At 44.6% G+C, this 64,683-nt stretch overlaps 1 protein-coding gene across 1 annotated transcript; it reads left to right on the top strand.

Moving 5' to 3' along the window:
• The first annotated feature begins 15,487 nt into the window (after nt 1-15,487).
• Nucleotides 15,488-53,452, top strand: LOC141983245 (organic solute transporter subunit alpha-like). Its single transcript, XM_074946156.1, has 8 exons — nt 15,488-15,926; nt 34,855-35,006; nt 35,123-35,196; nt 39,120-39,278; nt 41,628-41,739; nt 44,494-44,640; nt 48,765-48,870; nt 52,596-53,452. Exons 1-8 carry the CDS (start codon nt 15,860-15,862, stop codon nt 52,781-52,783), a joined length of 1,005 nt encoding a protein of 334 aa, XP_074802257.1. The 5' UTR covers nt 15,488-15,859; the 3' UTR covers nt 52,784-53,452.
• Nucleotides 53,453-64,683: the final 11,231 nt, after the last annotated feature.

A 64,683-nucleotide genomic window follows, 5' to 3' on the forward strand; every position in this document is an offset into this window, starting at 1 on the left:
GTGGCCTGTGGTGTGCAGCTCATTAATACATTATTCTGTGCAAATTCTGCATTGCACAGTTACACAGAATTTCCCCAGGAGTAACAAGGTGTACTTTACCATAGTGACTGAAGAAAAACATCACTTCCTCTGACCTATCTAAGTTGCTGATCACTGATTACGCACCTTACTACCAATTTTGGATCTTAATTTTACAAATTTCCCCATCAGCTTCTCTAGTCCAGTGTGAAATGCTGTGGATTTCCTTAGTGTCCCTGTATCATTTCCAATTGCTCAAGAATTACTTTTAAAGAATCAGTCAAGACAATCATTTACCAAACAGTGGTTAATATGTGACTCAGTCTTGTGCATGTTGCTTGGTTTGATTGGGCTTGTTTATACTTCAGCCTTATATTGAGATTTGTGTGTGTGTGTGTGCCCGTCCAAATAAAAGAATACCCCAGTGTTTAACAAAATTGATTTACCATTTTGTGAGTGAGAAAGTCAAAACAATGTTCAGCTCTGGATTTAATGGCAGCTTTTGCTCTCTCTGCCATAACTACGATAGAACCAAGATCACCTGATATGTTTTTGGCATCAACAATCATGGGCACTGGAACAGGGGGGACCAGGGGGCCATGGCCCTATCACTTTTTATTGGCTGTAAGTGTGAGCAATGGGGGGGAGAGGAGTGAGCGGGGGGGGCTTTTGAGGGGAAGAGGCAGCATGGGAGTGGGGGCCTCAGAGGGTAGGGGTGGCAAGGGGGCCCCCCCACACTTTTAGGGAGTTTCTGCCACTCCAGCATGGGATTCAATAACTCCTGGAGCAGCATAGAACCATGGTTGATGTACTGAGGTTGATGCAGTCAGGGCCACCCCTACCCATATGCAAAGTACACAGCTGCGTAGGGGCACCAAATTTCCTGGTGCCCTGCGCAGTTCTGTGCTGCTCCAGCCCCTGCCCCGCTCTTCCTCCTGGCTCCTGCCCCTGCTCTGCCCCAGCCCCACCTCTTCCCACCCCTGTTCCACCCCAGCCCTGCCCCCACTCCACCCCTTCCCCAAAACCCCCACCCTGTTCCGCCCTGCCCCTTCTTGTCCCTGCTCTGCCCCGCCCCACCTCTTCCCGCCCCTGCTCCGCCCCAGCCCTGCCCCCCTCCCCTGAGGACTGCAGCAGGGCTGGGCCTGCACTCACTGGCAGCGGGAAGTGCAGCAACCCAGCCCCAGCTGTGCCCCCATTGAGTGCTGGGGGGCGGTTCCCCCCTGCCCCCCAAGCCAGCCTCACCTCCCCCCGCCGAGGCCTGGGGCCCCACACACACCCCTCCACAGGGGGGCTGCATAGGGCCCCAGAATAGCTTGGGACGGCCCTGGATGCAGTGCGAGTGTAGACACTGTGTTATTTATGTCAACCCTAACTGTCCTCCAGCAGCTGTCCCACAGTGCCCCACACTGACCTCTCTGGTCACCATTGTGACCTCCACTGCCCAGGGGTCACAGAGGTGGGAAGCCCCCCCCCCCCCTTTCAAAGCCCTGTGACTTTTTGAAATTCCTTTTCCTGGTTGCCTGGCTTGGTGAGCACACCTAGCAGCTCTCCATTGTTGAGCCAGCTACGCTCTCAAGATGTGTTCCTGCCGGGAGCAGACAGGAGATATTGGATCTGCTGGGCTTCTGGGGAGAAGAGGATGTGCAGGCACAGCTATGCACCAGGTGTAGGAACATCAACCTCTATGAACAGATTGCTCTGGGGATGCAGGAGCAGGGGTATGACAGGGATCAGCAGCAGTGCCATGTGAAAGCCAAGGAGCTGTGACAAGCATGCAAGGCGGCCGGGGAGGTCAACAGGCGATCTGGTGCTGAGCTCCAGACCTGCCGCTTTTACAAAAAGCTGCATGTCATCCTCGGCAGAGACCCCACTACCACCCCCACAAAGCACTGTGGATACCTCCAAGCATAGGTGCTGACTCCATGGGTGCTCTGGGGCTGGAGCACCCATGGAAAAAAAACAGTGGGTGCTCAGCACCTACTGGTAGCCCTGCAGATCAGCTCCTCCCCCTCCTTGCCAGCACCTCCTGCCCACTGTGATCAGCTGTTCAGCGGTATGCAGGAGGCACAGGGAAGGGGAGGAGCAGGGGCAGACCATGCTCAGGGAGGGGCTGGAATGGGGCAAGAAGAGGTGGAGCGGGGGCGGAGTGGGGAGGGAAGAGGCGGGTGGGGCCTTGGGGGGGAAGGGGTGGAGTGGGGGTAGGGCCTGGGGCGGGGTTGGGGTCGAGCACCCCCCAGGAACTCACAAAGTCAGCACCTCGGCCTCTAAGGAGCCTGAGTCATAGGCCCCCCGCTGGAAACAGAGAGGAGGACAAGATGATGGATAAGAAAGAGGAGGAGGTAGAATATGGGGGACAAGCAATCAGGGGATCCAGCTGGACAGCGAGCCAGGACCTGTTTTTGACTCTAACACAGTCCAGCCAGGGCTGCCCATCGAGCAAGGGCAAGCCCAGTGCAGGGGAAGGAACCTCGGGTAAGCGTGCGGCTAAATCTTTCAGTTACAGGGACGGCCCCCCCAGGGAATTAGGACACATCTTTTGACTTTTCATTCATTTACTTGTGCTAGAAGAGGCAGTGGCACAACCAAGAGAAGCAGAGTTGTTCTTTGCTTTTCATTCCCCTCTCAAGTTAGGCAGGGGAGCCTATGCGGAGCAGTTTGTTTATGGACACACAGGGATGTCCCTTGAATCCTCCTGAGAGATCTTGATGAAACTTTCATGGAGGCACTCTGCAGTCCTCTGCCCACGGTTTCTAGGGAGGGCAGCTTTATTTCTTCTCCACAGTAGGACACATTCCCACACCACGCAGCCATAACTTCAGCAGGCTCTGTTGCAGTACACAGGCTAGCAGCATACAGGCACGAGATGCCAGTAGCAGCTGTGCTCGTTCTGCATTCAGGAGTGAGACATCAGCTAAAATCACCACCGCCTGTGGAGAACAGTGCCACTATTCAGTGTCATTACCCTATACTACTAGAATCATACAACTGAGCAATTCCCTTCTCATGTCCCCAGTCCTCAGGGGCTCATACTCAGTACTCACCATAGCTGGTGCTGTGACTGGTGCCGTGCACAAACAATCCCAAGCAGAAGTGAGAAGGTTGTGTTTAAAACTTGTGGGGAGCAAGGGTTGTGAGTTCAGCATTTTCAGTTTCTCATTCTGCAGTGAATATGCCGACAATGGTACCTGTGTGTGTGTTATCTTCAGCTGCTGCCACTGCAGCCTTCAGGGTCTCCCCCTCTACACCTGCTGAACACCTGAGCCAGATAAGGAGGAGAAAAAAAGAGGACTTAGGATGACATGTTCCAGGACATCCTGCAAGCCACTGCTATTATTATGCCTGGATGATTCCATTGCAGTGTTGTGATTCAATCTACCTTATTAGCACTTGTGCAGTATAAGACACAAATGTGTAATGAGATAACCATACTTTGGGCAAAATCCTGTTCTGCGTGACACAGATGTGCAGATAAGTTCATGGTGGATAGGTCCATCAATGGCTATTAGTCGGGATGGGCAGGGATGGTGTCCCCAGCCTCTGTTTGCCAGAAGCTGGGAATGAGCGACAGGGAATGGATCACTTGATGATGACCTGTTCTGTTCATTCCCTCTGGGGCACCTGGCATTGGCCACTGTCAGAACACAGGATACTGGGCTAGATGGTCTGACCCAGTATGGCTGTTCTTATGACATTGAATCAGGCCAAGGTGGCAGCTTGTTTACTGCTTCCACACCCCTGTTGCCAGGATGGATCTGCAAAGCTTCCATCGCTACCCCATACCCTAATGCTATCATAAGGGCAAGAGTTCCCTTTTATTTAAGGTTACTTCATAGAGCTGGGGGAAAGGAGAGGAATGGGCACTAATGCAGAAATCCTCTTGGTAGCTGTTGTTTTTTAGAGTCTACCTTTTACAAACTTCAGTTAGGCAGAGTCAGGATTTCCTTATTACTTACTTTGTGCCAGGACTTGCCAGGGCTGAGCCCCAGCACCTCGAGACTTGGCAGCTCCTAGCCCCGGCACCTCTGGGCTTGCCGCATCAGTTATGAATGTAAAAAAATTGCTTGAGCCCCAGCACCTCTTTCATTATAAATTAAGCACTGGACAAGTGACAGTATTCCAGGGTAGCTAATTGGCTAACTCTTATGCATAGGCCAATCACATTTGTACATCTTAATAAGGCAGGAAAGGCTCTAACGCAATACGTTTGCCATAGCTGTAATATTTTTCTGTCTGTTCCACATTGGTATTGGAATCAGCTTCATATGCTAACACTGACACAACCAACCATAAAACTTCCACCCATGTGGGTTGTCCGAGCAACTGTTAAAAATTTCTTTTTAAATATGATAAAAATAATATAAAGTATACATGTGTACTCCAACTCCTCCACTGGGCACCATTATTTGAATCTGAATGAAATCAAACAAGAAACAATGTTCTTGTCTAATTCAAGCAAGGAATTCATATAAGTGGGATTTTTCATCCATATGTTCAATGAATGCAGGATGTTGCCACACATCCAGGGAACAGATGGACCCCCATTGACTCTTCTGAGAAAGAGCATTCAAAAGCCCAAGGCCAGCTTTCCATGTCAGCAAACACAGAATTGCACTTTCAGTCATGTTTTAACACATGTGATTGTCTTAAAATTTCCTGATGACACAACTTCAGTAAAAAGGTCTGCTGAGTCTGCTGGTGTAGCCTGGGAGGGAAAGCACGATATTTGAGTGGTTATTTTTCCCTCAGTGGGGCAATTACTACTTCAGGGTGTCCTGGCATCTTTTCTCTAGAAAAGAGATACTGAGATGGCTAGGATTTCTTTGATGTCTGAAACTTTGGGAAGTCTATAAATACAGCTAAGATACCACCTGCCTACTGCTGCTTGATGTCACAAAATTCCCCCCAAATACAAAAGGGGCCACGTCTTTCCATTACATTTAAATGGTGATGATCTACTGAAAAATAGTGGGAACAATAATAGTGAGGATTCAGTGAAAGTGGATAGTTTTGGTTCATCAGCACCATACGTACCTTTCTATTGATGACAGTAGTGATTATCAATAACAGTAGCCATTGACTTGTGGTCTCTACTATCTTGCTCCCAAATGCAGCTGTTAGGCTTTTCAGAAGGCATCCACATCTTCTCATCCAAGTGTCTTGCCTGACATATCAGTCTCTTCAGTAGTTCAGCATTTAGGCCACATTGATTGTGGTTCTTCTCTGTGTGTGCGCCTTAATTGGTGGCACTTTGGCTCCTGGGCCAAGTTGTCCAATTCATTCTGTCCTCCATGGAACAGGAAATCCCATGAAGGGGCTGGAGCTATCTCTGGAGAGGCCCTGGGTCTCTGCACAGATTCCAGGGACCCTACCTCTTCCTTCTACTAAGCCACTGCTCCTGAAATACTTCCTCAAGGAGAGGCTGCAGGTTCTACAATTTTCAGAATGGAGAAAGGTAAATAGTGGTGTCCCCCAGGGGTCTGTTCTGAGGCCAGTCCTATTCAACATATTCATAAATGATCTGGAAAAAGGGGTAAACAGCGAGGTTGCAAAATTTGCAGATGATCCAATATTACTAAAGATAGTTAAGTCCCAAGCAGACTGCAAAGAGCTACAAAAGGATCTCTCAAAACTGGGTGACTGGGCAACAAAATGGCAAATGAAATTTAATGTTGATAAATGCAAAGTAATGCACATTGGAAAGCATAACCCCAACTATACATATAAAACAATGGGGTCTAAATTAGCTGTTACCACTCAAGAAAGAGATCTTGGAGTCATTGTGGATAGTTCTTGGAAAACATCCACTCAATGTGCAGCAGCAGCCAAAAAAGTGAATATAATGCTGGGAATAATTAAGAAAAGGTTAGATAATAGGACAGAAAATATCATGTTGCCTCTATGTAAATCTATGGTATGCCCACATCTGGAATACTGTGTGCGGATGTCGTCACCCCATCTCAAAAAAGGTATGTTGGAATTGGAAAAGGTTCAGAAAAGGGCAACAAAAATGATTAGGGGTATGGAACCGCTTCCGTATGAGGCGAGATTAATAAGACTGGGACTTTTCAGCTTGGAAAAGAGACGGCTAAGGGGAAATATGATTGAGGTCTATAAAATCATGACTGGTGTAGAGAAAGTAGATAAGGAAGTTTTGTTTACTACTTCTCATAACTCAAGAACTCGGAGTCACCAAATGATATTAACAGGCAGCAGGTTTAAAACAAACAAAAGGAAGTATTTCTTCACACAACTCACAGTCAACCAGTGGAAGTCTTTTCCAGAGGATGTTGTGAAGGCCAAGTTTATAACAGGGTTCAAAAAAGAACTAGATAAATTCATGGAGGATAGGTCAATGAATGGCTATGAGCCAGGATGGGCAGGAATGGTGCCCCTAGCCTCTGTTTGCCAGAAGCTGGGAATGAGTGACAGGGGATGGATCACTTGATGATTATCTGTTCTGTTCATTCCCTCTGGGACCCCTGGCATTGGCCACTGTTGGAAGATAGGATACTGGGCTAGATGGACCTTTGCTCTGACCCAGTATGGCCATTCTTATGTACAGTGCAGAGAGGGCTCCACAAAGGAAATGACTCTGCCTCAGGCTATGTTAATGTTTTTGTGGATTTCCTGCATGATGTTGGCTGTTCGGTAGGAAGGATATGCTTCATCTCTGAATTCTCCTCCAGCACCTCACCTCATCCAAGATAACTGTTCCAATGCATGGGACTTGACTATGTGTAGCCCTCTTTGGGTCCAGAGAAAGTGTCTTTGAGGCAGCTAGGTAGGGAGACATTTGCCCTGTGAAAGTGGATCAGTCCTCTATACAAACATAAAGGAATAATTCTTACTTTGAAATTTCAGCTTTCTTTCTTGTCCCCTGTGCTATCTCTGGTCATCACTCTTCCCCTTTCATCCAATTCTCCACAACATTTCTCGGGCCTCCCTCTCTGTACAGCATCTTGTGACAATTTGTTTGAAGGACATTATGCATTAGTACATTGAATTGTATGGTAGGGTGAAAAACTAATTACAAACAAAGAATTTTCCACAGTGCACAAGAATATTGATCCTTCCAGGGTGGTTTCCTGCCTCTGATGGTAGCTGATACGATGTGTGAAAGGAGGGCAACAAAACAAACAAACCGATAATGCCCTTGGCCAATTGCATGACACTGAATACTAGAGAAAAATGTTCTCCTTGACCTTTGCAGCAATCTGCGTATTATTTGAAGCATAAGATTTTATTACCCCACTTATGCATGTGGAACAATAAATTTTATTATCAGTTATAAAACTACCCAGCCAGTTTTTAAATTCAAGCTAAATATTTAACTCTAAGACCTCCTGCAACAATGAATAAATTACCGGACAGGCTCTGCACTGTGTGAAGAATTATTTTCTTTTCTTTCTTTTAAACGTCCTTATCATTTAATTTCATTGAATGACCATCAGCTCTCATATATTTTTTAAAACAACCAAATCCATCAACATAATTGAGATTGTCCTTTTTAACTGACTATGAAATATTCTTTTCTGCTACACAGATGGCACAAAGGGAGTGGAAACTGCTCGGATCCCCTCTTCTAGGGATTTCCCTAGTATGAGGGAGTCTCTAGTGGGTTTAAAACCACAACTCCAGCATAGAGGCTATGTCTGGGTCAGGGAGGGGCTATGGCTGGAGTGTACTGCACTCCAGCTATCTTCAGGTGAGAGAGGGTTGCTTGGGGAATGTTGCCAGCTGGTGTAGGTTAGAGCAGTCCTCAGGCTGCTCTAAAATGGACTGGGGGTGGAGACTCAGGAAATTCTAACCAATTCCTTGGCAACTCCCTTCCCCCACTGCATTGATCAGATCTGGCTCAAGAAGAGAAGTTGGGCCTATATCTTCAGAAAGGCCATTGGTTTGTTTTGTCCCTGTGGCTACATGTTTGTCATTAGGAGGCTTATCTGAACTAGGTGGCTTCTGCAAATTTCTATCCAATGGTAATTGTGAAAAGAATAAAGTGAAAATGCTGGGTTTTTTCTGCAAAAGTGAAATAGTTTTAAAGGTAATAATAAATGGTGCTAGTGTAACACCAACAGACCCTGGTCATCGTTGGGCAGGATCGAACCTGAGCAAATTCATGAATCTCTCTCTAAGTGGTCTTGGTGCCACTCGATGGGACAGACCACCACACCCAGGAGTTGTGTGGGTTACACTAGCAGGTGCCTGATGGGAGTTTTGCCTGTACAAGGGCTTCAGCATTAGTCACAATAATGAATCCAAATTTAAGGAAAAAATATAAAGGCACATCACTACTGTCACAGTAACACAGCCAGCTGCATCTCTGTCCCTTTTCTGGTGTCTGAGGGCACCCTCTAGATCTCAGTTTCCTTTCTTGGGGTGGAATCACATAGTTCTCCCACTCTTAGGCTGGTCTGTCTCGACTCAGTATCTGCTGATCTTCTGTTTAGGACCTTGTGACCAGACAGTTTTCTTAAAGTATTGTTTAATCTTAACAGTAGGAGCAAACAATAACCAGAGAGAAAGGATTTTGAAACTACAAAAGGCTTACATGCACATCTATCTTACCTAGAATCTTAGGCAGGCTTATCTTTCCCCAGACCCTAACCTCTGGAGTCTGGGTTTTCCTTATATCTCTCCTCTTCTGTCCTGGAGGGATTGTCCTAAATCCAGCCACAGTTCCTTGCTTTCTCACCTCACACACTTGGACCTGCTGCCCAAAACCTGTCTGGGGAGTTCTGCAGTAGGCTGAACCAGATTTCCAAAGCAAATGGCTCTTGCATTTTCTCTCAAGTGTTCGCCAAGAAGGATATGTCTGGATTCACTGCCACCTTCCTGTGTGCATTGCCTGACAATCCTATTACACAACTAGCATAACTACTGCTGGAAAGAGAAAGATAAAATTCCTCCTAACCTAAAGGTGTAAGACACTGGTTAAATGTGTGCTACATCCCCTTCTAGTGGCTAGTTCTCTAGAGGATAAAAACCTACTACTGCTACTAGTGGAAATTACCCCTTTAGCTCAAGTGTTAGAGGTCTGTGTTGAAGATCCCAAGGTTAAGACCTCATGAAGGCCCAGAAAAGGGGGGGGTAGTAGAGCTGAGTGAAAAATCAGAATTTCCATCCTGTAGAAAGTTCTGATGTTCAACATTTGCTTTTGTCCTGAATGAGAACGAAAAATTGAAGTATCAAAATTTTTCTATTAATGAAAAGTTCCAAAAATGTTCCATTTGGGAAAGGCTGAAATATTTCACTTCAGCATATCTGATAAAAAATAAAATGTTGATATTTCTGAATCAAAATGATTAATTTTGGTTTGTTGAACTGACCATACATGCTTCGTTTTTGAGTCAATTTCAGCCTTAAACTATGTTTCCCTGTTGTCATGCATTGCTCAGGGGTGTTGTATCTCAAATTATCCCCTATGGGCCAGGTTCCCTGGCCAGACTACATCTCCCACAGTAATGTAGTTGATGGTAAACCTGGGTAAGAGGTACACACACTTCTCATTTAGGGAATATGGGACTTTTATGATGTATCATGCTCAGTCAAAGGGTAGCCTGTATTGCATCAGGGGGGATGTAGTCTGGCCAGCGAGCTCAGCCCATAGGAGAAAACATGAGCCACAACTACAGCTTCCATAAGGCAATGTGTCACAATTAGGAAAATAAAGGAATACTTGTGGCACCTTGGAGACTAACAAATTTATTTGAGCATAAGCTTTCGTGAGCTACAGCTCACTTCATCGGATGCATGCAGTGGAAAATACAGTGGGGAGATTTATATACACAGAGAACATGAAACAATGGGTGTTACCATACACACTGTAACGAGAGTGATCAGGTAAGATGAGCTATTACCAGCAGCCGGGGGTAGGGGGGTGGTGGAGGGGAGGGGGTCAGGGGAACCTTTTGTAGTGATAATCAAGGTGGGCCATTTCCAGCCGTTGACAAGAAAGTCTGAGGAACAGTGGGCAGTGGCTGAGGGGGGGAAATAAACAAGGGGAAATAGTTTTACTTTCTGTAATGACCCATCCACTCCCAGTCTCTATTCAAGCCTAAGTTAATTGTATCCAGTTTGCAGAGTAATTCCAATTCAGCAGTCTCTCGTTGGAGTCTGTTTTTGAAGTTTTTTTTGTTGAAGAATTGCAACTTTTAGGTCTGTAATCGAGTGACCAAAGAGATTGAAGTGTTCTCCGACTGGTTTTTGAATGTTATAATTCTTAATGTCTGATTTGTGTCCATTTATTCTTTTACATAGAGACTGTCCAGTTTAACCAATGTACATGGCAGAGGGGCAGACACACCCCTGGAATCCCAACCTGGGGTATTCTATCTGCTACCCAAGATCCATAAACCTGGAAATCATGGACGCCCCGTCATCTCAGGCATTGGCACCCTGACAGCAGGATTGTCTGGCTATGTAGACTCCCTCCTGAGGCCCTACGCTACCAGCACTCCCACCTATCTTCGAGACACCACTGACTTCCTGAGGAAACTACAATCCATCGGTGATCTTCCTGAAAACACCATCCTAGCCCCTATGGATGTAGAAGCCCTCTACACCAACATTCCACACAAAGATGGACTACAAGCCGTCAGGAACAGTATCCCCGATAATGTCACAGCAAACCTGGTGACTGAACTTTGTGACTTTGTCCTCACCCATAACTATTTCACATTTGGGGACAATGTATACCTTCAAATCACTGCTATGGGTACCTGTATGGCCCCACAGTATGGCAACATTTTTATGGCTGACTTAGAGCAACGCTTCCTCAGCTCTCGTTCCCTAATGCCCCTACTCTACTTGTGCTACATGGATGACATCTTCATCATCTGGACCCATGGAAAAGAAGCCCTTGAGGAATTCCACCATGATTTCAACAATTTCCATCCCACCATCAACCTCAGCCTGGACCAGTCCACACAAGAGATCCACTTCCTGGACACTACAGTGCTAATAAGCGACAGTCACATAAACACCACCCTATACCGGAAACCTACTGACCGCTATGCCTACCTACATGCCTCCAGCTTTCATCCAGACCACACCACATGATCCATTGTCTACAGCCAAGCTCTACGATACAACCGCATTTGCTCCAACCCCTCAGACAGAGACAAACACCTACAAGATCTCTATCAAGCATTCTTACAACTACAATACCCACCTGCTGAAGTGAAGAAAGAGATTGACAGAGCCAGAAGAGTACCCAGAAGTCACCTACTACAGGACAGGCCTAACAAAGAAAATAACAGAACGCCACTAGCCATCACTTTCAGCCCCCAACTAAAACCTCTCCAACGCATCATCAAGGATCTACAACCTATCCTGAAGGACGACCCATCACTCTCACAGACCTTGGGAGACAGGCCAGTCCTTGCTTACAGACAGTCCCCCAACCTGAAGCAAATACTCACCAACAGCCACACACCACACAACAGAGCCACTAACCCAGGAACCTATCCTTGCAACAAAGCCCATTGCCAACTGTGTCCACATATCTATTCAGGGGACACCATCATGGGGCCTAATCACATCAGCCACACTATCAGAGGCTTGTTCACCTGCACATCTACCAATGTGATATATGCCATCATGTGCCAGCAATGCCCCTCTGCCATGTACATTGGTCAAACTGGACAGTCTCTATGTAAAAGAATAAATGGACACAAATCAGATGTCAAGAATTATAACATAGAATCATAGAATATCAGGGTTGGAAGGGACCTCAGGAGGTCATCTAGTCCAACCCCCTGCTCAAAGCAGGACCAATCCCCAACTAAATCATCCCGGCCAGGGCTTTGTCAAGCCTGAACTTAAAAACTTCTAAGGAAGAAGATTCCATCACCTCCCTAGGTAACGCATTCCAGTGTTTCACCACCCTCCTAGTGAAAAAGTTTTTCCTAATATCCAACCTAAACCTCCCGCACTGCAACTTGAGACCATTACTCCTTGTTCTGTCATCTGCTACCACTGAGAACAGTCTAGAGCCATCCTCTTTGGAACCCCCTTTCAGGTAGTTGAAAGCAGCTATCAAATCCCCCCTCATTCTTCTCTTCTGCAGACTAAACAATCCCAGTTCCCTCAGCCTCTCCTCATAAGTCATGTGTTCCAGTCCCCTAATCATTTTTGTTGCCCTCCACTGGACTCTTTCCAATTTTTCCACATCCTTCTTGTAGTGTGGGGCCCAAAACTGGACACAGTACTCCAGATGAGGCCTCACCAATGTCGAATAGAGGGGAACGCTCACGTTCCTCGATCTGCTGGCAATGCCCCTACTTATACATCCCAAAATGCCATTGGCCTTCTTGGCAACAAGGGCACACTGTTGACTCATATCCAGCTTCTCGTCCACTATAACCCCTAGGTCCTTTTCTGCAGAACTGCTGCCGAGCCATTCGGTTCCTAGTCTGTAGCGGTGCATGGGATTCTTCCGTCCCAAGTGCAGGACTCTGCACTTGTCCTTGTTGAACCTCATCAGATTTCTTTTGGCCCAATCCTCTAATTTGTCTAGGACCCTCTGTATCCTATCCCTACCCTCCAGCATATCTACCTCTCCTCCCAGTTTAGTGTCATCTGCAAACTTGCTGAGGGTGCAATCCACACCATCCTCCAGATCATTTATGAAGATACTGAAAAAAATCGGCCTGAGGACTGACCTTTGGGGCACTCCACTTGATACCGGCTGCCAACTAGACATGGAGCCATTGATCACTACCCGTTGAGCCCGACAATCTGGCCAACTTTCTATCCACCTTATAGTCCATTCATCCATCCCATACTTCTTTAACTTGAAGTTTAACAAGAATACTGTGGGAGACCATGTCAAAAGCTTTGCTAAAGTCAAGGAACAACACGTCCACCACTTTCCCCTCATCCACAGAGCCAGTTATCTCGTCACAGAAGGCAATTAGATTAGTCAGGCATGACTTGCCCTTGGTGAATCCATGCTGACTGTTCCTGATCACTTTCCTCTCCTCTAAGTGCTTCAGAATTGATTCCTTGAAGACCTGCTCCATGATTTTTCCAGAGACTGAGGTGAGGCTGACTGGCCTGTAGTTCCCAGGATCCTCCTTCTTCCCTTTTTTAAAGATGGGAACTACATTAGCCTTTTTCCAGTCGTCCGGGACTTCCCCCGATTGCCATGAGTTTTCAAAGATAATGGCCAATGGCTCTCCAATCACATCCGCCAACTCCTTTAGCACCCTCGGATGCAGCGCATCCGGCCCCATGGACTTGTGCTCGTCCAGCTTTTCTAAATAGTCCTGAACCACTTCTTTCTCCACAGAGGGCTGGTCACCTCCTCCCCATGCAGTGCTGCCCAGTGCAGCAGTCTGGGAGCTGACCTTGTTCGTGAAGACAGAGGCAAAAAAAGCATCGAGTACATTAGCTTTTTTCACATCCTCTGTCACTAGGTTGCCTCCCTCATTCAGTAAGGGGCCCACACTTTCCTTGACTTTCTTCTTGTTGCTAACATACCTGAAGAAACCCTTCTTGTTACTCTTAACATCTCTTGCTAGCAGCAATTCCAGGTGTGATTTGGCCTTCCTGATTTCACTCCTGCATGCCTGAGCAATAATTTTATACTCTTCCCTGGTCATTTGTCCAATCTTCCACTTCTTGTAAGCTTCTTTTTTGTGTTTAAGATCAGCAAGGATTTCACTGTTAAGCCAAGCTGGTCGCCTGCCATATTTACTATTCTTTCTACACATCGGGATGGTTTTTCCCTGTAACCTCAATAAGGATTCTTTAAAATACAGCCAGCTCTCTTGGACTCCTTTCCCCCCTCATGTTATTCTCCCAGGGGATCCTGACCATCAGTTCCCTGAGGGAGTCAAACCAGTCGGAGAACACTTCAATCTCTTTGGTCACTCAATTACAGACCTAAAAGTTGCAATTCTTCAACAAAAAAACTTCAAAAACAGACTCCAACGAGAGACTGCTGAATTGGAATTAATTTGCGAACTGGATACAATTAACTTAGGCTTGAATAGAGACTGGGAGTGGATGGGTCATTACAGAAAGTAAAACTATTTCCCCTTGTTTATTTACCCCCCTCAGCCACTGCCCACTCAGACGGTCTTGTCAATGGCTGGAAATGGCCCACCTTGATTATCACTACAAAAGGTTCTCCCTGACCCCCTCCTCACCCCTCCCCCCCTCCCCCCCGCTCTCCTGCTGGTAATAACTCACCTTTCCTGATCACTCTCCTTACAGTGTGTATGGTAACACCCATTGTTTCATGTTCTCTATGTATATAAATCTCCCCACTGTATTTTCCACTGCATGCATCCGATGAAGTGAGCTGTAGCTCACAAAAGCTTATGCTCAAATAAATTGGTTAGTCTCTAAGGTGCCACAAGTCCTCCTTTTCTTTTTGCGAATACAGACTGACATGGCCGCTACTCTGAAACCTGAAATTAGGAAAATGTGGTTTAATGTTGAACTGACTCTAAACAAAGAGCCCTGGCTTTCAACAATCCCAAATATTCAGAATCAGGCGAAAGGAAATATTTCATTTTTGTTTTCCCAACAGAAAATCAAAATGGCAGCATAATTGACATTCTCCTGTGAAACATGTCAATTTTGTGCAAAATGAGTTTTCCATTGGAAAATACTTCCAACAAAAATTCCCAACCAGCTCTACCTGTTACAGAGATCAAATTGAAAAATTCCGCTACTTAAAAAAACAAAACAAAAAACCAACCAAAAAACTGACTGTTTGGAATTTTTATTGTTTTTTTGAAGTTTATAAATACATTGTAATGTAATTCTCTCTCTTGAACTCCCCTCCCCTTTTTATGCAAAAGGTAGTTTAGGTTTATGTGGCAAGAACTTGCAAAACTGGATCAAAACGACGCAGTTGTTTCTTTAAGCTTTGAGTAAAATCCAGCTCTCCTGTTAAAGCATTTTTAAACATGAGGGAAAAAGTTTAATTCTCACTTGCTTCCCCTCCCCATTTTTGGTTCCTTTAGAGGTGAAGTCTGTGGTAGTTTTCCACTTTAATAGGACCATGATCTGGTCCGAAATGTAGCCCTTACTCTCCCCCGCCCCTAACTACACACAGAGGGGTAAATGCGGAGTGCAGTACATATGCCTCCTGCTCATAAGTTTAAAATGTTTCTCTCAGAGCCTTGCAAAAGTGACAATAGCTGACAGTTCAGGTGGTGTGGGAGGTACTGTCTGGTGCTGGGGTGTGTGTGAAGGAGAGAGTGAAACTCTGAAGCTTGGAACTTGTAGGGTAAGTATGAACGCTGCATGCCTTAGGGAGCTCTGTCTCTATGTCTCCCTTGCGGAACAGGGGCATCTTTAGTGTATGTCTTTTATCGCACCTCGCAAATAAACAGTAGAGGGGACAGGGACACAAGCGTATTGGTGTCAGTGTGGGACCTCCCTGGGAAGAGGACGCTGCGAACGCGCAAGGCAGGAGTGTAAACGGTAAGACACACAGGAAGCCCCGCGAGGCCGTGCTCAGTCTCCGATCGCTCGCTTTCCCCGTCGCCTTGCTGCCTGCGCCCCGCGCCGCCGGACTCCGCCGCCCCGTCACCGAGCCCCTGCCGTGCCCGGGGGGGGATCTTCGCCCGGCCCCTCGTGCTGCAGCGTGGTTCGAGCGGAGGGAGACGGAGCTGGCCAGTCGGGCTGCTTACCCAATCGCAAGGTGGATGGGAGGAAATTTACATTTGGCAAGTCTCAGCGCCTGACTGGAAAAGCGAAGAAAAAGTAGAAGTGCTTTGTTACTCGGCCATGCCCACGCCTCTGGGGAGCGGGGACACGGGCAAGGAACCAGCCTCCCAGGGGCAGCGAGAGGAGGCAAGTCTCAACAGAAGCTACAGAAATGGAGAATGGGACCGAGCCTGACTGCGCGGGAAATGAGCGCCCGTTTGCTCACGAAATTGTCAGAAGTAAGTTTTGCTGCTGCCGCCGCTTTAAAAACACAGCGGGCGGGCGGGCGCGTCGCGGGGGGAGGAGGGGATTTTTCAGGAAGATTTCTTAGCTGAAAACTTGTCTGGACGGAAAGCCCTGTTTTCTCGTTGCAGACTATGTGCATCTCAATACCCGGGCACTAGTTTCCCGTTTTAGTTCAGTGATACGTAACATGAGGAAGCTGGGTTAGTGTTTGAAAGGGATTCCAATAATTAAAAACGCTAAAAAAAAATGGACCCACTGTTAAAGTGTGTGATAATTATTAATATTTGGAGGTAATTTTTTTTAGTACTAAAGTAGTTCACCAGAGTAACAGAAATGTAATGAGGAGTCCAGTGGCACCTTAAAGACTGACGGATTTATTTGGGCATAAGCTTTTGTGGGTAAAAAAACACTTCTTCAGATGCATGGAGTGAAAATTACAGATGCAGGCATTATTAGCCTGACACATGACGAGACGGGAGTTACCTCACAAGTGGAGACCCAGTGCTGACAGGGCCAATTCAATCAGGGTGGATGTAGTCCACGCCTAATAATATAGATGGGGAGGTGTCCATTCCAGGAGAGGCAAAACTGCTTTTGTAATGAGCCAGCCACTCCCAGTCCCTATTCAGGCCCAAATTAAGGGTGTTAAATTTGCAAAGAATTTTAGTTCTGCTGTTTCTCTTTGAAGTCTGTTTCTGAAGTTTTTTTGTTCAAGTATAGCTACTTTTAAATCTGTTATAGAATGTCCAGGAAGATTGAAGTGTTCTCCTACTGGCTTTTGTATGTTACCATTCCTGATGTCCGATTTGTGTCCATTTATTCTTTTACGTAGGGACTGTCCGGTTTGGCCTATGTACACGGCAGAGGGGCATTGCTGGCACATGATGGTATATATCACATTAGTAGGCATGCAGGTCAATGAGCCTCTAATGGTGTGGTTGATGTGGTTGGGTCCTCTGATGGTGTCGCTAGAGTAGATATGGGGACAGAGTAGGCAACGAGGTTTGCTACAGGAATTGGTTCCTGGGTCAGTGTTTCTGTGGTGTGGTGTGTAGTTGCTGGTGAGTATTTGCTTCAGGTTGGGGGGCTGTCTGTAAGCGAGGACTGGCCTGCCTCCCAAGCTCTGTGAGACTGAGGGATCATTTTCCAGGATAGGTTGTAGATCGTTGATAATGTGCTGGAGAGGTTTTAGCTGGGGGCTATACGTGATGGCCAGTGGTGTTCTATTTTCCTTGTTTGGGCATGTCCTGTAGTAGGTGATTTCTGGGTACCCGTCACGCTCTGTCAACCTGTTTCCTCACTTCCCCAGGTGGGTATTGTAGTTTTAAGACTGCTTGATAAAGATCTTGTAGGTGTTTGTCTCTGTCTAAGGGATTGGAGAAAATTCTGTTGTATCTTAGGGCTTGGCTGTAGACAATGGATTGTGTGATGTGTCCTGGATGGAAGCTGGAGGCATGTAGGTAATTATAGCAGTCAGTAGGTTTCTGGTATAGGGTGGTGTTTATGTGACCATCACTTATTTGCACTGTAGTGTCCAGGAAGTGGATCTGTTGTGTGGACTGGTCCAGGGTGAGGTTGATGCTGGGGTGGAAGTTGTTAAAATCCAGGTGGAATTCTTCAAGGGCCTCCTTCCCATGGGTCCATATGATGAAGATGTCATCAATATAGCGCAAGTAGAGGAGGGGCGCTAGGGGACTAGAGCTGAGGAAGCGTTGTTCTAAGTCAGTCATAAAAATGTTGGCATACTGTGGGCCATGCGGGTACCCATAGCAGTGCCACTGACTTGAAGGTGTAAGCTGTCCTGAAATCTGAAATGACCTACAAGATCTTTATCAAGCATTAATTTGCAAATTTAACACCCTTAATTTGGGCCTGAATAGGGACTGGGAGTGGCTGGCTCATTACAAAAGTAGCTTTGCCTCTCCTGGAATGGACACCTCCTCATCTATATTATTGGGCGTGGACTACATCCACCCTGATCGAATTGGCCCTGTCAGCACTGGGTCTCCACTTGTGAGGTAACTCCCTTCTCGTCATGCGTCAGGATAATAATGCCTGCATCTGTAATTTTCACTCCATGCATCTGAAGAAGTGGTTTTTTACCCACAAAAGCTTATGCCCAAATAAATCTGTTAGTCTTTAAGGTGCCACCGGACTCCTTGTTGTTTTTGTGGATACAGACTAACATGGCTACCCCCTGATACTTGACAGAAATGTAATGGCCATGCGAAGTATAATCTATGCTGTATTGTAAATTTGATGCTATACAAGTAAAGCATTAAGGGCCTGATCCTGCAGACATTTATTACCAGACCAGGTGCTTATATTGTGGTGAGTTACATAAGGTAACTCTAGCAGCCATACTGGGTCAAACCAAAGGTCCATCTAGCCCAGTATCCTGTCTTCTGAGAGTGACCTATGCCAGGTGCCCCAGAGGGAATGAACAGAACAGGTAATCATCAAGTGATCCATCCCCTCTCGCTCATTACCAGCTTCTGTCAAACAGAGGCTAGGGATACCATAGAATCATAGAAGATTAGGGTTGGAAGAGACCTCAGGATGTCATGTAGTCCGATCCCCTGCTGAAAGCAGGACCAACCCCAACTAAATCATCCCAGCCAGGGCTTTGTCAAGCCGGGCCTTAAAAACCTCTAAGGATGGAGATTCCTCCACCTCCCTAGGTAACCCATTCCAGTGCTTCACCACCATCCTAGTGAAATAGTGTTTCCTAATATCCAACCTAGACCTCCCACACTGCAACTTGAGACCATTGCTCCTGGTTCTGTCATTTGCCACCACTGAGAACAGCTGAGCTCCATCCTCTTTGGAACCCCCATTCAGGTTGTTGAAGGCTGCTGTCAAATCCCCCCCACCGCACTCTTCTCTTCTGCAGACTAAACAAGCCCAGTTCCCTCAGCCTCTCCTCGTAAATCATGTGCCCCAGCCGACTGATCATTTTCATTGCCCTCCGCTGGACTCTCTCCAATTTGTCCACATCCTTTCTGTAGTGGGGGGCCCAAAACTGGACGCAATACTCCAGATGTGGCCTCACCAGTGCCGAATAGAGGGGAATAATCACTTTCCTCGATCTGCTGGCAGTGCTCCTACTAATGCAGCCCAATATGCCGTTGGCCTTGTTGGCAATGGGGGACACTCTGCTGACTCATATCCAGCTTCTCGTCTGCTGTAATCCCCAGGTCCTTTTCTGCAGAACTGTTGCTTAGCCAGTCAGTCCCCAGCCGACTGATGGACCTATCCTCCATGCTATTACAATGGCCATTACTGATGGACCTATCCTCCATGAATTTATCTAGTTCTTTTTTGAACCCTGTTATAGTCTTGGCCTTCACAACATCCCCTGGCAAGGAATTCCACAGGCTGAGTGTGCGTTGTGTGAAAAAATACTTCCTTTTGTTTGTTTTAAACCTACTGCCTATTAATTTCATTTGGTGACCCGTAGTTCTTGTGTTATGAGAAAGAGTAAATAACACTTCCTTATTTACTTTTTCCACACTAGTCATGATTTTATAGACCTCTATCATATTCCCCCTTAGTCACCTCTTTTCCAAGCTGAAAAGTCCCAGTTTTATTAATCTCTCCTCATATGGCAGCCGTTCCATACCCCTAATATTTTTTGTTGCCCTTTTTGGAACCTTTTCCGTTTCCAGTATATCTTTTTTGAGATGCGGTGACCAGATCTGCACACAGTATTCAAGATGTGGGTGTTCCATGGATTTATATAGAGGCATTATGATATTTTCTGTCTTATTAACTATCCCTTTCTTAATGATTCCCTTAATGAGTTGTGTGTGACTTGTAAATTTACTCAGGAAGTTCAGGAGGGGACTCCAATGCAATGAATCATCTCTCAGCTGGCATTATTGCGTGATGATTTCTATGCTGTCCAAGATTGTGGGGAAAAATCCACTGCCAAATTGAGGTGACATTAACTTTCTATTTAATAGAACGGGGAGGGGGAGAATAGATTCAGCAGTAACTGGGACACCTAGAAAAAGAGCTGAGAAAAGAGCTGATGCTTTGTCACTTGCAGTTCATAGACCATTTATAAGAAGAGGAATATTCCTTATTTTGGTGTATCTGTGACTGGGATGGGGGAGCTGGGCAGAGGTGCTGTGTTTCTGGGACCAGATGCCCCTTCCTCCCTCCCTCCCTCCCAAGAAGAGCAGAACAAACAGTCACAGAATCTGTGCAGCAACCATCAAGAGGATGATGCAGCAGCTTCTTCCTTGCTATGCCCACGGTTGCTCTTCCATGTAAACTCAATGCAATCAGGGCTTCCTGGACTGTGAGGGGGTGGGCATCCCAGGGTGGGAAGGAATCAGAGTTGGGGAGCAGCTCTGCTGATCAAAAAGTCTGCTGGAAGCAGCATTAACTCCTTTTTATTTTTAATCAGTGACAGTAGGGAAATGTGTAGCCACAGGGAGTCTCCTAGGGTAGCACAACTCCTCCTGTGCAGCTAGGGGACTGAGAATAGAGAGGCACGTGGAGGGAAAGTCCCTTGGGGTTGTGCTAAGCTCTCCCTGCAAGTCCTTGGGGCCTGTATTGTCATGCCACTTCCTTCCTGTCCTCTAAGGCCATGTCTTCACTCGGAAAAAAGTGTTTTTAAAACATTAGCCAACATGTTAATCTGCTTGGTCTAGAACAGGATTTTAACACACATTAAAAGTACAATTTATCCTGTCTACACTAGGTTTTTTTACACATGTTCAAAATATCCTTTTGTTTCTACTGAGAACAAGGCCTGTGCGGTCACAGACCTCTCCCCTGAGTGGCACATGTAGCTGCATCTCTCCAACTTCATGACATTTTTGGAGAGTCCCCACCACCCCCCATAGATTTTACAATGGGAAAGGAGAAGTGAGTTCCTTATCTCTTAATGAGTGTCAGAATGGAGCATGGTGGGACATCAACCCTGACCTTGGAGTATGTCTACTCTGCAAAAAACCCACCTTCCCCGCCCCCCTACTGCAGCAAGTCTCAGAGTCCCTGTCAACAGACTCAGGCTCACAGGGCTTGTACTACAGAGCTAAAAGTAGCATTGTAGACACTCCCGCTCGGGCTGGAGCTGAAGCTCTGAGAACCATTGCACCCACTCACTGGGGTTCAGAGCCCCACCTCCAGCCTGAGTAGGAATGGCTGTGCAGCTATTCTTAGCCCCACCATAGCGTAAGCCCCACCAGCCTGAGTCCGTTGACAGAGTTGATCTGCTGCTGCAGGGTTTTTGTTTTTGGCAGTGTAAACATACCCTTTGTGTCCCATGGTACTGAGAGCTCCTTACATCAAGTAGTATGGCCTTGTATACACATACATTGGCACTGGCTTCCACTAAAAGTGCATTGTAAAATTATTTGATTTAAAGTAGGTGCAAAGCCCTGTGTGGACACGCTATAAGCTGCCCAGTGGATAGAGCAGGATCTTGCCTGTGGTTGTACTAGCAGTTCCAGTAATCGAGTATAGATCCAGGAATCAGGTACCAGTCCAAGAGTGAAACTGGAGTCAGGCTTGAGGGGTCAAACCAAAGGTCAGAAGCCAATGGGTTAACCAAGGGATGTAGCCAAAAGTCAGAGCCAGGAGTCAGAAACCAGAATGGAACAGGTACAGGCTGAGGTTGGAGCAGGAGTAGGCTTTAAGCAGAAGTGGAGCAAGTTAAGCACTGCTGGACATGCGGTATGCACTGAACAGCCACTGATGTGAGACTTGGCAACACAAGGGGACAAAAGCAGCACTGCCTTTCAGAACAAACCCAAAACTAGTCCAGCCCATTTCAAAGGGAAGGGTATGGGGGCAGTGCTTAATTTATAATGAAAGAGGTGCCAGGACTCAGGAGTACTGGAAGAGCCCGAGAAGTGGGGGGGGCCACCGGCACCTGAACGGTGGCCCCGCCTCTTCTCCATCTCTTCCCCCGAGGCCCCGTACCCGCTCCGCCTCTCCTCCTGAGGCTCCGCAACCTGCCACGCACTCCTCTCCGCTTCCTACCCCCTTTAAGGCAGGAAAAGAGTGATGGGGCCATGGCCTTATGGTCCCCCCATTCCAGCGCCCCTGCGGGGCTCAGCCCCAGCACAAATTAAGCACAGGCTGGGTGGCCAGAGAGCGGCAGCTGCTGGCTGGGCGTCCAGCTCTGAAGGCAACACCGCTGCCAGGAGCAGCACAGAAGTAAGAATGGCGTGGAAGTCCACTATTACAAAAAAGCCCAAATAAGCAACCTCCAAATAAACCAAGCCCCAAAACCCGCAGCCCGCGGCTCTCAAAAAACTTACAGCGGACTTGGCAATGCTCCTCTGCACAATCAAAGTGAAACCATTTGGAGGGAGCACATTGGGTCCAACTGAACTTGCTGGGTTCCCTAGCAACCAGGCTGGGAGCCAGCGTAAAGACAAACACTAAAAGACAGTTTAACCTGATTTGTGGTGCTTTATATTAAGTCAGAAAGGAATTGATTTAATTGAGACAAGCCAGTTTTAAAATGCGTTAAGAGGTTCCAAACAAGTATCTTGCAGTCATTTAACTAAAGTGGTTTTAAATCTGAGTTCATTTTGGCCCGTGCAACTTACTATGTATACAAAGCCTGAGTTTTGATAGTGAGTACAAAACTATGGGATTTATACCAGGTCAGCACAATAGCATTGAAGCCACAGCAGCCCCGGCAGTAGCACAAGCTAGTCCTGCCGACCCAGCTCCCTGGGTACATACTCGAGTAGCCACCAGCCGTGCTACCATGGTTTCACTGCTGTTCTCACTTGAGCTAGCTAGATCAAAGCTAACTTGGGCATGGGAGTACAGACACTATTTCCAACTCTGGAGGTTGTATCACGAGTCTTGTGATATTTGGGATTTTTCATATTGCCCTGTCTCTGGAATCCTGTGACTGTGAGACTCTTACCTTTCATTAAAAAAAGGTACTTTCTAGCATGATAGTTGTAGAGGAAAGTGTAAAAGCATGAATCCTAAAGTCTTTAAAACTAGAAAGAAAATAAAATCAACCCTCCATTTATTATTGTTTAAAATTCCATAGTTTTTAGTCAATTTCATGAGTTTTTGTTTCCTGACTCCTGAGTTTAGGGTGCTTGGGATTGGCAGCACTAACTCCTGTCCCACAGTGCACTGGGGTCACTATAAAACCTGAGATGGATCCAGGGAAGGGGTGCATGTACTTCATTTCTTTGTTATCCAAATCCCACTCAGGAGTCCTGCACACTGGGTACTGTATGACATGTCACGTACCTTTTACTAGAAGGGCTCTCAATCTTCATCTCTTGTTGAGTACTTTTACTCACCTCATTGTCTTGGAAGGCCTGTAACATGGCTTCTGTGGTCAAGGCTCAGCTGTCAAGATAGTATCCTAAACATAGCCTTGAAGAGGGGCAGCCTTGACACAGGACAAGGGGAAGTGGGTGCTTTGTGTGCTGGCTGTAGTAGGGGACTGAGTGAGGCTGTCCGTCCAACTGGCCTGAGGGAACTAGAACGGGAGGGGAAAGCCGCTCTCACTCTAGCATTCTGCTGTTTATGTTATTCTTGTAAAAAGATAAATTAAGACAAAAATGACATGAAAGTGACATTGAAAGTGTGACTTGGAGGGATGTGGGAGCGTGAGGGTTTTCAGGGTACATCTACATTTAAGCTGGGAGGTGTGATTCCCAGCTCATGTAGATGTAGCTATGCTAGTTTAGCTCAAGCTAGCACCTGAAAGAAGCAGTGTGTCCGGGATGACATGGGCGGCCACTTAGGCTAGTGCAATCCCGCCTGGCCCCTGGGTTCGTCCCTAGGAGGCTAGCACAGCCTGCCGCAGACACACTGCTAGTTTTAGGTGCTAGCTTGAGCAGAGCTAGCGCGGGTATGTCTGCGTGAGCTGGGAGCCACACCTCCTAACTCACACGTAGACATTCCCTAAGAGTGCTAACAAAAGGCCCTTGCCGCTAATAAAGTTTGACTGCTAGTCAATGATAGAGGACTGTTAAGCTGAGCAGGTTAGTGAATAAAGGCCGCCATCTTGACAAACTGCATTTTCTTATTATTTTTTTCAACATACAACATAACCCAATAGTGAGCACACCTTAAATCATGTCAGGGTGGTTACACATAGTCCTGCATCAGAATATCCCCTACTGGCACAGCATTAGAAAGAGGGCAGTTTTAGAGTGTGTGAAGGCAGTGAGCCAGGATGTTAGGGCTGGCAGAAGAAAACATGCCTTATTTCTTCCTACAGGAAGATCTCAGGTTCTGAGGAGACTGCAGACTCAGGGTCGGTCAATGCTAGAAAATGATATTGACCCAGCTGCATCCCTCAGGGGTGTGAAAAATCCACACTCCTGAGCAACATAGTTAAGCCAACTTAAGTCCCAGTGTAGAAAGCGCTAGGTTGATGGAAGAATTCTTCCATGGAATTAACTACCAGCTCTGGGGCAGGTGGATTACCTGTGCTAACAGGAGAACCCCTCCCCTCAGCGTAGATAGCATCTACAGGGAAGCACTACAGCAGCTCTTCCACAGTAGCATTTCAGGTGTGGACACACCCTCAGCTAAGTTACCCAGCAACCTTAAGAACATACAAGTCAGTGCGTGGCTCTTCACAACACAGATGACCTCTGCCCGGATGTTGCAATGGTGACCGGTTCCAGATTGGAATTGTCAGTGTGTCTGCAGCAGGGATTTAAAACTGAAAGCTGTAGAAGCTGTTACTGCAGGTCAGCAATGAATTGAAAAAGTAAAGAATCTTTTCCTCCTGCCCGTTGCACAACACTTTGCTGTGCCCATTATGAAGCACTTGGACACACGGTTCGTAGGGTTCAGAAAAAGCAGAGACATTTATATAAATAATGAGAACATCCACAGGCCTGAAATGTTTGCTTTAACACGGGATGGGAACCCACGTACTTCAGGACATAAGGCTAACTGATGGGGCTAGAAAGAAACTTCCTCTTTGGGCAGTTTATTCCACAGTTGTCTATTGTGTAGTTTCTGCTCCTGAAGCATGTAGTACTAGCTGCTGTCAGAGAGAGAGGAGCAGAAGTTAGGTGGGCCTCCACTTTGGTCTGGCATAGCATTTCCTGTCTCTTCTGGAACACAAGACAGCTGAAATATTTCCTGTAAAAGCACAGCTTCTTGGATTTCATAGTATTGTGTACAGCTGTTGTCTGTGGATTCCCTCACTTATTCATTACTCACACTTAATCTCCTAGTCATGTACACAGTGAGTGACTGTAGGCTGCTGTGTTGTATCACCAGCCAGGGAAGGGAAGCAAATGCCCTGGCCAAGTCCTTGTTAAGGTCCTTTAATCAGATCATGGTTTATCGTGTATAACAAAGGATATAAACAACTCAACAGAAAATGCTGGACACAATCCACAGCCAGGACTTACCTGTGTTCCCATCTTCAGCTTCCTTATACGCCCTGTGCAGCCAGTTGATAAAGAGGGATCCCTTAGCCCTTTCTAGGCTGCTGCTTTACCTGTTCCCAGTGGTCGTTCTGCAAACTTGCAATGATGCAGACGACTGCATGAAACAGAATGGCGAATGAAAGACAGAATTATGTTGCAGTTCTGTCCTGCATAAACCAGACTGTACACCGCATATGACTGTGGGCCTGCTTACCGATACTTTTGTCAAACTCCAGGACAACTGGGAATCCCTCCTTTGTAGACTGCGGCAACGACTGTGTTTGAAAGCACAAGCTGATGGGTTTTTTAAAAAATGTACCTACATTTATTAATCATTTATTCAGTGGCATAATTGTGCATTAGGCTTTATAGAACAAATAAAAAGCAAGGCCCTAGCCTGAAGGATCTTACATCTAATCTTACACGAAATGTGTACAGTGATGATAATAGGGGGACTGGGAATGGGGAGACAAAGGCTACACAGATGAGATGCTTTGGTAAGCTATAAATGCTGCTTGATGAGTCCAATGTTTAAAAATAAAATTTTGATGAAAACCAGATCAGGTGTGTTCCAATGGTTCTTTCTTTTTCATACATGTACACAGTGCCTAACTAAATGAGGATCAGTGACTGGGACCTTCGAGCACAAAATATTTGCAGTAGAAATAAAGAACAATAAGTGAGACCAGACTGAATTCAGGTTTGGAACAGGCATTTCACACTGCTCTTGTAAAGGTCACGGAGGAAGTGGAATTGTTTATGGTGTTTAATGGGAAAAGGAAAACTCAGGCTGAATGTCAGGAAAATTGCCTGTTGAGATAAAATAGAGTGTGAAATTCTGAGCCAGGGTTTCAGAAGACTACAGTGGCAGATGCACTCAGGCAACCTTCTAACTAAATTGCTGTACAGCAGGGCAACCTAACTGACTAGTTTAACAGGTCTGGCTTGGATCAACCAAATCTGAGACTCAGGGGCCTCCCAATAGCTAGAATGTACATAAATTCCAATTTATGAAGCTTATTAAAGCCTTTGTCCATTGTTATATGTTGACACACAGGGAGATATGGGGCAGGAAAGACAGTTTTTGTTTTATTGAAGCAGGATGAACGTTCCCTGCCGAAAGGTCAGGCTATCTTGTCTGCTGTAAAACCAGCAAAAGCAGGAGTTTCACAAATTGGTGTTTGGTGCAAAACCATTCAAACACTGTAAACTAATTACTGAGTGCTTCCTATCCATGGCAAACAGTTTTGCTGCTGCCTCACAGACCAGGAAACAAGGCTAGACGTTACCTACCGATGGAGAAACCACAGATAGTCAGCAAACTTCCAAGGAGAGCTGCAGCTCCCTTTAACACCTCTGGAGAATTGTGGATGCTCAGCATGCATCTGGAGTGGGTCCTGTGTAAAGGGAAGTGAGACTTTGCTAACTGTTATGTGGCGTGTTAGCTGTTTTCCAGTTGCACTAAATAATGCACTAGTGTCATTCTACTGACTTCAGTGCTGTTCCAACTGAGTTACAGGTGTCACATGAGAAACGACTCAAGCTCCTAGTGTCCCCATCTAATAATGTCCTAGGCTTAAAGAAAAAATCTTTGCAGCTTTTGAATATACTGACCAGAAATGAAAACGAGACACTGTGCTGTCCAGCACATCTCACTCCCGGCAGTAGTAAAGAGGCAGAGTGAGAGAATCAGTCCTTTGCCAAGTGTTGCTAACGGCCTGACAATGGGTTCCTGGCCTTGGTGAAACTGGTTGCCATGATGCTGGCTTTACTGCCTCTCACCCCTGGGGTGGGGTAAGGGCGATATGACAGCATGGTTACTCCTTACTGCTTGCAGCCAGGCTGGTGTTTGGATCATGGAATGGAAGGGGGACAACTACTGAGAGAGAAAGTGAAGCAATCCTGATAAACTTCACGTAGCTCCTTTGACCCAAATCCTAAATTTTGCTCCCAGTCACACTGGGGTAGATACAAAATATTTCCACTTTAGTCTATAGCCCCGTCTACACAAGAAAGTAAAGGTGCTTTTTTCAGCTGCGTTATCTTAAAATGACAGGGAAGCCCCCTTAGCACTTGTGCAGATACCATTTAATATAACGGTTCTCAAACTTTTGTACTGGTGATCCCTTTCACATAGCAAGCCTCTGAGTGTGACCCCCTTATGCATTAAAAACACTTTTAAATATATTTAACACCATTATAAATGCTGGCGGCAAAGGCTGGGGTGGAGGCTGACAGCTCGCAACCCCCCAGGTAATAACCTCGTGACCCCCTGAGGGGTCCTGACCCCCAGTTTGAGAACCCCTGATTTAACACCTTCTCAAATGTTCTATAACCTAGGCAAAGCAATACCAGTGAGCAGTGATAGATGAATGGGTGCCTATTTGAATGGGATGTGGTGTCATTGCATTTTTTCGTCTATCTCAGGCAGCACCTTTCTTTGGGAGAGTACATCTCTTAGGCCAGGGCTATCCTACAAACGTATGTCGACTCAAATTACGTTGGCATACTGTTGCCTCATTTAGTACTTTGCTTGTGCGCATGCATACTTGGCACCCTGTGTTGGCAGTGCACGTATTCACCAGGAGTGCTTGAGTCGATGCAGAGTGCGGTGCACCATGGTTAGGTATCCCACTGTGCAACTTGCCCCTGTCCAGCGCACTGTGTTTTTGGAAGTTTTGCCAAAGCATGATGGGACTGAAACAAGTCGCGCAGGGTGACTGGGAATATGGGGTCAACTGCTGAGTTTGCAACTATCTCCATCCCATAATGTTATCTGTATCCCATAATTTTTGTGCCTTTTTTTCAAAATCCCACAAACCTGCACAGTCCTCCTTGCTATCCGCCATCTCTGACAGAAGCATGGAGCCTACACAGCTCTGAACTGTTGTCATGAGCATTGTAAGCACAAGGCACATGATCCTGGAGCGTTTGCAGAGCTGCAAGAAGAACTGAATGAGTGGGCAACATAACAATTTTGTGCTGTGGAACATAGGGAGAGCCATTTCAAGGTTGTTGCTGGCATTCATGGAGCAGCTGCACATGGTGGAGCACCACTTCTTGGCCTGAGAAACAAGCACCGAGTGGTGGGATTGCATCGTAATGCAGGTGTGGGATGATGAGCAGCGGCTGCAGAACTTTCAGATGCTCAAAGCCACATTCCTGGATCTGTGCACTGAGCTTGCCCAAGCCCTCCTGTGCAGGGACACCAAAATGAGAGCTGCACTGAGAGAAGCAAGTGGCAGTCGCACCAGGCAAATCTGCAACTCTGGATTGCTGCTGGTCAATGGTAAATCAGTTTGGAGGTGGGAAATCCACAGCGGGGGCCATTGTGATGCAAGTGTGCAGGGCTATTTATCACCTCCTGCTATGCAGGACTGTGATTCTGGACAATGTGCAGGACAAAGTGGATGGATTTACAGCAGTGGGGTTCCCAAACTGCAGAGGAGCAATACATGGCACATATATCCCTATTTTGGCATAGGCCACCTTGCCACTGAGTACATCACCAGAAAGGGCTACTTTTCTATAGTTACGCATCATTGGTGGATCACCAGAGATGCGTCACCAACATCAATGTTAGGTAGTCAGGGAAGGTGCATAATGCTCATATCTTTACGAACACAGGATGTACAGAAAGCTACAAGCAGGAACTTCCTTTCCTGACCGGTGGATTAGCATTGGGAATGCTGAAATTCCAGTAGTGATCCTGGGGGAGCCAGCATATCCCTGGGTCATGAAACCCCCTTTCCAGCACTAAGCAACGATTCAACTACAGGCTCAGCAGGTGCAGAATGACAGCTGAATGTGCTTTTGGTCATTTGAAGGGTTGCTGGCATTGTTTACTCATAAGATTGGATCTCAATGAGAAAAATATCCCTATGGTTTATAGCTTCCTGCTGTGTCCTGCATAATATCTGTGAAGCAAAGGGGGGAAAAGTTTCCACTGGAGTGGAGGGCAGAGGTGAAGCAGCTGTCTGCTGAATTTGAACAGCCAGATACAAGGGCTATTAGAAGAGCTCAACACAGAGCTAGATAGCTCTGGGTGGCTCTGAAAGACCATTTTAATAGTGAGCCAGATAAGTGTGTGCTGTTGTGGTGGCCAAGTAGGAATCATTTGGAGATCGCTGGACATGTAGGAATATAACTTTGTCAATGCACCTCTTAATTTTGTTTGTGAATGATCCTATGAGTTATGTGACACGGTTACTCTCAGAACTGCTGAGCACTCACTGGTATATGTTTTGACCTAATAAAGCAGAATGAGTTCCAAATACTGTAATTTTATTCTGTAATAAAATCAGTGCAAAATAACCCATGCAATTTTAAAACAAATACATTAAAAACTTAATAAAACTTAATAAATTAAGAGAGCAGAGCTTATGAAGAGCAAAGAACATTCAGGTCCATTTCAGCTACACATACACCAACCGTCGCTTTCACAGGTCAGTGTAGGTGAAGCTGTGATTGTCTTTAATGTGGAGTGGTAGGGATAGTGCAGTGACCCCAGATGCCACATGGAATATTGATATGGATATAGGGAGCCTGCAGCATCTGTGTTTGCTGCCTGAGAAGCCCCATTATGTCCTGGTGCAGCTCTCTCTGCTTTTCCTGCTGGGCCTCCTGGGCCTCTCTCCTCTCTGCTTTTTCCTTCTTCCGGCTGCCTGTAGTGTTCATCCTCCAGGCTCTGTGCTCACAGTCTGATCCAGCACTGGCTTGCATGATGCCCTGGAACACGTCATCCCAAGTCCCCTTCTCTTTCCTCCTTATCTGGCTCAGGTGTTCAGCAGGTGTAGAGGGGGAGACCCTGAAGGCTGCAGTGGCAGCAGCTGAAGATAACACACACACAGGTACCATTATCGGCATATTCACTGCAGAATGAGAAACTGAAGATGCTGAATTCACTCCCCTTGATCCCCACAAGTTTTAAGCATGACCTTCTCACTTCTGCTTGGGATTGCTTATGCACGGTGCCAGTCACAACACCAGCCATGGAGAGTATGGCCCCCCAGGGGGAGGGGAAATGAGGAGGAATTGCTTGGTTGTATGATTCTAGTAGTATAGGACAAGGGCACTGAATACTGGCACAGTGATTTTAGCTGATGTCTCACTCCTGAAGGTCACAAAGGCTGCTGCTTGTGTCCCGAAGCTGCCCAGGCCCATACTTTGCTAGCCTGCGTACTGCAAAGATGCTAGCTGAAGTTATGGCTGAGTGATGTGGGAAAGTGTCCTACTGTGGAGAAGAAATAAAGCAGCCCTCCCTAGAAACCATGGGCAGAGGATTGCAGAGTAACTCCATGAACGTTTCATCAAGATCTCTCAGGAGGATACAAGGGACATCCCTGTGTCCATAAACAAACTGCTCTGCATGCCATCCTCTGCCCCGCTTCACGCCTGCCTAACTGTAGAGGGGACTGAAAAGCAGAGTTGTACCACTGCCTCTTCTAGCACAAGTAAATTGATGAAAAGTCAAAAGATGTGTCCTGCTACTCTGGGGGGCCATCCCTGTCATTGAAAGCTTATCTACACGCTTACCCGAGGTTCCTTCCCCTGCACCGGGTTTGCCCATGCTTTACTGGTGGGACTGGCTAGACTGCAGTGGAGTTAAAAATGGGTCCTGGCTCACTGGGCAGCTGGATTCCCCTGACACCTGTTCCCCATACTCCTCCTCCTCCTTGCTGTTCATGGAAGGGGCTTCTGATTTGGGCTCCTTGGAGGTATCCACAGTGCTGTGGGGCGTGATAGTGGGGTCTCTGCGGAGGATAGCATGCAGTTCTTTGTAAAAGGGGCAGGTCTGAGGTTTGGCACTGGATTGCTGGCCTCTCTGGTCTTCTTGTATACCGGCCGTAGCTTGTTGGCTTTCACGTGGCCCTGCTGCTAGTCCCTGGTGTAGCCCTTCTCCTGCATCACCCCAGCAATCTGCTCGGATATGTCAACGTTTCTATGGCTGGATTGGATCTGTGCCTTCACAGCCTCTTTTCCCCACAGACCAATGGATCCAATATCTCCTGTCTATTGCAGGCAGGGGCGTATCTGGAGCATGCAGCCAGCATGGTCAGCTGGGCAGTTGCGCACAGCAATGGAGATCTGCTAGGTGTGCTCACCATGCTGGGCAATCAGGAAAAGGAATTTCAAAAATTTGTGGGGTTTTAAAGGGAGGGGAGGGCTTTTGGTTCTGTGACCCCTGGGCAGTGGAGGTCACAATGGTGACCAGAACTGTCCCTGTGGGTTATTGTGGGACAGCTTCTGGAGGGTCGACATAAGTAATGCAGTATCTACACTTATCCGGCATTGACCTAAATACATTCACTGTGACTCTACACTGCTCAGGGAGGTAGTGTTACTATCTCAGCATAGCAGTGGGAGCCCAAATGAGTGTAGACACATGCACAGCTAGATTGATGTAAGGTGCCTTTTGTTGACCTAACCAAGTAGTGTAGACTGGGCCTTACACTGAGCCAGAGGTAAATATTAATATCAATACCTAGTGCCAAGGAAGAGAAGCACAATGATAATTTAACCTGGCCAGAAACAGGCAGTTGTGTCCCAGACCCCTGGGAATCTATGATTAATGCATTCCTTGTGCAGATAAAACTCCCACACAGATATATGGGAATTTTGAATGCCCAAGACATAGAGTCATAGACTTTAAGGTCAGAAGGGACCATTATGATCGTCTAGTCTGACATCCTGCACAATGCAGGCCACAGAATGTCACCCACCCACTCCTGTAATAAACCCCTAACCTATGTCTAAGCTATTGAAGTCCTCAAATCATGGTTTAAAGACTTCAAGGTGCAGACAATCCTCCAGCACGTGACCCGTGCCCCATGCTGCAGAGGAAGGCGAAAAACTCCCAGGGCCTCTGCCAATCTGCCCTGGAGGAAAATTCCTTCCTGACCCCAAATATGGCAATCAGCTAAACCCTGAATATGTGGGCAAGACTCACCAGCCACACTCGCAGGAAAGAATTCTCTGTAGTAACTCAGATCCCACCCCACCTAACATCCCGTCACAGGACATTGAGCATATTTACCGCTAATAGTCAAAGATCTATTAATTGCCAAAAATTAGGCTATCCCATCATACCATCCCCTCCATAAACTTATCAAGCTTAGTCTTGAAGCCAGATATGTCCTTTGCCCCCATTGCTCCCCTTGGAAGGCTGTTCCAGAACTTCACTCCTCTGATGGTTAGAAACCTTCATCTAATTTCAACTCTAAACTTCCTGGTGGCCAGTTTATATCCATTTGTTCTTGTGTCCACATTGGTACTGAGCTTAAATAATTCCTCTCCCTCCCTGGTATTTATTCCTCTGATATATTTATAGAGAGCAATCATATCTCCCCTCAGCCTTCTTTTGGTTAGCCTAAACAAGCCAAGGTCTTTGAGTCTCCTTTCATAAGACAGGTTTTCCATTCCTCGGATCATCCTAGTAGCCCTTCTCTGTACCTGTTCCAGTTTGAATTCATCCTTCTTAAACATGGGAGACCAGAACGGCACACAGTATTCCAGGTGAGGTCTCACCAGTGCCTTGTATAATGGTACTAACACCTCCTTATCTCTACTGAAGTACCTCGCCTGATGCATCCCAAGACCACATTAGTTTTTTTACGGCCATATCACATTGGTGGCTCATAGTCATCCTGTGAGCAACCAATACTCGGAGGTCCTTCTCCTCCTCTGTTACTTCCAACTGATGTGTCCCCAGTTTATAACAAAAAATCTTGTTATTAATCCCTAAATGCATGACCTTGCACTTTTCACTATTAAATTTCATCCTTTTACTATTACTCCAGTTTACAAGGTCATCCAGATCTTCATGTATGATATCCCAGTCCTTCTCTGTATTGGCAATACCTCCCACCTTTGTGTCATCTGCAAACTTTATTAGCACACTCCCACTTTTTGTGCCAAGGTCAGTAATAAAAAGATTAAATAAGATTGGTCCCAAAACTGATCCCTGAGGAACTCCACTAGTAACCTCCTTACAGCCTGATAGTTCACCTTTCAGTATGACCTGTTTGTAATCTCCCCTTTAACCAGTTCCTTATCCACCTTTCAATTTTCATATTCATCCCTATCTTTTCCAATTTAACTAATAATTCCCCATGTGGAACCGTATCAAATGCCATACTGAAATCGAGATAAATTAGATCCACTGTGTTTCCTTTGTCTAAAATATCTGTTACCTTCTCAAAGAAGGAGATCAGGTTGGTTTGGCATGATCTACCTTTTGTAAAACCATGTTGTATTTTGTCCCAATTACCACTGACCTCAATGTCCTAAACTACTTTCTCCTTCAAAATTTTTTCCAAGACCTTGCATACTACAGATGTCAAACTAACAGGCCTATAGTTACCCGGATCACTTTTTTTCCCTTTCTTAAAAATAGGAACTATGTTAGCAATTCTCCAGTCATACGGTAAAACCCCTGAGTTTACGGATTCATTAAAAATTCCTGCTAAGGAGCTTGCAATTTCATGCATGCAGGATTAGCCCCTTAAACTCATTGTTAAGGTAAGGAACTAATACTGAATAAACATGGTTTTGCTTATGGTCCAGCTGGAGTGAGTAAATCTCCCAGAATATTTGATGTTATTTATTTAGATTCATACAACAGTACTTGTCTTAGAACCTTGTCCCAACATGCATTTCTGATCCTTCCTGCATGAGAACCAGCATGGATTAATCCTCAAGAAATGTCTCTATTGCCGGCATGTAAAAGTCCGTGATCAGGAATCTGAAGAGAATTTTTGCAGGATGTCACACAAAAACAGAGATATGTTCTTTCTACTGTGATAAACTCAGGATAGACAGCTGTAGGGGACGGGGGCAGGGAATAAACATTCCCAGAAGGTTAAAAGGCCCTCCTCCCTAGCAGACTGGAGAGGGGTGACTACAGGTCAATCAGGTTCAGCTGAGAAGGGGTTACCAAAGATCAATTAGGATCAGCTGAGAGGGAATTACCTGAGGTCAATTAGGATCAGCTGATTCCAACTAAGGGTTGCCTGAGACCTTTTTAAATCCTCCCCTGTGGGGAGAGGGAGGGGAGAGAGAGAAGGAGTCAAGCTACCAGTAGATGAGGAGCAGCAAGCCTCTCCAGGAGGGGCGGCTGTATTTCCTCCCATAAGGGAGAAAAACAAGCCCAAAAGACTAGCTGAGAGAACAACGGACTGCCCCTGTGCAGCCAAGAGGGACTGTTTTACCCTAAGCCTGTCTCACCAAGGCTAAAAGCAGCGCAGGCTGGTGAGACCGAGAATGTGCCTTGCCACACTACACTTTGCTGCTGGAGCTACATGTGTATGCACCAAGATGAATATGAAGCCTGAGACCCAGATCCTGCAAAGACTTACTCATGAGCTTAACCTGATGCACTGTGAGGTATCCCATTGAAGTCAATGTCAGTGCGTCAAGTTCAGAAAGCCTTTGCAGGAGTGGGGCCTAAAACTTCTTTCTGAGGCACTTTCTTACTTTGAACATGTTACACTCCTAAAATAAAATGTGTCTTTTTCCTTTTTTGCAGGCCTTGATCTAACAGGTATATTTCTCTTTGCCATCTTGACTCTAATGACGCTAACAGCCAACCTGGTGTTTGTAGAGGAAGTGTTCTATATCTACAGGAAAACCCCCTCCTCTAAAAGGACGATTTTTATTTGGATAAATGCAGCGGCTCCGGTAAGAGCAGGGAGAAAAAAATTCAATTGAATATCAAAAAGACCCTTTCTCTAAAGATGCTGTAGTTAATGCATAAACCTCTTTTATCTCTGACCCACTCCTGTCTTTCTGTCCAGGTTATAGCTACTACATCATGCGTTGGGATGTGGATTCCTCGCTCAACAATGTTTACAGATTTCACTGCAGCAGTGTATGTATTCTTGTTTCTCTGAACCCTGAATTTCCTGCCTTTAAACAGCCTCTAGCACTAGGTAAACATAGTCATTTTGAAAATTTAATAATAGATTTTTAGTTTGAGACGAAATCTCTTGGCAGCTGTTTTAGCAGGGAGGGAGAAAAATAAAAAAACGAATTCCCAGTACTACAGCCCCCTTAGTGTGCGAACTGCAGAATGAAAGAAAATAATTGATCCCTTTGATTGTCAGCAGCCTTGAAGTAGTAGAGTCGTTCCTTTATCTCTCTCAATGCCATGTAGAATAAGACTCTGACCTACGACTTTTCACTGTGCTTTTATTAATGATGCGCTGTATGGGCCTTTTATTAATGGTGGCAAGTGAACCTTCAGTGAGTATATCAATGAGAAAATGTTCCATACATGCCCTGATAAAAGCTCTGGGTGAGGGTTTGACAGCTGTGACATGTAAAGGGGAGGATGAAGAATTGTGGTCTCTGCTCCCTAGAGGTAATGGTGCAAGCCTCTAACTTTAAGGCAGAGGCTGAAAGGTTGAAGGTTATAGTGTGGGATTTTTCAAAGCTGTCTAAGCGATTTAGGAGCACAAGTTCCATTGGCAAGTCAATGGGAATTGTGCTCCTAAATCACATAAATGTTTTTGCAGATCTCCCCTTTAACTCCTCGTGACTTCTGGCTGCATTTACTATGAGTTTGAGATGGAATAAAACAAGATGGAGCAATGCTTATTAATTAAGTTGCTTTTATTTGGATGGTAAATGCAAATTCTCACTGGCTGAATCTGGGTCTGAGATAAAACCATGCAAGTCTCTGCCATATTATTAGATTCCCAACTTTAACTCTAGAAGTATGTGTGATGCTAAGAATACGTATAAAAAGAAAACAAAATAGTAAGAATGGCCACACTGGGTCAGACCAAAGGTCTATCTAGCCCATTGAGCCCAGGATCTGAGTCCCTGTGGTGGACACTGTAGCATTTAATTTCAGAAAGGGGAACTACACAAAAATGAGGAGGTTAGTGAAACAGAAATTAAAAGGTACAGTACCAACAGTAAAATCCCTGCAAGCTGCGTGGAAACTTTTAAAGACACCATAATAGAGGCTCAATTTAAATGTATACCCCAATTTAAAAAACATAGAGAACCAAAAAAGAGCCACCGTGGTTAAACAACAAAGTAAAAGAAGCAGTGAGAGGCAAAAAGGCATCCTTTAAAAAGTGGAAGATAAATCCTAATGAGGAAAATAGAAAAGAGCATAAACTCTGGCAAATGAATTGTAAAAATATAATTAGAAAGACCAAAAAAGAATTTGAAGAACAGCTAACCAAAGACTCCAAAAATAATAGCAAAATTTTTTTTAAATACATCAGAAGCAGGAAGCCTGCTAAACAACCAGTGGTACCACTCGACGATCAAGATGCTAAAGGAACACTCAGGGACGATAAGGCCATTGTGGAGAAACTAAAATTCTTTGCATCAGTCTTCACTGTTGAGGATGTGAGGGAGATTCCCAAACCTGAACCATTCTTTTTGGGTGATAGATCTCAGGAACTGTCCCAAATTGAGGTGTCATTGGAGGAGGTTTTGGAACAAATTGATAAACTAAACAGTAATAAGTCTCCAGGACCTGACAGTATTCACCCAAGAGTTCTGAAGGAACTCAAATGTGAAATTTCAGGACTACTAAATGTCATCTGTAACCTATCATTTAAATCAGCTTCTGTACCAAATGACTGGAGGATGTGACACCAATTTTTAAAAAGAGCTCCAGAGGTGACCCTTGCAACTACAGGTCAGTAAGCCTCATTTCAGTAACGGGCGAATTGGTTGAAACTATCTTAAAGAACAAAATGGTCAGACACATAGATGAACATGATTTGTTGGGAAATAGTCAACATGGTTTTTGTAAAGGGAAATCATGTCTCACCAATCTGCGAGAATTCTTTGAGAGGGCCACAGGAGATCCAGTGGACATAGTGTATTTAGATTTTCAGAAAGCCTTTGACAATGTCCCTCACTAAAGGCTCTTAAGCAAAATAAGCAGTAATGGGATAAGAGGGAAGGTTCTCTCATGGATTGGTACCTGGTTAAAAGATAGGAAACAAAAGGTAGGAATAAATGGTCCGTTCTCAGAATGGAGAGGTGTAAATAGTGGTGTCCCCCAAGGATCTGTACTGTTCCCAGTCCTACGAATTTAACATATTCATAAATGATCTGGAAAAAGGTGTAAACAGTGAGGTGGCAAAATTTGCAGATGATACAAAACTACTCAAGATAGTTAAGTCCCAGGCAGCCTGCGAAGAGCTACAAAAGGATCTCACCAAACTGGGTGACTGGGCAACAAAATGGCAGATGAAATTTCATGTTGATAAATGCAAAGTAATGCACATTGGAAAACATAATCCTAACTATACATATACAATGACAGAGTCTAAATTAGCTGTTACCACTCAAGAAAGAGTCACTGTGGATAGTTCTCTGAAATCACTCAATGTGCAGCAGCAGTCAAAAAAGCAAACAGAACGTTGGAAATCCTCAAGAAAGGGATAGATAATAAGACAGAAAATATCATATTGCCTCTATCTAATCCATGGTACACCCACACCTTAAATACTGCAGGCAGATGTGGTCGCCCCATCTCAAAAAAAATATATTGGAATTGGAAAAAGTTCAGAAAAGGGCAACAAAAATTATTAGGGGTATAGAACAGCTTCTGTATGAGGAGAGATTAATAAGACTGGGACTTTTCAGCTTGGAAAAGAGACAACTAAGGGGGAATATGATAGAGGTCTATAAAATCATGAGTGCTATATAGAAAGTAAGTAAGGAAGTGTTATTTACTCCTTTTCATAATACAAGAACAAGGGGCCACCAAATGAAATTAATAGGTAGCAGGTTTAAAACAAACACAAGAAAGTATGCAACACACTGTCATGCAACACACTGTCAACCTCTGGAACTCCTTGCCAGAGGGTGTTGTGAAGGCCAATACTATAACGTGGTTCAAAAGGGAGCTAGATAGATTCATGGAAGATAGGTCCATCAATGGCTATTAGCCAGGATGGGCAGGAATGCTGTCCTTAGCCTCTGTTTGCCAGAAGCTGGGATTGGGTGACAGGGCATGGATCACTTGATGATTATCTGTTCTGTTCATTCCCTTTGGGGCACCTGCCATTGGCCACTGTCAGAGGACAGGATACTGGGCTTGATGGACCTTTGGTCTGACCCAGTATGGCCATTCTCATGTTCTTATGTTCAGTATCCTGTCTTCCGACCGTGGCCAATGCCAGGTGCTTCAGAGGGAACGAACAAAACAGGTAACCATCAAGTGATCAATCCCTTGTCGCCCATTCCCAGCTTCTGGCAAACAGTGGCTAGGGACACCATCCCTGCCCATCAAATCATAGGCCAATCATAGGCTATATACTTACAATGAAAATTTTGAAGGCCAAATGTGATTTGCTTACAAGTTCTGACTGTGTGGGTACAAAGTATGACTGCATTGGTGAGAGCTCAGCCAACAAGTAGAAAAACAGTACAAAAAGCAGAGGCAGCGGAGTCTAATGGATAGAGCACTAGGGCGGGAGCCAGGAGCTCCTGCATTCTAATGCTGACTCTCCCACCTACATGCTATGTGGCCTTAGGCAAATCATTTAGTTGCTCCATGTCTCAATTTCCTTATCTGTAAAATGAAATTAATACTTAACTCAGCCTGCCCTTGTAAAGTAATGTTTCTATGCAATTAGTGCTAAATATTACTATTTATAACAGACTTTTCAGGAAATGTCAGCATTGCAAATTCCTGGAGTAGGATGGTTAAAGATACATGTCTATGCTGGTATAGATGCAGAACGGTGTCTATGCTGGTACACAATGTGCATGTGCTCCTTGTATATGTTTAACCTGATATTTTTTCTCTTGTAGTTTTTTTGCCATTGTGATCCACAAGTTCATGCTGCTGATGATTAAAGAGTGTGGAGGTCAAAAGTTATTTCTCACTAGATTTGAAAATGATCGTTTCAAGATCAGCACAGGTCCCTGCTGTTGCTGTTGCCTTTGCCTCCCTCATGTACACATCACTAGGTGAGTTTCGCTTTAGAGCTCCCCAGCTAGAGTACTGGTGTCAGAAACCAGCAACTTAGCAGAGCCATACATATGAGACTGGGTCTTCCTGCTTCAGAGAAAATTTGCACCCGGCGCATATTGAATACGTCACCTCTGTGAATCTCATGCTGTCTATTTTAAGGTGTATTATCATTATGGGGCCACGTCAAAATTTACTCTTTCAGCTTGCACCATGCAGCTATCCTCCACTGTTTTGGAGTGGAAGGGCTTGGAGTTGGGGACCAGACAATTCTTGGTCAACCCAGTGGACATTCAGCCTTTCGGTGAAAGTGGGGCTGTTGCTGGAGTCATGCTGCCAGTGGGCAGAAGGATGGCTATCTTTGTGGGATGCCTCCTACCTCTGTAGACCTATGGTGGGCTCCTTCTCATCAGTACCTTGGGTTGGGAAGCCTTGCCTTCTACCTACTCTTGAGCTCTCTAAGCTTCTTCCAGTACAGAGGATGACGTCTTGACAATTTCAGCCTCCTCTGGCCCCTCCTGCAGGTGTCTCTTGTTTGGCTGAAGAGAGCTTTTTTTTTTTTTTTAAATAACAAATAAGGATGATACATAAGACAGGCTAGTGCAGATAAGAGTGATAAGGGTCAGGAACAGGGGAAGGGGAGGTACAGTAACAGGTTTCTATCAGCAACAATTGCTCTGTCACACAATTCTCCAAATGCTTGAAAGGGCAAATGCACTAATCGGGTGACCTGTCTCAGCCCATTTCACACTTGTTTGTACCGTTTATGGTTCTGTAATGATTTGCGGGAGTAAAATTACCACTGTAATGATGTAATTATGGCTGTATTAATTGAGCAATTATAATAAATCAAGGTTCATTAATATATCACATTTCACATTAAATGGCAGCTGGCTGGCTGCTGAGCCTTCATTAGGTAGTGTCTGAGGGGCCAAGGGCACAACAGTGAAGACCGAAATAACCAGAGAGAGCGAGAGCTGGGAAATAGGTGAGGAATAATAAAGTTGACAAAGAAAAGGGGATCAGGAGCTGGACCTTGCCCAGTGTGCACTTAGATAGTTCAGATAGATCAGCTTTCATGTGTCTGAGTGGCAAGGGTCTTCCCCTTCCCTCCCCCCCACCTTTTCCTTATGGTATTTTTAAACCAGCATTAAAATCTAAAGGATGTTTTTTGGGTCTGTGATTATGACTCACTGAAAAGAGGGAAGCTTGCACCATCTGTCCTGCTGGGGCTAGGTAGTGTAGTGATCAAAGGTGGATGATTTCCTCCGACCTAGGAAGAAAAGTGGGTGGCTACTGAACAGTGTTCATGGAGGAATACTCTGGAAAATGCTGATCCTCTCTCCTGATCCTGCAAAACCCTTGCTTTCCTGGACTACCACAAGACTGGGGGTTCGCTAATCAGGAAGGGTGGAATCAGGAAGAAGCCACCATATGTGACATGGTTTCTGTAGACAAGAACTAAAGATCTATGGCAGGAATTCTCAAACTGGGGGTCGGGACCCCTCAGAGGGTCGCGAGGTTATCACATGGGGGGGGGGTCACGAGCTGTCAGCCTCCATCCCAAGCCCTGCTTTGCCTCCAGCATTTATAATGGGGTTAAATATATTAAAAAGTGTTTTTCATTTATAAGCGGGGTCGCACTCAGAGGCTTGGTCTGTGAAAGGGGTCACCAGTACAAAAGTCTGAAAATCACTGATCTATGGTAACTTGCCATTAAGTTTAATGCTGGTAATGAAGCACCAACTTGCCCACTGTAGCAGAAGGTTGGGACAGTATGGCTGCAGTGGAGGAGCTAATGGCAAATTTCAGGTGCTAGCTGTTCTGCCATTGGCTCCCCAGTAGACTCTAATACATCACCTTTTGCACAGCTCCGTTAGTTACTGAACTGCTGCTGCAGAGCCAGCAGTGGAGCAAAAAACATTATTTTGTGCCTGTTCTGCTAAGTTAGTGTCTACATCTTTCAGTATGCTGTGAAAAATTAGAGAATTCTAGACCAGTGGCTCTCAAAAGTTTTTACTGGTTTTACTGGTGACCCCTTTCACATAGCAAGCCTCTGAGTGTGACCCTCCTTATACATTAAAAACACTTTGTTATACATTTAACACCCTTATAAATCCTGGAGGCAAAGCGGGGTTTGGGGTGGAGGTTGACAGCTTGCAACCCCCAGTTTGAGAACTCCTGCTCTAGACAAGCTGTTTAGGTTCTAGAAGATGTTCCTTGCCAGATTTCAGCCATGTACAGTACATATGGAAAATGTGGGGCCTCTACTATTAGACAATATCTAGTGAAGTTGTGTTAAGCTTATTAACAAGGTATTGAGCAGCGGTGGTTTTTTGACTTGCCAGACGAACCCTGTTTCTGCTGAAGTTGGGGACCTTTCAATTTGCTTTCCTTCGACCTGTGCTAATGTTTCTGTCAATAGTGCTTTGGACCAATGGAAACTACAGCCTTTCTGATGTAAGTAAATATTCTAATCTGCCATTGCTCACCAAGCTTGTAAACTTTGGCTTGACAATGAGTGTCTAAAAAGCCAGGTTTATGTACTAACCAGCATCATATAAACAGCAGCCCCAATTCATCATCCCACCGCATAGTGTGCTGTCATTTATACTTGTGCAAACTCAGCGTAAAGTAGCATTGTACATTCACCTTGAACGGCTGCCGGTTGTCATGCAACAAAATAACATTCACAACTGGTTCCGGTTCAGCTGAAGGAGTGTCCGGCTTTATTACAAGAGCACAGTACCTAGCAGGTGAGGAGCCAGGGACCTGTGGCATTGAACAGCCATGGACTGGCAATCACTGAGTTCCTGTTCAGCTGGTGTGGACAGCCTCGGGTGGGCAATGACCAATCGGGGTAAGCTATACTAATTCCATTACAAGGTCTGCACAGGCTATACATGTGAGTTCCTTACACTAATAATTACATAAGTTGCAAGGCAACAGCGAATGGGCCAAGTGTGTTTAAACAAATGTGTTGCACCAAGAACCAGGACCATTTAGACAGCACCAGCACTGTCACAGAATTTATGTGAATGGTAGTGTCCGCATTAACCGTGCCCCAAACAAGGCTTCTCAAACTTTTTTGTCGTGCGGCCCACTGCTTGAGGCAGACATCATCTCAGAGCTAGGCGAAAAAATACAATATCTCTCTTAGAAATGTCTGCAAATTCGAATGAGTTTTCCGTTCCATGGTATTTTGCAATGATCAGATTTTTCATGTTCTCATTTTTCAGTTTTGGAAAAATCCCATCGCGTGGTTTGTCTGACCACTTCAAATTGGCAATAGAAAACCTCCAAGCCCCTCAAATATTCTGACGAATAACCAACAAGTGGCTATTATTTATTTATCTTACACTTAGGGTATGTCTACACAGCCCGCAGCGGCAAGCTTCTGAGCCTGGGTCAACAGACTTGGGCTTGTGGGGCTTGCACTACCATGCTAAAAAGAGCTGTGTAGACGTTGCAGCTCTGGCTGGACTTCGGGGTCTGAAGCCTAGGGCGAGGGGTGGGCTTCAGAGCCAAGCTCCAGCTGGAGTCACAACTAAAAAGCACTGTCTACACAGTTATTTTTAGCATGGTAGCACAAGCCCCAGTCTGTGTAGACTTGCTGCTGTGGGCTGCCACTTGCTGTGTAGACGTACCTTTAGCGACCTCAACCAAGATCAGATCCCCAGGTGCTGTACAAACACATAGTGAAAGATGGTCCCTGCCTGGGAGAGTTCGCAATCTAAACAGACAAGGCACACCAGAGGTAGGAAGGAAAACTGCGGCATAGTAAGGGGAAACGACTTGTTCAAGGTCACATAGCATGTCAATGGCAGAACCAGGAATAGAACCTTGGTTTCCTAGCTCACGCTCCAGCCCTACTCACTAGACAATGCTGCCCCTCAAGGACAATTTTTTCCATTAAACATTTCCATTGGAAAATTTCCAAAAAACCAGAAAATTACAAAAAAGTCTTTGTGAAACATTCTATTTGTGTAAAAAGTTCAAATTTCTAAGAGATTTAGTTTGAAAAATTCCAGCCAGCTCCACTTGTGGATTCAAAATCATCATCAGACAACCACCTGCCCTTTAATCCTCCTCTGATTCCATTCACACATCTCTGTGGCACCCATCGTTCAACTCGCTCCACATACGCCACTGCCTGCTTCTCCTTCCCCTAGTGTCTGGTGGCATCCTGGAGAATTACCCAGTCTGTGGTAAGATCCCCTTGGTCTTGAATGAAGGAACTGATTTTCATGTTCTCTGTAAAACACCAAGCCGAGAAGCACGTGAATAAAGGTAAATCTGAACTGCCTGGTGTGTTGGCTCCGCCCTATAAACTCGAATGGATTGTTAAAATACACAAAAATCGAGACAACTCTGAGGATAATTACACCACTGCTAAAGCCAGTGGACTCAGCATGTTTTCTCCCATTCACAAAAAGCAAAGACTGTTTTCAAGCCAAATTTTTAACTCTTTCCACTGTAGCAAAAATGCAATTATTTGTAGGTGAAAACTCAAGCAAAGGAGCTGCCTGGGCGTTTTGCAAACAGGACTGTCCCAAAGTTAAACGGGGTCCCCTGAAAACTTCAAAATAAGAGGCCTCTCAAAAAATGTTAAAAGGTTGGTCACTGTAAGCCGTACTTCACTTGATGGGCTCTCTGGTCACAGGATCAGTAGGTGCTGAGTACTGGCCTGGAATCTAAATGTCTACACACCTACTGAAAAGTTTGGACCTCTTACAAAAAAAAAAGACATGCTGCGTGAGTCAGAGTAGTAGTAATAATAAAGCCTTTTGTATTATTTTACAGCAATACAAATATAACCTAAAATATCTTTGAGGCTTCTGGGGGAGACAATTTGTCTTTCAGAAGAAGCCTCTGGTGGGTCATTCTGGGCTTGATCCTGCAAGATGCTGAGCACCAGCAACTCCCATTGGTGTTGACGGGAGAGGGACGGTGCTCAGGTCCTGGAATAATCTACCTCTTTGTCACCTTCCCAGGTCCTACCAGTTTTGCAGGCCACTGGCTGATTGGTGATCAAGTACTGCATTCCGTATTATCCCTTCTGATGGCAGTGTCCCCAGAGCAGTTTCCAGTGCAAATCCCAGGAGCCTCTGCTGTTGATTGCAGCTTTCATAAAAATAGAAATAGGTGTTTTATTTTTGCATGTTTTCACAATTGCCAAGTCTTATCCATATGCCTGTTTAATTTGCTTTTTAGTTTACTCCTAATGGAGCTGCAATATGGATTAACTGCTTCGTTGGTGTCCTTACAATGATTGCTCTATGGCCGATTGGAATCATGTTTCAACAAGTTCAAGTTCTTCTTAACCCGAAGAAGATCAGCCCTAAGTTTGCACTTTATCAGGTGAGAATCTTCACATTCCAGTTTAGAATTTGCATTGCTGTTGATATAGAATAACCCAAGTCCTGGGCAGAATTTGGTACAGCGTATTGCTTCTCAGTTCAAAGACTGTAATTTCAAACTTACTGTACAAAGGCACACCCTTTGATTGGTTAAAGATGTGGTTTCTCTTTGAAGTGTTGTTCTTATTCATACTCAACTTGTATTAACTTGCATCTGGACTTTGTATAATGCTGGAGAATTAAGAAATATTTATAATCCATTCTTCCTTGGGCTGTGGGGAAAAAAATAGCACAGAGCTGAGCTCTCTTTTCTCAGCATAAAGGAAGCCTCATGGTGTATCCTGTAATACAATGTTAAAATTCTAGTGTGTACTTTAAAAGATGGGAAGGGTTCTGGAACTGGGGTGGGGTGGGGGGGGTTCTTCTTGTTTCAATTGTTGCACCATGCTGCTGTTTCTGTGATGTTAGTTATTTTTCTTGGCCAGTCTACAAATGAGAATAAGACAATAATAAAAACATTGGCAGGAAACCACTGAATAATAGAGTGGGGCCAGATATGGGCCAGATCTAGTTCTATCCATTTTCCATATTAAATAAACCCATGAAAGGTACCTCCATCCTCAAGAAAGGATTGAGTCAGGATCCTCTTATTGCGGCGCTGCCATCTGTGGGCATCCCTAGGAGGTGGTACTGTAAGGCCTTGTCTATGTCAGTGAAAAACCTTAGTGTAAATGCCATGACTCACACCGGGGCAGTTTACCTCACTAAGTTGACCTAGTGCAAGTCACACTAAGTTGTAACTTTAGCATCCTCGTGGCCAAGACGGAGTCCGCTCTGCAGGCAGCTCTGGCCAGGAAAAGGGGCACGCAGGAACACAGCAGGGAAAGTCCCTTCTGCCCCAGGGACACGTTGTTCCACACCCCCCGATGTGAACACACGCACGCACCGGAACAGTACAATGAATACAGGAGAGGGAAATATTTATTTACAGGGGGATGAATGGAGAAGAACAACAAGAGGGAAGATAGGGGGAGCGCTAAAACAAGATTACACCTACCACGAGGCCCCACAGGCCCAGCGGTACCACAGTCTGAAAGGGCAGACACCGAGCACTGTGTCTGCGCTCAGAGTTCAGGAGTCCCGGGCAGAGTTCCAGTCTGGCAGCGAGTCTTGGGTGCTCCTGGTCATCTTGGGCACCAGTGAACTTTCCCCAACAAACCCCTCCAGTGCCCTCTTCTGCCACTCTGCAATCCCACACAGAGCGGCAACCTCCCCACTTAGCTAGCTACAGCTTCCCTCCTTATTCCAAGTGCAAGGTCACAATCCCCAGTACTCTTGGCACCATACAGCTCTGGGCAACAGTGATCCTGAATCCAGCTCCTGTTTCTCGGGTGATTCCACTCTGGCATGGTGCTCCTCCTGGCTCCTGTCCTGGGGTGTCCCCAATCGGCCACTCTGTCCCTCCCAGGCTTCAGGCAGGTTCCTGGCTGCTTCAGTCTGTGAGTGCCCCCTCGCTGCAGTCTGGAGCTACAGACACCCCCCTCCCCCTGTCGTTTCCCTTCTCTCCATGCCCACCCCTCCCAAAACGGAACTTCCTTTTCCTGGAACAATCAGCCCTTCCCCCCCTCAGGGCAAAGATTTAAAAGGGCCATTCTCTCTAAACCCCGAACGGGTTACACACTGGTACAGTGTGTCTACACTAGGGCTGTACACTCAGTGTAGAGAAGGCTTAGGCCAGTGTACAGCAGGCTGCGTAGTCTCTGGCCATATGCTGTCAATGAGGAGGTGCAGCCTGTGTCCATGAGACACTCACAAGTAGTCAGTACATGTCAGTACGATCTGAAGGAACGGGTAGGAGGCAGGCAGCAGCTGGATGCCATCCAGCAACACACATCTGATATTGCCGTTTGTCTGGCAGGATGGAGATAGCAAAGTTTTTTTGGATCTGGGACCAGTATAGTTTTAAATTCACTCTGGTATTTAGGATTTTCACCATCTAACACAGAACAAAAGCTGCGTGTAGTTTTTACTGGATCCTGCTCTCAGGTATAGATCTATGTATGATAGTTTTCAGGCTAGTTCCCCCAACCCTATTTAATTGAAGTCAGCCTGTACATTAACAACAACATGGAATTAAACACGATTTCAAGCTAGTGAGTCACTGATACTCCATATGTGCCCCCTAAATATTTTGGATGTCCACCAAGATATATGGCGAAGGCCAGCACAGACTAAGAGGTGTCACACTCTAGAGCACTCTCTCTATTCTGAGATCACATGCATTTGTTTGTTTTTAAAAATTACTTCATTGGGTGATTCATCCTGATGACGTGGCCCTGAAATCTGTTCTGCATGATCACAGCTGGCCTTCGCATCTGCTCCTACAGCACTTACTTTCAGTAGTCAGACTTACTACCACAAGCAGTCCCATTAAACTCAAGGCACTACTCACAGAAGGGAATATTACACCTCGTATGAAGTGCTTCAGGCCCTTAGATTATAAAATCCTTAGGACAGGAACCGTCTTTCTCTGTGTCCCGGACACTGACAGCACTAAACTAGTAAACACAATAATACTTGAGGTGAATGAAAACATTTTTGTCTTTGTATTTTTATGGGAAATGTATTCATGGGGGAGTTCTGATCATTTTAACCTATGCAATGGATTTTATAATCTTACACTGAACCACAGATTTTCTTTCCCTCCTCCACACTTATCAGTTCCCAAGAAAGCAGTTGAATGTTATTCTGTTCTCACTGGCCTTAAGGAATTTCTTGATTTTTACATCTGTTTATGGATGGACTACTTTGTGGGCAGGGCGGGGAACATGCTGAGACAGCGAACGCTCTGCAGTAAATCTAAGCAAAGCTCAGTTTTCCTGACCAATTTCAGAAATGCTCTGGTCACACGCCAACTAGAGACATGGGTTCAGAAAGAACTTCTTAGTGAGAGACTGACTAGCTCAGGGGGAAAATTCTCAGGTCAGGAACAGTGCAAGAAAAGTTTGAGGGAGCAGGTCATGTTTCTAGCCTGCTCTAAGAAGAATTTATACACAAAAGGCCAGATTTACAAGGGTATTTAGGTGCATAAAGATGCAGATCGGGACCTAATGGGATTTTCAAAAGCACCTAAGCAGGCCAGGTGCCTACAATGGCTTCAGTGAGAGTTAGGCACCTAGGCCCAGATTTTAAATGTGTTGCCCATTGACTGTCAATGGGATTTAGACTTGTGTGTGTCTAAATCCCTTTTGAAAATGAGAGCTAGGCTCCTAAATCAATTAGATTTTGCAACGTTGAGCACAGCAGTGCCTAAATACCTTTAAAAATCTGGGCCCTAATCTGTTTAAGCATGTCTGTGAATCCCACTAGGTTCCTATCTGCATCTTAATGCACGTATACACCTTTGTAAAGCTGGTCCACAGAATTTAGTCCAAACTTACTCCCTTCCTGACATTTGGCTTTATTGGTTACTCAAACAACAACAATGCACACACATCACCCTGCCCTTTCTTCCCCCAGCTTGGCTTTCCCCAGCTTGGGTTCCACTGCAAAGACCTCTCTGTCCTAGAATCTAGTTTCTTCTGCACCAAAAGTCACTTCCTTTCTAACTAGGGGACAGTTTAAGAGTCACCCCTGCCACAGTGAGTTAGCAGGAATCAGTCATCTCCCTGCTGTGTGTGTGTGCGTGTGTGTGTTCCAACACCTCATACCAGAGTAGGGCAACAGAAGAATCTTGCCCCCTTGGTACAGGTGGGTACAAATTAATAATTACAATGCTGGTAAGACTCCATTTTTCTTATGTTTGCTTCTGATATGAAGCAGTAAATATTGATCGATACACCAAATGGCAGCCTCACAGCCATTGCACCTTTAGACCGAAGAGCTGAGGTCAAGCCTTTTTTACAGCTAGGAAGTTTGATTTAATTTTCAAGCTGTGAGCCATATTGCCTTCACCAAAAGATTTATTCTGCAGGGGAGGCAGGCTTAGGGTAGGAGATGAGGAGAGGGGAGAAACAAGGTGGAAGAGGAGTTTATATTCTTCATGAAAGCAAGATCACTGTGCTGAACTACAGCCCTTCTGTGGTACTGATGCATCAATCTTCTTTTCTTTGTTTCTTTTCATAGTGTGTCCTCATTCTGAGCCAACTCCAGGCAGGCATCATCAACATCCTGGCTCTGCAAGGAATTATTCCCTGTGCACCACCTCTGGCTTCTTCAGCAAGAGGAGCATGTAGGTTCTTTTGGAGGGCTGTAGAGTGGGGAAGGGTTGTTTTTTAAATGTATAAAGGCCTGGAAATCAGTGTTGCCAATGCTCTCGATTTTAATGTGTGTCTTGTGACATTTTGGCATTTCCCTTAAATATCTGTTTCCTGGCATCTTGCAGTTACATGAGCATTTCAGCTTTCCCAGAAAAACCTTTCTCTCTCTCCTGGTTGCAGAGATAAGTGATAATGACTCAGAAACCAGATGTCAAAGACAAAAAATCCAACACATATTAGGATTAAAAATCATGAGATTGTAAAAACAACTATCTCATGTTTTTTTGGGGGGGCCCATCTTATGATTTTTGAATGCTTGAGGTTGGCAGTACTGTACATTTTGAAAAATGACTGGTGATTCTGAGTGTCTAACCTGAGATGTGGTAAAGGGTCTGATCTCCTAAAGTACTGACCATCGAGCCTTTGAAAATTAGGCCCCTTCAAAGGTTTCTGAAGTTGGACAGCCACAAATCTACTGGGAGATAAAGTATGTATTTACTAAAGTGCTTTCATGAGCAACAGAGCACTTTACAGAGATCTGAACTCCAAAACAGTGAGAATTAAGGAGCTGATCCTACAAGGTATTGTGTGTGCCACTGTGCCCACCCCCAGTCTGGTCTTCCCCTTCCTCCCCCCCCATTTCTCATTTCTTTTCTTTCTGTTGGGAGATAAATCATTCAGGCTGTTGGCATGTTAAACTCGGTTGGGAGGCTGGAAAGAGATGAGATGGGCATCGTTAGGCTGGAAAGTGTTAATGGCTACCATCAGCGGGTTCTTTGATCCATAGAAAATTATGGAGGCGCTTGAAGCTGTGACTCTGCTAACCAGATGCCAGGGGCGTGGTGTGTCCCCTGTTTTTCCCCTTTTGTTTTTTACCATTTTCTGCTCTTTGATGCCTAGAATATTCCCTGAAATTTTGGAATTGATCAGATGTGGTATTCAAAAGTTACCGTAGTACAGACAAATACCACTCAGCTGAGGGTTAGGCCATGTCTACACTCTGGGCGCTAGAGCAGCACAGTTATGGTACTGCAGCCCTATAGTATAGACCAGTGGTGCCCAACCTTTCCCCGTCATGCCTCTTCCATCCCGTAATGGAATCTGTCCGTGCCCCACCCTACTCCATTACTGCGCAATTGGTTCAGCAAAGGAGCTGGGGCTGAAGGTGGAGCTGAGGGCAGAACTAGGGATGGGGGGAGGAGCTGGGGCTAGAGGTGGAGCTGGCCTCAGGGCAGAGAGCGAATGATGGCAGAGCTGGGCTGGGGGCAGAGCAGGGGGTGGAGTGGAGCTGTGGCTGTGGGTGGAGCAGGGCTGGGTGGCTCTCCCTCCCCACCCTCCCATGGGGGCTGCCCCGGGCCTGCCACACGCCTCTCTAAAGTTTCTCTGTGCCCCCCCTAGGGGGCAGGTGTGACGGACTTCCCCAGGGTGCAACCTGGAACTGGGGTATCACTGAGCTTTCTGTCTCACCAGCCTGGGCTCCCTCACTCACTGTGATGCTGGGACAAGCTGCAGCTCCCTCCAGATCCTGCACTTACACAGACAGTCACAGACAGAGACACCCACCGCTGCAGTTACATGAATGCTTTTCCTATCCACTCATGGACTAACAATAGAGTGGCTCCAGCCAGTCCCCCGACTAGCTCTCCAGCCTAGGACCCCAGAGCTTTACCGTCTTGCTCTGGTCAAAAGCCTGACCAGTGTAAGTTTATATCCCAGTCCAGCCTTCAGTGTGGAGAGGCCAATGCACCAACCCCTGTTCCTGAGCGGATTTCCCTTTTCCTCTTCAAACAACACACTGTTTTAGGTAAAAAATATAAAACAGATTTATTAACTACAGAAAGATGCTAGATTTTAAGTGATTGTAAGTGATAACGTACAAATCAAAGCTGGTTACCTAAGAAAAAACAAAACAAAATTGCAATCTAAGTTCTATACACTAGACAGGATTTGAATCAAGCAGTGTCTCACCCTGATGCTACAAACAGTCCAACAATCTTCCTTACACAGGCTATAAATCCCTTCAGACTGGGACTACATCCCCAGTTCAGTCTTTGTTCCTAAGGTGTTTCCAGATGTTTTGTTGTAGGAGGAGTGAGGCCCAGTGATGATGTCACTTCCCCCTTGTATAGCTTCTTCCATGAGGAGGGAACTTCTTTGTTCCAAGCAAAGTCCCCAGCACAGTTTGTACAGTGAAGTACAGGCACAAGATGGAGTCCAGTGTCACATGATCAAGTCACATGCCCTTGCATGCTTGGATGAGTCCTAGCAGGGGCCATTACCCATATTCTGGCTAGAACGTTCACAGGAAAGTCCATCGGGTGGGGAAAAGCTTTTCCCATGGCCCAGTGTGTTTATTGATGGGGCCCTTTCCTTGATTAGTTCGTTCACAATGTGTTGGCTAGACTGGACGTAAACTACTTTATGGGTGTTACCCAGGAGTAAACACATTTGACATACTGGCCCATAGTCAATATTCATAACTTCAGATACAAAAATGATACATGCATACAAACAGGATAATCATAATCAGCAAATCATATCTTTTCCATTGACACCTTACATGTCAAATTTTGTACAAGATTTGTTGCAATTCTATAACACTGGTGAATATGGGGGCACCAAGGTGTTACTTTGGGGTACAGAAGGTCACAGCGTGCCCCACAGATTGGGGACCACTGATGTAGATGCTTCCTACAGTGGTGAAAAAGGTTTTTCTATAGAAGTCGGTAATCTACCTGCCTCAGTGGTGATAGCTAGGTCAATGGAAAAATTGTTCCATCAGCAAGGCCGTATCTACATCAGGGGTTAAGTTGGCATAGCTAGGGCGCGCAGGGCTGTGAATTTTTCACATTTCTGAGCTCCACAGTTATGTTGACCTAACTTTTAAGTGTAAACCAGGCTTTAGACCTTATTCACTCCCATCTCCCAGCAGTGTAACCCTGAAGCAAGGCTCCCAGCTGCAACTCCAACCAGAAATGGGAGGTAGTAGCACCAGTCTCATCCTTGGAAGGAGCCAGGAGCAAGGAACCTTCCCCGCACCCTCCCCAAGCCAACACTTGCTAGGGAGGGGGGAGGCCTGGGCATCCAGGAGATGTGTTAATTCAACCCATCCCAAGGCAACTTTTGCCTACCGAGCTTCTGTGGCTCTTTGGCAGCTTAGCCTGAAAATCCTGGCTACCCTCTGCAGGGGTGAATCCCACCTGGGCTACAACAGCCACTTGCTGGCTTAGGAGGAAGCTGCTTCCCTTGGCATAGGTGCTGACTCTGTGGGTGCTCCAGGGCTAAAGCATCCATGGAAAAAAATAGTGGGTGCTCAGCACCCACCAGCCACAGCTGTTTGGTGGCACCCCAATCAACTGTTTGGTGGCTGGGGGGAGCTCTCAGCGGAGAGCAGCAAGCGGCGGGTGGACGGGGGCCCCCAGGAGCGGTTGAAGCGGGGGCGGGAAGAGGCAGAGTGAGGGCAGAGCCTCAGGGAGAGGGCGGAGCGGGGGTGGGAAGAGGTGGAGCGAGGGTGGGGCCTCAGGGGAAGGGGTAGAGTTGGGGCAGGGCCTTGGGGCAGAGCAGGGGTGGAGCACCCCCAGGGAAAAATAAAAGTCAGTGCCTATGCCCTTTGGGCAAATGGGGATGAGTTAAACCTACTGTTCTCTTCTTCCCCAATTCTGACGTGATTTCTTTTTTTTTTTTTTTTTTTTGCCAGATATGAATCAACAGCTCCTCATAATGGAAATGTTTCTGATAACACTGATCTCAAGGGTGGTGTATAGGAAAAGATATGATGATCTGAAACTTCCAGAGTGCACTGACCAGGAAACTAGCGACAGCAAACAGAACACCAAGATCAACCTAAAAGGCAAATTTATTGAAGATGGAACCCAAAATGTGTAGAAGGTGGACAGATGTGCTGTCTTGTGAAAGCTGGGACAATACTTGTAGCCCAACTCAGCTTGCCCATGGCAAGATCCTGACTAATGTATATGCTTTACTTGAGGAGACGTCCATTGCAACCTTTATATCCTTATACTGCAAATAGCAGATTTCCAAGCTGGAACAGCTTCTGGTATAAATTCCTGTGACCTGGACAGAAAGGACCAAAAAGTGGGAGGATAAACCTCCTTATTTTCCAGAGATACTGTCATAAATATAAAGGGAAGGGTAAACCCCTTTAAAATCCCTCCTGGCCAGAGGAAAAATCCTCTCACCTGTAAAGGGTTAAGAAGCTAAAGGTAACCTCGCTGGCACCTGACCAAAATGACCAATGAGGAGACAAGATACTTTCAAAAGCTGGGAGGAGGGAGAGAAACCAAGGGTCTGTGTCTGTCTGTATGCTGCTTTTGCCGCGGATAGACCAGGAATGGAGTCTTAGAACTTTTAGTAAGTAATCTAGCTAGGTATGTGTTAGATTATGATTTCTTTAAATGGCTGAGAAAGGAACTGTGCTGAATAAAATGACTATTCCTGTCTGTGTGTCTTTTTTGTAACTTGAGGTTTTGCCTAGAGGGATTCTCTATGTTTTGAATCTAATTACCCTGTAAGGTACCTACCATCCTGATTTTACAGAGGTGATTCCTTTACTTCTATTAAAAGTCTTCTTTTAAGAAAACTGAATGTTTTTTCATTGTTCTAAGATCCAAGGGTTTGGGTCTGTGGTCACCTATGCAAATTGGTGAGGATTTTTACCAAACCTTTCCCAGGAAGTGGGGTGCAAGGGTTGGGAGGATTTTGGGGGGGAAAGACGTGTCCAAACTACGTTTCCCAGTAAACCCAGTTAGAGTTTGGTGGTGGCAGTGGAGATCCAGGGACAAAGGATAAAATTAATTTGTACCTTGGGGAAGTTTTAACCTAAGCTGGTGAAAGTAAGCTTAGGAGGTTTTCATGCAGGTCCCCACATCTGTACCCTAGAGTTCAGAGTGGGGGAGGAACCTTGACAGATACATACACAGAGTGAGAGATTTCTGTCTCCATATAATTTCATGCAGTTGTCAGACAGTTTAGGTCCCATCAGCTTGTTTGAACCCTGCAGTGTAAATGTGAATTGATATAATACAGGTTTGCACACATTATGGTCTTTATATAATGCGGCAACACTGGAGACTCACTCTTTTTGTTTTTTTCCTCACTTCATGTAGCCACCTCTGTGTTTGGAGCTCTCTCCCTGTTCCAACACTTCAGGTGCCCACCCTCTCTTTGTTCAAATCCCTCCTCAACTCTCACTCTTCTCACCAAACCCACAACAGCTAACATACCTCAGTATTTATATCCTTTCAGACCCCAACACATCCTGCATGCGATATTCAACTCAGTAGATGATAAGCTCTTTGGGTGAGGGCTGTCACTTTTTCCTGTCTTTTTTTTATACCAGTGATTCTGAATCTTTCTAGACTACTGTATCCCTTTCAGGAGTCTGATTTGTCTTGCATACCCCAAGTTTCACCTCACTTAAAATTACTTGCTTACAATATTGACATAAAAATACAGAAGTGTCACAGCACACGATTACTGAAAAATTGGTTACTTTCTCATTTGTCTGTATGAATTTTAAATTTGGACTGACCTCGCTTGTGCTTTTTATGTAGCCAGTTGTAAAACTAGGCAAATACCTGGATGATTTGATGTACCCCCTGCAAGACCTCTGCGTACCCTCAGGGGTATGCATGTCCCAGGTTGAGAACCACTGTTTTATACCAGTAAGCACACAGTAACCATTCATGACTATTTAATAATAGCTATCAGTAGTCCTCCCCATGGGAGGCAGTGTGATCCAATGGATCAGGCATGGGACTAGGAGATAGGTGAGGTGGGTTATGTTCTGTGCTCTGCCACTGACCTGCTGTGCCTTAGTGTCCCCATCTGTAAAATGGGGATAATGATACTTAACTATCTTTGTGAAGTGCTTTGAGATAATGTATACACATTTTTCTATAAAGCTAAGTATTTTTATTAACAGGAATCATTTTCAAATAATTGCTCCCCCTCACCCCCAATCCTGAGCCATCCTGAAGCCCACTAGGGACAGGGGTTCTCAAACTTTTTTTGCTGGGCCGCCATTTGAAAGTATTTCAAGCTCTGATGTCCCTCCTCCCATACCATGCCACCCTTATTTCTGCTCTGCTGCTTACTTCAGAGCTGGGCACCTTGCCAGCAGATGCTGCTCTCATGACCCCCCCACAATAGTCTTGTGACCCCCTTTTGGGTCAGGACCCCCAGTTTAAGAAACACTACACTAAGACTTAGACTGTTTTTAGACTTGTTGGTCCAAATACTGCCATCACTGACACCCATTGGTTAGTCTCATTTCAATGAATTTCCGTCTATCGTAAGGGGTCCCTGGAAATCCAGTGTTCTTTGAGGAGGCTAATTGCTCTGTTTTGGTTTGATATAACTTCTGACACCATGTAATGTTTAGTAAGCTGTCAGGAGTTGTGTGTCATGAGAGACCAGCATTCAGCTCCTTCTCAGTCTCTTCTGGCTTCTCTAGTTCACATTGGGCATGGATGCTTTGACCGTATGTACACTAGGAAAATGTATCTGTTTTAAATACATGATATCAGATAGACTTAGCTTCTAGATTCTCCCACTAAGGTTAATCATGACCAGCTTACACTTTTTAAACACGATTGTACTTGTCCATGCTATATGCCAAAGCATGTTTAACATCTTGTTATTTAGCACGTTTTCTAACATGATATATTTTCTAAGTGTAGACAAAGCCATAGATACTTAACCACAGCAATTAGCATAGTTACTCCCATAGTTGTAATCTAATACCTATCCACATAAGATGGCATTTGCTAGTGTTTTATAGTGGCTGGCTGTGACTTCCTGGGACCCCAAATGGGGAAAATAGACTATTTAGAGCCAACAAGTCTTCTCATGAATTGGGATTGGAAACAATTTAATTGCTCGTGCAAATGGGACAAAATCGTTTTCAAAAGTCATGCTTTTTCTCTAATGATGTTGAAAATTGTTTTGTTCCATACATTAAATTCAATGGCTTTCAGCATTGCTTCACTGGGACCTGTTGCTAATAACTGATCAATTTCCTAGTATACATGGGGATTTAGAACTCAAATTAAGTGTTGGGAACAGGCATGGAGACTGAATGACTTGGATCTTCCCACACACAGTTAAAGGTGTGTCATCTGGGCAAAGCAAGAAGCCTATATTGATACTGCCTCTGATTAACCTATTCTGTGGAGAGAAGGCTTCATTTTCCATCACTGTCAACCAAGCATTTGTCACAATCACATATCTGAAATGCTCATTAAAATAGATTTATATTTTAAAATCAATGTGAGCTTAGTTTAACCGAGAGTCTCTTTAGCTATTATGCTTTTAGAGTAGATTTTTAATACTTCTACTATTATTCATGTGTCAGATTTGAGCAATAGAAAGATGAGGTGGGTGAGCTAATATCTTTTATTGGACCAACTTCTGTTGGTGAGAGAGACAAGCTTTCGATCCACACAGAGCTCTTCTCTAGGTTTGGGAAAGGTACTCCAGCGTCACAGCTAAATGCAAGGTGGAACAGACTCCTGAGCATAAGTAGTTCGCATATACTCTAAAGGACCATTCAAGGTAGGACTGACACAACAACAACTACACTGCATATTTGAGCAATGAAATTTACAGCGTGGGTAGTGATTAGCAAGTGGATTAAGTGGACTTTTGTGCTGGCAGCTAAGAAGACAGATTTCCACTGAAATCAGTTGAAGTTAGGAACCTAAATACCGTTGAGGATCTGGACCCAAGGCCCCAGTTCTGAAAAGCATTTATGCACATGCTTATGTATAACCCTAATTAGGTCAGAACAGGTCTTGCGTAATTTTAAGCATGTGTTTAAGTGTTTTCCTGAATAGGAATGCTTTCCTGAATAGAGCCAAAATGATCATGAAAGTGGCAGAATGTATCAATTTTGTTGTTGTTAATGTTTGATTTTAATTATCCAAAAATAAAACATGACAATGTGTTCTACTTTATATTTGTAATGTGTCTTTCCTCCTAGCTCGACCTCCGGCATTCTGAGGTGCTTTCTCCTCACTCTGGTAACGTCACTTCTCAATGAGTAAGAATATTTTGTTTCCAATGGTGTGTATTTGTGATGTTAAAGGTTTACAAATACTATAATGTCAAGGCTCTCTCGGTCGGAGAGTAACTGATCTTCAAGTTCCATGAGTCAAATTTCAAACAGCTGCCATAAAATGAGATATCTCGGGGTGAACATCTCATATCTTTGATGCCAAGCCTGCTTCAGATTGTCATATAAGAAAGGAGAGATATTTTTATCATGCCTTTTGTGATGATAAAAAGAACCATCCATATTAAACAAAGAACTGGAGCTAGAAGTGCAGGGGACATGCAATCAAAGGTTAAAATGTTGTAAGCATTTGGAAAACTAGTGAGACTGAGAAGAATAATAAACAGAAAAGGACAAGAGTGACAGTACAGTTCTTGTGTGGTTGTATAGCAAGCTGTGGCCATGCGTGGACAATTTGGGCTTTTTATTGTTATTTTTCTTCCCCCTCACTGCTAATAGGTGAGATGGCAGAAGTGCCTTTTTAGAATGGTTTGGATGTGGTGAGGGAGGGGTAGCTCAGGCGCTGACCCTGCAATTGCACCTTCACAGATGCTGCTGCAAGATCAAGGCTGTTGGGCCCAGCAGCATTGCCATCCCCATATTTTCAAAAAACCACAAGTCGGGCCCCCAAAATCAGGAACTTGGCTTTAAAATCATGAGATTTTTGAAAAATAATAAAAATAATAATAAAAAATGAAATCTGAGATTCCCTGGTAATCCCATGAATCCAGGGGCTGGGCCTTTAGGAAAACCACCAAATATTGCAATAAACTCACAAGCATTGGCAATGCTGGAACAGGGAAGGGAAGAGCATGCTAAGCTTAAGGGTAGCATGGAAGAGGCCTCAGAGATGCGGCTGTCTGTGAGAGAAGGACATAACAGGAGTACTGAGGCTGGTGTCATTGGTAGAGTGGAGAGGGCAGGTGGGGTGATGTATAGGGAGACTAAGTCAAATAATATAATTTGCAAACATCATTACTGTCATGTTTATCCTCTCCAGCAGATCATGACTGGTAAATAAAGACCACAGATCCCTATGCTCTCTTTCCCCCAAACTGATACATTGCCATTTATCATCTTTACTCTTTTTGTACAGTCTCTTAACTATTTTGGACCCTGATTCTCTTCCTGACCCTACCACTGATTTGCCTTCTGGCCCCAGGCAAATTATTTAATCTGTTTGTGTCTCTGCATCCCCAATGTAAAATAGACACACATTTTTATAAAGCAATTTAAGAGTGATGGGTGAAAAGCAGAATATATGCACCGTTATACTGCATATTTTGAAAGTCCTTTAAAACTGTGTACCAACTAGCTAATCCTACCATTATTGTAGAAGGGGAACCAGCACCTCCACAAAGTGGGTAGTTTTCTTTTTCATTCCACCTCGAGGAGAAGATAACTTACTAGGCAGAACAATACAATGATTTGCTGTTTGCTATGTTCAAATCTCCAGCCTGCATAATCTTTGGGTGAGAGGTCATCTAGATCAATTTTTCCAGCCTGTGGAATTGGTGTGAGAAGTGGACCTTTATACAGTTGATTCATAAGAGAAAATATACAGAATACTCCTGTGCTCTTTTCTCTTTAAGGCACACCCTAATGTAGTTTCTGAGAGGTCAAAGTGCAACCTCATAGGTAGACAAGCTCTACAGTCTCCTTGCGTAAATATGGCATTCTTCACGCCTCAGAATCTCAGCTTCTATTAAAATACCTACTGCTTCAGCACAAAGGCAGTCAAAGAGGCAGCACGTACAGGTGTATCTCTCAAGTGTCCTTTGTTTTTTTGCAAAAGATTCTCTTTACCCTTTCTCCGCTGCATGTTGTCCTTTTTTTGACTTGCTGACGTGTTCTCTGGGCATATACTGACGCCAGTTACAGTGACAAATGATAAAGCTCTTGGTATGCCAGGGCTGCACCACTGTAGGACAGGGATTGAAAACTTGCGAATCTAATTGAAAACTTTTCCATCAGAGTTCCCAATTGCTGTAGAATGTTAACCGCTGTAAAATGCTTGTTTGAAAACAGCAAATGCTTTCCCCAAATGTTGACAAAAAAAAACCCAAAAAACAAAACTGGTGAAATTTCAAAGGTTTTCAACCAATTCTAGTGTAGATCACAATTTAACAGTGAGATTATCTTGTGGACATTTCCCCTTGCATTGACTCTTGTGTTCTGCCATTCACAACTGTATATGGACCGTCTCTTCTCTGATACCTAATTGCACAGCACCCATCTGGCAACTACAGCAGCTGCTCACGTGGAAAAGTAACATTAGGGAAGTAATGTGGGGTTTTTTTAGCATCTTTTAATGCAGTTTAGCAACTGGAAACAAGGAGGCGAGCCGGGATCATGTGATCAGCCAGCTCTTCAAGGACCATAATCCTTGAACTATCAGTCTAAAGGCTACGTAGAGAAGTAGGATAATATTTCTGGGTTTTCACTGAAAATCTTTGAATAGGTGAGTTTCTGAGCCTTTCTGTAGCCCTGTCATACACAGCCAGCAAAGGGTATGAGCTAATTGTTAAATTCAGTTCAACAAGTTCCTCATTAGGGGCAAATTACCTGAGTTTGAAATCTGCTAATTTTCCAATCAGGGTGAGTGTTTGCACTTGTGATTCAGAAATAATTACCACATGGTATAACATCTAAACCTATGTGAAGGCTAATGGGTAAAGGATTAGTTTCCTTGGAATGAGAGAGGGTGTGATCTATGTTCCCCAAGAGCTTTGTTTGTTGCCATACTTTCAGAGGTCTCGAATGCATAATGTCTGATGTTTTTTATGTAGTAAACTTGATTTTATATTTACTTGTATCTCTTAGTGTTAGTGTGGATAAGCAACATGGGCCTCAGACTTGGACTTCATTTGCTACAGGCCACTAATTTTGAATGAAGATCTCTCTATTTCCCCACTCTCACTTATTAATTTGTTTTCTCCACTATCCTCCCCGAATTACTGGCCCAATCCTGTAATGAGATCTGTTTAGGTGAACCTTGTTGTTCTGAATAGGTCAAATAGCTGTTATGGGTTTGGGCCTTGGTCTTTTTTTACTGTATTTCTAAATTAATGTAAACTAAATTTCCACTCTCCATGAAAATGCTGTTGCCAATCATACATGTGTATGGCTGTCCAGCAACATTAATGCTGTGTGGGCAGTGTCATTGGATAGGATGTTAACAGTGGGAGCTGTTAACATTCCTATTTGCATCATCTGTCCAATCTCTTCTCATGCACATCTGCTTTAGGGTATGGATTATTTTTCTGCTTGGATTCTGGACTGCAGTTCCATTATCCATTCATCTGTTGCATGGTCACTGTGTGTCTATGTGCTTTTGTCAATGCCATCAGCAGCTGCTACCTGTGAGCTATATATAATACAGATCTTGCACATTTGATTTGGTTGCGTTGGTTACAGGCAGTTTGCTGAATGTAAGATTCTAAGAGTCACAAGTGAGGTTTCATGACTTGGGTTTTTTTTATTTTATTTTTTTGCAACATTTAGGTAAACATTTTCTCTTCTTTATGTGGAACATCCACCCTTGCTGAGCCCACCCCCACCAGCTGCAGATCACATTGCAATCACATGTAGACTTGACGGGAGAATTGGGTGCAGTTCAGGTCCCTTGTTTGGAGAATTTCTATAATTTATTTTACTTCAAAGAAATGGAGTGGGTCTGAACTGAGCTATCATCTAATGCCAACTTCATACTCCATGAGAAATAAATTATTGCGCTCAGGACAGTTCTGACTGAACAGGTCTCCACACTAGCAAAACTAAAATGGGCAACTTAGGGCTAAATTGTGTTCTTTCATTGGTGCAATGCTCTTGAAATTTGCCTGTCTGAATGAAGGCAGAATCAGGCCCCTGGTTAATGTATCTGTTATATTGGGTCCTGTCTACTTTCCCATCCTGGATGGCATATTTTTGTGAGACTAAGTTAAGAACAACCACCCACTCTATTTCCCTCTCCTCTTCTTACCTCTGAGCATCATCTATGTATCCCCTTCTACCAGGAACCCCCTCCCTGGCCTGCTGTGCCATGCTGCTGCCTCCTCCTCCTCTACTCAGCCTCTCTTTAAAAAGTACCTTCTTCATGGCCCTGTAAACCTAAGTTGTCCCTCATTGTGATGGCTTAATTTGAAAACTAACCACAAAGCCCTCAAGCCCTGCAATGTTAATACGAGTACCTGCATTATTCTAACCAATTTATTTGAGCATAAGCTTTCGTGAGCTACAGCTCACTTCATCAGATGTCTCTGATTTTTTATGCATGCGATGAAGTGGGCTGTAGCTCACGAAAGCTTATGCTCAAATAAATGGGTTAGTCTCTAAGGTGCCACAAGTCCTCCTGTTCTTTTTGCGGATACAGATGAACACGGCTGCTACTCTGAAACCTGCATTATTCTATTTACCTCTTGCGGTCCCTCTCCCTGATTTTTGTTACACCCCCTTCTCATGTTGTGTCGTCACTTGGCACTTGATCCCGCAAACCTGCGACTGACTTCAGGGGTACTATCCACCGTAGTAAATATACTCAAATGAAACTATTTGGGGCCCTTAGACTGTAAACCGTTTGAGGCAGAGGCAATAGCTACAATTTTCAAAGGCAATTGTTTGGCTCAATGCCCTATTCAACTTTGAAAATCTCAGCCAACATTTTGTATCCGTCCATAAAGCACCCAGCACAGTTACAGTGGTGTACAAGTGGCAAAAAAGCCCTTCATAGTATAAGCCAAAAGCTCATGGGGTGAAACTCACCCCGGGCAGAGTGTTAGCGTGTTGTTCTATGCTTTATGTTAATCCTATTTTGAGAGCATAAGTGGGACTTGGCCCTGACGAATTTCACCCTGAGGCAAATCTTTCTAAATCAAAAACTGATCTTTTTCCCTGCGGTAGCTTTTCTATTTTTGCAACTGGAGAAGCATCTCAAGATTTAATCAAGTCTCAAACAATAAGTGAACAAATACTTAGTAGAATGATTTACTAGTCAGACTCCTGTAGTTGTAATTTTCTGCTTGCTGGTGACATCTGCTTCATTAATATCTTTTATATACCGAAATATGAACTTCCAGAACCAAGTGCTGATTTAAATCCTGTGTAGCAGGCCAATTATAATAACCAGGTAGGTATCCTGCTACACAGGATTTAAATCAGCACTTGGTTCTGGAAGTTCATATTTCGGTATATAAAAGATATTAATGAAGCAGATGTCACCAGCAAGCAGAAAATTACAACTACAGGAGTCTGACTAGTAAATCATTCTACTAAGTATTTGTTCACTTATTGTTTGAGACTTGATTAAATCTTGAGATGCTTCTCCAGTTGCAAAAATAGAAAAGCTACCGCAGGGAAAAAGATCAGTTTTTGATTTAGAAAGATTTGATTGAATTAAGTACAAAAGTAGCAAACAAAACATAGACAGACAATAGGCTAATACAGTTGCTAATGCCAGATGAAAAGCCTACTCCCTGGCTATATCTGAACAATCTAACATATAAATGACAGCATGGAACTATTGTTGGAAACAATTTCTAGATAATATGCAAACATATCAATAGTCTTCATATATTTTTAACTGTAAATTGACTATAGCTGCCAGTCTCTGAATAATACATCCTGATTTTTCAGCCTAAAAAAATTAAATTTGTTACAAAAAATTGACCAATATATGCTGACTAGTGCGTGAGTATGTGTGTGTATGTATGTATATGTGTGTGTGTATATACACATATATATATGTATATACATATTAGTATTCATTAAGCACAAATAGTATAGCGTTATAGCCTAAATTGGCCATGATTTTTATATAACCCTGGTCACTTATTCTAAGAATCCCTTGCACTGACCGAAGTGAGTTTTGGCTTGAGAAAATATGGAAGTTATCAATATCAGGACAGATGAGTGCTTTAACATAGCAACAGAAAGGAAGTTACTCTTACAGGCTCCTACTGAAACATCTCAAAGGAAGAGGATAAGATACATGACAGTCCAACCTTGATACAATCATACAAACATGGAAGGTTCCTTCATGGACCAGTGCCTGCAATATTAGTATACAAAAGAAAGATAAGGAAAGGAACCAAAACAAACTGATGGGTTGAATTTTAGTGACTTGTAAAATCATCCTATACATACTACCAGCTAAAATGTTTAACTTTGGGAGCACTTTCTGTGTAAGGTGAATGTAACAGTGATGCACAAGATGGCTTCCCAGAGACTAGTATTATATTGAATTGGTTTCCTGTACTATATTATTATTGGCTTTTAACAATAAATTTGACTGACATTGGTTATTTGGTCTCTTGAATATATTTCATAATAAACTGGAGTATAATCAATTGCTTTACCACACAATTTATCAACAAAATAGACTTTTAAAGTGATTTTAAAACGTATATATTTTTTGGATCTCTCTTTCCAGCCGCTCTTGTCTTTTCTTTCAACATCTTATCTGTGAGTGGCTTAACAGTAAAGGTTGACACATTATTTACCAAATCTGGTATAAGACGGTCATCCCTGCTAGAAGAAAAGTGAATGGCATGCTGTTCATTTTTTGCCTATTTTACTAGTTTCAAATGAGCTGTACTCATATATAGAAAGGCAAAGACAAATAGTTGTATAACAATCACATCAAAGTATACAAAAACTGCATTTCTTCTCACAACACACAGTCAACCTGTGGAACTCCTTGCCAGAGGATGTTGTGAAAGCCATGACCATAACAGGGTTCAAAAAAGAACTAGATAAATTCATGGAGGATAGGTCCATGAATGGCTATTAGCCAGGATGGGCAGGAATTGTGTCTCTAGCCTCTGTTTGCCAGAAGCTGGGAATGAGCGACAGGGGATGGATCACTTGCTGATTACCTGTTCTGTTCATTTCCTCTGTGGCACCTGACACTGGCCACTGTCAGAAGACAGGATACTGGGCTAGATGGACCTTTGGTTTGACCTAGAAGGGCCGTTCTTATGCAGCCTTTTTCTTTTTTTCTAGAAGTATCTTTAAGAGCCTACTGCAACTTAGAAAATGCATGATATTTCAGGATCAGCTCCTCAAAGGTGTTTAGGTTCCTAACTCCCTGAGCATGCAAAAATTTACACATGTGTAACTGCAGTGACTTGAACAGAACTAGTCAATTGAGCAAACTTAAACACTTGCCAAACTCTTCCCAGGATCAGGACTGAGAAAGTTAGGGCTGAAAAAAAATCTACTTCTTCACCCCATTTCAACTAAGATTACCTTTTACCTAGCTTTTCACCATACTTTTGTCAGGTCCTCTGAACACATGTTTAAATTCATATGTAAATTACTAAATGGCAATGGGCAACAAGATAATATATGAATCTTTCACAGAAATGGATAGCTTTGGAAGTCAGAGTTTTTCCAGTCCTTAGTGTCACTAATGTACTAATTAAAATAGCTCCAGATTGTAATTCTTCATGGGTTATGCAGATTCATCAGGTATAGAGGGTCCAATCTGATTTCTTCTTTATCATAAGATGTTGGCTGTTATAGAAAAACACATTGATTTTTAAGCAATCTCACATTCTATTGGTTAATCTCCACAGTATATAATTAGTGACAAGGTGTAAAAAGCTTGTAAAGTGTATACAAGATGATTATTGTGTCATATCAAGTATTCATGTGGATTTCATTATAGTACAAATGAGTGCCACTAGGTGGCACACTTGAACAGTTCACAATT

The sequence above is a fragment of the Natator depressus genome, chromosome 1 (assembly GCF_965152275.1).
Source record: "Natator depressus isolate rNatDep1 chromosome 1, rNatDep2.hap1, whole genome shotgun sequence".
Taxonomy (NCBI): Eukaryota; Metazoa; Chordata; order Testudines; family Cheloniidae; genus Natator; species Natator depressus.

Bases quoted from the DNA above. Each gene is read 5' to 3' on its own strand.
- LOC141983245 (XM_074946156.1), top strand. From the start codon at position 15,860: ATGGAGAATGGGACCGAGCCTGACTGCGCGGGAAATGAGCGCCCGTTT. The intron at 41,740-44,493 runs GTAAGTAAATAT...TTTGCTTTTTAG, and splicing joins GAAACTACAGCCTTTCTGAT to TTTACTCCTAATGGAGCTGC. The intron at 48,871-52,595 runs GTAGGTTCTTTT...TTTTTTTGCCAG, and splicing joins TTCTTCAGCAAGAGGAGCAT to ATATGAATCAACAGCTCCTC.